This window comes from Mustela lutreola, chromosome 15 (assembly GCF_030435805.1).
Source record: "Mustela lutreola isolate mMusLut2 chromosome 15, mMusLut2.pri, whole genome shotgun sequence".
Lineage (NCBI taxonomy): Eukaryota > Metazoa > Chordata > Mammalia > Carnivora > Mustelidae > Mustela > Mustela lutreola.
The window spans coordinates 49946633-50016338 of NC_081304.1; the positions used below are offsets into that span (position 1 = coordinate 49946633).

The 69706-nt window shown below is 56.8% G+C and overlaps 1 protein-coding gene across 6 annotated transcripts; it reads left to right on the forward strand.

Annotated features, from left to right (window-relative positions):
- The first annotated feature begins 5817 nt into the window (after positions 1-5817).
- LOC131816281 (ATP-sensitive inward rectifier potassium channel 12) lies at positions 5818-45722 on the forward strand. 6 transcript variants are annotated; one of them, XM_059148860.1, is made up of 5 exons: positions 5818-6423; positions 37202-37323; positions 40060-40223; positions 41190-41474; positions 43620-45722. In XM_059148860.1, the coding sequence occupies exons 4-5, from the start codon at positions 41225-41227 to the stop codon at positions 44960-44962; spliced, it is 1593 nt and encodes a 530-aa protein (XP_059004843.1). In that variant the 5' UTR covers positions 5818-6423; positions 37202-37323; positions 40060-40223; positions 41190-41224; the 3' UTR covers positions 44963-45722. The 6 variants fall into 6 exon arrangements, with proteins under 6 accessions (XP_059004843.1, XP_059004847.1, XP_059004842.1 ...); XM_059148864.1 differs by lacking the exon at positions 41190-41474; XM_059148859.1 differs by lacking the exon at positions 40060-40223.
- Positions 45723-69706: the final 23984 nt, after the last annotated feature.

Genomic DNA, 69706 nt, shown 5'->3' on the forward strand with positions numbered 1-69706 from the left:
GGATCACGTAGCAAACCCTCTTCTGCCTCTCGATTCCTTCTGCAGCAGGGTGGCAAGGGGGACAGGGTGTCATGGCCAGTGAGCGCTCCTCTGCCAGGCCTACAGATATCTTTCAGTTTCCAAGGCAGGCCCAAATCGGAGAAGACGGAGAAGACGAAACTGAGTCCCAGGGCTCAAGCTCTGCTCCCTTGCTGGGGGCAAAGGGGCTGGTCATAGGGGCAGGGAGTGACGGCCCCACATGGGGACCGCAATGAGGGGGGCACAGGGAAGAGGCAGGCGGTGCCCATCAGGGTGGATGGGGCTGGGTAATTGGCCGGATTATCCCAGCAGGGAGGCCTCCTTGGGGGAAGCTATTTTTAACTCTGAGAGGCTAAAGTGACTTTCCTCCCTCCTTTTATTGCCCTTTATTCTTGTCATACTGGGGCCTGCAGGCCTTGCCCGGCTTCCTGTGCCTTTCGGGGAGGGGAGAAAGTGACTGGGAAGGGAGGGAGAAAATACTCTGCCTGCACCTGCGTGCTTGTCCCCGACGTGGTTCTGCCGGGTGGCTCTCAAGCACCCCACGTTAGAGAGAAGGAAAGAGGTTCGGAAGGTTTGAGAGACACTTTGGAGACCTTGCTGGTCTTTCAAGCCACCACCTCCACCAGCAACCCCTTGAGGCCACGGAGCAGAGTATCAGATTCCATCTCACAAATCTCTCAAGTTGGAAAGGGATTATTTCAGGAACAACAGAGAACTCAGAAGTCCAGGGGTGGATCTAAAGGCCCCAAAGAAGCATGTCTGGAATCTTTTCTCTTTGATGTCTTGGCTCTGCCTTCCTCCGGTGGGTCTCCTCTCCTGGGAACTAGAGCTCCTTCTCCAGCCGATCCAGCCAAAGTCCTAGGGCCAGTTCTCATTGGTTGACTTCGATCACATGTCTTTCCTCAACCAATCACAGTAAAGCTCCCAGCCAGGGCTGGGTCACTGGCTCACCTTGGGCTGTGGGGATGGTCTCAGCTTCCGAGAAGCACGTGGCAGAGAGTATGGGCCATGGGTGGGTGCATGGGTGGGTGCGTGGGTGGGTGCATGGGTGGGTGGGTAGGTCCCCGAAGGGAACGGTTCCCAGAAGAGGGGCCCAAGCTGTGGGAGGACGTGGACCGCTGATGTCTCTAGAGTCTCGTCTCCAGAACGCAAAGTGCCCGATGCCCGGAAGTTGCGGGATGAGCGTGGCCCAGAGTCCCAGGCGCTCCCCCCTGGCCTTCATTAGCTCGTCCTCCTGACAGCCACAGCTCCGTGGGAGGCCCGGAGGAGGGACCCGGTGGCCAGGATGAGTGTCAGAGCCTGTGCAGGCAGGAGGGGAATAAGTCAGGCCGAGTGGATCGATGCCTGCTTCCTGACGGCCGGGAGGGACTCAGTGTCCTGTTTCCAGGGCCGCCATCCGTTCCTGAAGTTCTGCTTTCCTCCAATCAATGCTGCAGGGTCAGCCTGGGGCCTGCGGATGCCTGGGGACTGCGAGGGCGCAGGGGAGTCACTTCCTTGACCTCTCTGGCAGGCAGCATCACCCCTCCCCAGGCCCTGACAAAGGGCCACCAGCCTTGGCCAGCAGGCCTCCACCTAGCAGCTCACAACCACCCCACGCAGTCCCTTCCTGGGACCTGTCTGGGCGTCATCTCTACATCTATCAGCTGGGAGTGGGGGCATCTAACTGCCCACTGATGGGGTAATAACGACATGGTCCTTCATAGTAAGTCCATGCATGTGGGCATTTAACCCACAGCATGGTTCAGGCCAAGAGTATAAACGGGGGCAGCCACTGTCACCATTATTGTTATTATCACGGTGATGTCTTAGGGGGAAATGGCACTGCGGGAAGAGCCTAGGCTGAAGGCAGGACTCCCAGGTCCTGGCTCTGCTCTGCTGTTACTGCCTGAGTGGTGGTGGAGGGGGGACGAGGGGGGGAAGGAGAGGCGGGCTTGTGCATCCCACAGGAAATGCAAATCCTGGATGTGCTAGGCTCTATTCTCTCTCCCTTTTCAGGGGTTGCAGTGAGAGGTCCCAGGACCCTGGCCACCTGCCTGGAGGAGGAGGCAAGCCTTCTGCTGAAAGCCATCCTGTGTTCATCTGGGTCTCTCCATGCTGTGTCCATTCGTTCTTATTTTGCCGACATTTGCTGCACACCCACTCTGTGCCAGGCCCTGGGCTGTGAACAACCAGGCAGACATTGTCCCTGTCCTCATGAACCGATAAACCCCGGAGGAGACCAGCAGTAAATAAGATGTCTCAGAGAGCGGCCAGACAGGAAGAAGGTAAAATGAAGGGTGGTGGTAAAGAGGAGGTGAGGAACTCTGGTGGACCTCTCCAGGAGGTGCTGCCTGAGCTGCTCCCAAAGGAAGAGCAGTTTGGGGAGGGAGCCCAGCGCCAGAATCAAGCTGGTGGCATCCCAGAGTTTGGATGGCTGGCAGGTGTGTCGGGAACAGGGAGGCTGAGGGGGTGTGGGTGAGGCGTGGTGCCAGGTCCTGGGCCGCTGGGACTTTGGTCCTCACACCTGCTCTGCTGGGGGAGGTTCAGTTGGGCATGTAGTGAGTTCTGTTATGTTTCAAGGGTCTCCTGATTTGGAGGGTGGGGCTGGGCCAAGGTCTAGGTGGGGCAGAAGGAAGCCAGCAGGCTTCTGGGGAGAGGCAACCCTCAGGAGGCAGAGATGCTAGGAGGATTCTGGGGAGCACTGGTGCAGCTGCACTGGTGAGGGACAGTCTGGTTTTCACATCTCAGTCAATGACCAATTTATGCCTGACACAAATGCATTGGCATTGTTAGATTGGGACGTGACTATTACAAGAGCTGGCAGCTCTGAGCCTGCTGCCCCCTCGGACCAGTAAACCCCAGCTGGTGGGCTGCTTCCTGTTCCCACCACCCCCTCCTGTGGCTTTGTGGCATTGGATTCAACCTTGCCTCTGTGGGCCTCGCTTTTCTCAAATGAGGGAGTGACTCCAGGTGGGCCAAGGGGCTCTTTTGGTCTCTCCCTTTTCAGGGACTGCAGTGAGAGGTCCCAGGACCCACTGGCCTGTGGCTCCTAGGATGCCCAGATGAGCAAATATTTCTGGAACGATTACTATGTGGCACGTCCAGGGCTGGGAGGGACTTCTCCACCCGCCAGGAAGAGAGAATTTCAGATCAGGGCAAAGCGGGGCGTGGTCAAAGGGTGTTACCCATGTTCCTGGAACTCCTACTGTGTGCAGGCTGCCCATCTCCCATTCACCTCATTGGCTTCTCTCACGGTCACATGAAAGGGGGTTATTTTACAGAGACCTCAGCAAGGGAGGTGTCCATGGTGCCTGTGCACAGCCCTGCTGGGCCCCCTTTAATGCCAGAGGGAGGCACAGTGTGATCCGCACCGCCCCCCGCCCCAAACACACTGCCCTAGCTACGGGCAGTGCCCTAGTGGGGCCAGGAACTGCTCTGCTCACAGCCAAGGAAGCTCTGGGGCAGGTGTGTGAGCTGGCCTGAGAGACACCCCCCATGTGCCCCTGTTCCTCTGTGGCTCAGTCCCTCCTTCTGGTCATGGTCGTGTGCACGGTAGGGAGGCTGGGGCCCCACGTGGCCCAGGAAAAGCCTGAGTGTTGGGGTGTGTACCAGCTGCTTCTAGAATATGATTTAGAACTGACTTGAATTCCGACAGGTAGGGGGGTTGGGATATGGACCCTAAAAGCAATGGCCTGGGGAGTCAGGCTTTCGCCTTTGCCGGACATTCTGTCCTAGATGAGCCTGGGCAAAAGACACTTGCTGTATCTGTGCAATGGGTCTAATAATGGCTCTGGGGGAGGCTTGGGGTCCAGGGGCAAGCCCCCGCTTGGTGACTCAGTGGTGACTCTGCCTAGGGGTGCTCTGGTGGTAACCCTTGTCTCAGGAACTGTCAGAATCCTATACACGGAGGAGCCCCAAGGTGTTTCTGTCCATTCCCTAGCCAAGACCTTTTGCTGGAACTTTCTCCCAGCTGAGGGGCATCCCGGCTCCTCTGTGGGCCCCACGGCAGAGTCTCATGGGAGCAGTGCCTTCGGGCCTGTTCTTCCTGGGGTGGAACTGTGGCCTCTCTCCTCTAAGAAACTCAACAGGGGACAGTGCGGGAGCTGAATCACTTCCCTCCTGGGTCATTTCAAGGGAGAAGGAGAAGTTTCCTGAGTGATTTTGGTCCTCTGGGAGGCTGGTCTCTGAGGAGGACGCGAGAACCAGGACACTGTGTCCAAGGGAAGGCCGAGTGGGGCGCTGGGCTGGGATCTCCTGGATGGCCCTTCTCTCCGCTGCATCCCAGAGCAGCTGTCTAGGCGAGGGGACAACGGCTCTCGTTCTGGGGATAAGTGTGGCTCTGAGTCCTGGCTCCACCTTCAACAGCTCTGTGACAGACAAGGGACCTCTCTGTGCCTCAGCTCCTTCACCTGCAAAATAGGGCCATTGGGTGTCTGCACTCCCTCTTGTAGTGACAGTGAAATCATTCAAGCTGGATCCTCAGCATGGAGCCTCATGCAGCTCGACTTCGCAGGGTATGTCAGCTGTCGAACCCAGCCGGGAGCCGCACTGAGTGAGTGTAACCCTCACTGTAGCTCCGTAAGGTAAGGCATTGCCACTACCCGTAGTTGTCGACATGACCCAGGGAGGAAGGCCTGGTGTGTGGGGGGGGGGGGCAGTGATCTGCTTCCACAGCTTCTCAGTACAAGCCTGGACAGCCTAAGGTCGGTGGGTTCTCTGGGTGGCTTAGGCCAGGTGGCACCTACAAGCTGCCAGGTACTGGGAGCTTGGGACTGTGCGCCTGGGGCTATGCGCCTGGGGCTGGTAGGGCCTGTGGACCGCCCTGTCTGAGCAGCCAGCAATCTGGGCGGTGGCCAGAGAGCCATCCTCCTCGGTTAGAACCCTGCAGCCAGTCTCCCTGCTGTGCAGACACATAATTATATTTCACATTAAAGGGGAAGCTGGAAGCCAAGGGGGCCAGGGAGCCCTTTGAGGCCTGTGCTCCGGGCACAGACCTGCCTCCTTGGCCCAATTCTGTGGCCCCAAGGCTGAGCAAAGGGTCAGACTGGTGATAAAATGGGGTCTTCCTGGGCCAAGGCCCAACCGGGCAGGTCTGTCTGCCAGGATGAAAGGCCCGGGCCTGGCGGGAGGTTGAGAGATCTGAGGCCCAGACAATAGGCCCCAGGAGGCTGGGAGGGTAGGGCGAGTGGGGACAGGCTAGGAAGAAAGCCTGAGCCTTGCAGGGGTGGCAAGAAAAGAGGGTCACACGGGGGTCAAGTCAGCAGAGAGAAAGAGAGAGAGAGGGAGAGAGAGGGAGAGAGAGTAGGGGGGAGGAGCACCGAGGAGAAAGCAGGAGATGGGAGAAGCCAAACAGAGCACAAGATGGGGAGGAGAGAGATGCTATTAAAGAGGGGAAAGGATGTATGTATACGAGTGTGCATGCCTGGTGTACAGAGAGAAAGGATGCCATGGGAATGATGTACAAGCCAGGATCTGTGTGCACATAGGCACACGTGCAAATACCACCCTGTGCGCACACGTATGAGTGTGTGTGCACCTGTGCACCTGCAGCCGTCATACCTGTCCGGGCGTGCATCTTGCCTGCTTGTATGCCGACGCCTGAGCGTGTGTATCCGGCTGTGTGCACGCGTGTGTGCAAGATTCCCTTGCCTGTGTGTGCGCTGGCCATGCACCTGTGTGTGCGCGTGTCCCTGGAGGACATGCCTCTGTGTGTGTGTGTCTGTGTGTGCGCGCGCGCGCCCCATTGCGCAAGTGGCTGGCGGTGTGTGTGCGGGGGGCGGCCCGGGGCTGGGGGCGCTCTGGGCCAGGCTCGGGCCGGGGTGGGCGGGGGCAGCGGCGGCGCGGCGCGGGGCGGGCGTGCTCTCGGCGGAGAGTTAGAGGAGTTGCCGAGCTGGGTTCTGGTGGCAGCGGGGCGCGGAGCTGGGTGCGCGCCGAGCCTCTGCCTCCAGCCGCCTCCTCGCCCTCCATTCCTCTCTCCCCGCCTTCCCCGGGCCTTGCCGCTGCCGCCGCCTCCCTGGGAACGGTAGCCGGGGGCGAGGGGCTGGCGCGGCCGGAGCGGGCGGGGAGGCGCGGGGCGCCGGGGCGTAGAGGGGAGCGCGCCCGGCCCTGCCCGGGATCAGATAACAGCCGGCGGGGGAGGGGGTGGGCCGGCCGCGCTCACAGCCGGACTGAGGGACCGACGCCAGCCGCGCCGGCCAGAGCGAGCGCCCCGCGGCCGGGGGCGCCGTCCAGGCGCGCGCCCCCGACCCGTGGCTGAACTGGGCAGATCGGCGCCCCAGACCCACGCGCCCCTCGGGATGGAGCGCCCCCGGGGGCTGCCCTGAGGCGGCGGCGGCGATGCAGCCAGCGCGGTGGCGGCCGGGGCCAGGAACGGCCGCCCGGAGCTCGGAGGACGCTGAGCGCGCTGCGCCCGGGGCACTGACCGAGGTAAGTGCGCGGCCGCCCTGCACCCGACCCCCGGGGGCCCGACTCCAGCTCCCCGAAGGCCTCTCCCAGGCCCCGGAGCGAGCACGAGGTGGTGCTGCAACAGGGAAGGTGGGGCGGGAGGGATTTTTTCTTCCTCTCGTTTTCTGTTTTTTTTTTTTTTTTTTTCCTCCTCCCTCGGTGAGCCATCGGAGGAAATGCTGACTGCGAGCTTTTCTTCCCCTGCCATGTCTCCGGCTACTGCCACCAGGGAACTTTGCTCCTTGCTAACCTTCGTCCTGGGGGCGCTCCGGGAAACTTTGAGGCACCCTCGGTACCCCTCTGGCTGTCTAGCACATGGGGGCTCGGGAGGGAGCGTGGGGAGGCACTTTCGCGCGCGGCATCAGTCCTATGCGTGACCTTCCCCGAGACCCCGGGATTGGAGGGGGGGGCATAGAGGGGGACTCAGTCTACCAGTGGCCCCGAAAATGCCCCCAGACCCCAGATCTCCGGGTCCTTGGAGTCATTTCTCTTTCCCACCTCCTGTGCTCTAATGGAGTAAAAATATTCTGGAAATGGTGTTTTCCGCTAGCCAGCGAGACGGCAACTCAAGCCGCACCTTTTTGCTTTTAGAAGTCAGCCTCCATTGCAGAGGGGATGACCCTTTAGCTGAGAAGCCCCCAGGGTTTCAGGGCAGGAGTCCCCCCTACATGCTCACCTCTGCTGTGGATGCCCAATGGGGAAGCGGGATAGGAAAAGTGGGGACTCAGTGGAGCGACCCCTGGGGCAGGGAGCTGCTGGGAGGGGGTGGTGAAGCTTCACATGGGAGTTGAGGCCCCAGTGCATGTCTGTGCTGCCTGTTCTGAGCAAGTGTGCCCTGGTCATATGAATATTTTAAAACCTGTGTTTGGAATGGGAGGTCACAGAAAAGTGTTTCTTTGGAGGTGGTCTTCTGTTCTGGGAGGTTCTTGCCTCCTCACAGTCTGGAGTTGCTGGGACTCGGGGCCACCATGTTACTCATTTCCTAGGGGTTGTGCCCATCTAGGAGTGCTGCACTGCCTGTGACCGTTTCTACTTTATCCTTTGCTCCCAGTGCTCAGACTGGAGCCCTGGGATAAAGTGCTGGGGACCTCCTGCCCCCCATATCCACCTCCCGGAACCCGGGTTCACAGGCTCTGTCTCCCAGGATCGTGGAGGCACCCACACGCCGCCGCTGAAATCAGCAGCCGCCTCCTCGAAGGTAGAACCCAGAAGGCGTTAGCCTCCAGCCTACCCCTTACTCCTCCCTTCGATGCCAAAGAAAAGTCCATCCTGCTACCTCCCCGGGAGCCCAGGCTCACTTTGTGCTAGGTTGCTCCTTTGTGGTCCCTCATGGGGCCTCCTCCCTGGGCAGCTGCCAGAGGGCCGGAGATGGCCAGGGAGGAGGTCCCAGCTCTAGGCCCACTGGAGGCTTATGGTCTTTCTTATGTGGAATGCACTGTCCTCTGTTCAGAGAAAATCACCTCCCTCCTTGCACTGGGACCCCAAGGAGAATCCTCAGAGAAGTCTGCCCTCAGCTGTCTGGTGGTCCCTTTCATCCAGCCGGGGGACTGGATGTTGGCAGCTCTGAGAAGGGGACCTTGGAAGGGCTCCCTTCAGTGGGGTCAAGACTCATTAGAGAGAGTGGGGTGCTAAGGGGAGGTACTTGCGTGAGCACTGCCGGAGGCCAGCACAGGTGCTCCGGTGGCCCAGACAAGAGGAAAGACCCCTGTTCTCTGTGGGTGCACCGCTAAAGAGGGGGTACTCTGTAAATTCTAGGGGTTGGCACTACTCTGACTTGATTGGCCTGTCCCTGGAGCCCCTCGCCATCAAGCCCACCTGCCACATCAGACTGCCCTAGGGCTTCAAGATTGCTCAGGAGGGAGATGTGGTGTGGGTCAGCACGTGGTGGAAGGTTGTTCCATGAGCTGTGCTGTGCTGGGAGAAAGATATGCCCAGAGAGGCACAGGGTCTTGCCCAAAGCCACACAGCTAGTCAGGAGTTTGAGCAGAACCCTCCATCTTACTCTTCCCAAGCCAGGCAGCTGCCCCTGTCAGGCCTATTGTCCCAGGGCCATGGTGTCTGCCCGAGGCCGAAAAGGGTAGGGTTGGTGGCCCTGTGGCAGGGAAATAGTGGGGACAGTAGTGATGAGAGGAGTAACAGTAGCAGCGACAGCAGTCCCCTGCAGTTCTGCAGTGCTGGGCCGGACTCCGCCTGCGGGTGCTCTCCTCAGGCCCAGCCAGCCCTCTGGTGCCCTGGGCCACAGTTGGCAGCACCAGGCATGGCACCCGGAGGCCTTGGCGCACGTCTGGGGCAGAAGCAACTGCGTCGTCACTCCTGGCAGCCTCTGTGGCCCTTGCCCGGCCCCAGGCTGCAGGCTGCCGGGGCCCCCTCAGAGCCCACCTGATGCCCACTGTTCATCTCACTGCTCCCAGGCCTGGCTCGGGGCCGGAGCGGCCTGCTGACAGGTGCACCTGGTGTGTGTGGCTGGGTGCCCGCCAGGGCTTCGCTGGGAGTGACACACGGGCACACCTGCCCCTCCCCTAGGGCCTGCAGCCAGAAACCCACCATAGGCTGGATGAGGCCGGGAGGGAGGCAGCTCAGGGGTGGCAGGAGAGGTGGAGGCCGGGCCAGCCACTCGAAGGTGTGGTGGGTGTGGGCTCCGTCCCCGAGGCCAGCTGTGCCAGGGGAATTGGCTGCGTGAGAGGAAGACAGCAAAGGCCGAAGATGAAAGCAAGATAGCCGGCTGGAAACTGGGCCGCGGGCAGGGCAGGGAGGTTGGAGGCTTCAGAGGAGCCTTGGGGGTGGGGTGGGGGGGCTGGGCCGAGGCAGGCGGATTTTCCAGAGGAGCTGGGGCCGCAGGCAGGTCTGGAGCCCTCAATGGGCGCTGGCTCAGGGCCCAGCACTCTGCCACCTGATGTAATTTCCTAATGGCCTGCCAGTGCAGAGGTGTCCTTGGCTCCATTGTACAGACGGGAGATGTGAGGCCCAGGGAGGCACCGGGAGGGACTGGAACCTGCGTCCCTCAGATCCTGAGCCCCGGCGTTCCCCCTGCCCCAACCCCCAAGACAGAGCTGTGCCTTCTCCCCTCCACAGACACCCGCCTGGTCCCCTGGGATGTCTCCCGCCACCTCCCTGGGGCCTAGTGAAGGCCTGGGCTTGCAGTAGGTGCTCAGGCAGTGCTCACGGGGCCTGCGTCTGGGCTGCTTTCTCTGGATGTAGAGGCCTTCATGGGAACTGTCTCCTTGCTGTGGCTGTGGTGCCAGGGCCTGTGGTATGCTGTGGATTCTAGGGCTAGAGCCCCGGGCAGCCTCAGCTGGGACCCCACTGCAGAGTGTGGCATACAGAAGGTGCTTAATAAATTGGTGGAGATCATCTATACTCCAACCAAAGAGAGAGAGACCCGGCCCCTTCCCTCAAGAAACTCACTGTTGGGGAGGAGGCTTCAGGGCAGACAGCCAAGGTGAGTGAAGCCTGTGGTGTGACTGTGGCTGAGTCACTTCTCTTAGCGTGCTGTTGCTCATCTGTGAAGTGGGATCAAAGCCTCAGCTGGGGAGGCTCCTGAGAACACCTGGGAGGGGAGAGTAGAAACGGAGCTTCACGGTGGAGGGGGATCTGAGCGGAAATCGGGTGTGGAAAGGGAACTCCACGAAGGGGGAGAATGTGGACATGGTGGTGCCAGAGCCTTCAGCATCTGTCATTCCAGGGCAGCCTTTGCTTGGACATGTGGGGACACTGAGGCCCAGGGAGGGCTGCAGCAAGAGAGGGCCTCAGACACAGGACTCCTGCTCCTACAGGGTACCCCTCCTCCCTCCCCCACTGATGGGCCACAGCTCAGATCTTCCTGCCCAGCTGCTGAAGTGGCAGCTGTGGAGGCAGTGTGAGGTCAAGGGGACCTGGGGGACCCCTAGGCCAGCCCCCCTCATTGGCCTTCAGCCCTGGAACACCAGACAGAGTACCATTTGCCCAGCCAAATAGGAGCAGGAGCCCCTTCCTCCGAGATCCCGGGGAGCCAGTCCACCCTGGCCCAGCATGGATGCTGCCCTAGAGTTCGTGGATGCAGCCCCCTGGCTCCTGCCAGGGACCCATCACCCTCAACCAGCTCCCTCTCCTTCCCTCACCCGTGGTCTGGAGCTCTTTCGAGGACTCAGGCTTCGAGAGGAGCTGGAGAACGACAAAATCAAGATTTCAGAGTGGCTATGGCTGCCTGAACACCTGTTGTGAACTTGACACCTTCTGGGGGCTTTGGTTTCCTCCTCAGGCTCAGGAGCCTCCTGTGGTCCTTTCCCACCCCACCCCAGCTCAGAATGAAAGCCACACTCCTTGCTGTGGCTCCAGGGCCCTGCACCGTCTGATTCTCTGTACTCCCCTCTCTTCCCACCACTGCCTTCCTCTCCTCAGGCTACCCTGCCTTTCTCCTTGCTGCACCTCCAACACACAAAGCCTGCTCCTGCCTCAGGGCCTTTGCACTTGCCACTCCCTCTGTTGGAAACACTCTTCCCCACATCTCCACACAGCCTCCCCCCTCACCACCTTGGGGCCTTGTCCAAATGCCACCTCCTCCATGAGGCCTCTCCTGGACAACACCATGGCCTCCTTTTACCCACCTTCCCTCTCCTGCTTTTGTCCTCTGTAGGATTTAATGCGACCTGCCACATTATGTTTCACTTGCTTGTCTTGCCTATTGCCTGTCTCCCCTACTGGGAGGCAAGCCCTTGAAGTGCAAAGTTTTGGGTTCAGTTTGTGACAACCGTGTCCCCAGTGCCTCCAGCAGCATTCAGTGAGCAAGAGAAGCTCAGCAAACATGTGTGGAGTGAATGCGTCCGTTCAGCCATGCCCAGTGCCTGATACACCGAGGGTGCTCACAGCAGGGGTAGCTGCAGTTATTGTCCCAATCTGCAGATAAGAAGACCGAGCCTCGGGGAGGTGACATCACTGGCCCAGAATTGTGGGGCTCGTGGCGAGCAGAGTCAGCTTTCAGACCTTCTCTCTGAGCCCTTGGCCTGCCATCTGTCTATGTGAGGGGGAGGCAGTTGGCATGTATTTCAGGCCCCGACTCTGCATTGAGCTCTTTATGACTGACCTTACCTGCTTTGAGCTCTGACCCTTGCGTGTCCCAGGCCCCTGGCTCACTTCCAGCTTAGGAGGGCTCCCACCCCAACTCCGTGGGGGCCAGAAGCCATTCCCATTGCAGAGTTCAGCAAACTGAGGTGCAGAGAGTCAGGGCCACGGGGTCCAGCGCTTCTCTTCTCGTTTGTGCCTCTCTGTGCCTTCCTTCCATAGGATATGTGGCAGCCTCCTGCAGGGGCTGGGGGCAGCCAAGGGGACGGTGTCTCCATTTCTTGCCCAATTAAGCATTTTCACATGCCCGTTGGCCATTCGTTTCTTGTGTCAGTGTGCCCTACCTCCTTTGCCCCTGCTCTGTTTTTGAGCACGACATCTAGGTTTAAAATGTGTGTGTGTGTTTCAAGATTTGCCACGATCAACTTTAGCAGCTTCCCAGTTGTAAGAAGAACCTACAAGCGTTCTAGTTGGCAAAGCACAATCCCTCCCGTTTCCCTGGATCGTCCCAGGCCTCTGCCAAGCTCGGGTTTACACCCCTTCTGTGGGTGAGCAGACAGATTCCGAGGGGCTGGGCCTCTGCCAGCGCTGTTTAGCTCCACCAGGCACCCACTGGGCTGTTGGGCCAGATGTGCCCAGGGCGGGGCACTGTCCCCGGACGCCCACCCTCTGGGGCAGAAAAGGTATCAGGTCCCAGTGAGCAGCAGAGTGACTGTCACCAGCCTCTGACCTGCCCCCGCCCTGCAAGTGAGTGACCTAGGGAAACGGTGAATAGGGATGTCCCTTGGGGGCAGGCAGGCTGAGGCCCAGAGAGGGACAGTCCCCAGCCAGAGGTGCTACAGCTCGTTAGGAGCAAGGTTGGGGGTGGTGGTCCAGACCCTCTGTCCCCCAAAGCCTCCTTGCAGCTGTTTGGAGACTTACTTAGGAGAGCGTCTGAGATGGGGAGGTACTGAGCCGTGTGTGTGTGTGTGTGTGTATGTGTGTGTGTGTATGTGCACGCGTGTGCACGCGTGCTCGCATCTGATGGAGAAACAGGCTGAGAGGCTGAGGGCAAGAGGGGTCTGGGAGGGGCTGTGCAACCCCCACCTCCTGCCCACCTCCCTCTCCTTCCAGCTGCAGCCTGAGCCCCCTGAGCTGGCGGCTCCAGCCCTGCAATTCTCCAGCACTTAAAGCAAAAATAAATCACTGCCAGCAGCTGGCGTTCCGGGTGGTAGCAGCCGCCTCCCTCCTGCCCCCGACCCTGTGCCTCTGGGCTCCTGGTTCCAGGCCAAGGCCAGGCCAGGCTTCCACTCAGGCCTGTGGGGGCCTGGCGAGCGCTGGAGAGGGCCGAGGGCAGCCGGTCCCATCCCTGCATGGGCCTAGAGTTTGGCAAGGCTCCAAGAGCTGTCGGGGTCCCCTGGAAGGCCAAGGTGGAAGTGCTCATGGGGCTCCTGAGGGTGCAGGGCTCTGGGGGCAGGTGGGGAGCTCCAGAGTGGGACTTCCCAGAGGCCTTGGCGATGGCCTTGTGGAGGGGGGGTGTGGGCAGGGCCTGGGAATCCCCCACCCAGTCCACCCTCAGGACCCACCCCTGGCGTCGGTTCCCTCCCTTTCTCCGAGGGGTCCCTCTGGTCGGGGCTGAGTGCACAGGCTCTGGGCGGGGGTCTCGGGGGTCCTTCCTGCTCTGAGTCCCCTGCTGGGGCGTGAGTCTGGGGCTCTGGGCCCCGTGCCCCAGATGGCGGCTGAGGTGCGGGTGGGTGGAAGCGGATAAAAGAAACAAGGGAAGGAACACAGAAGGCAGCGTAGACTTTGTCCTCTTTTCTCCTTAATCATGATACTTTTTCATTACCCAAGTGTTCGATGCTCACGGTAAAGTATGAAGCCAGTGGAAGGGTGGCAGGCACATTTCTCCTTCTCGAACCCTGTCTCCACCTCACCCCACCCCAAAGCTTTATGTTCTTGAAGTGATCATTATTAGAGAACTTTCTGGACTGTCTGAGTGCTTACGCAAACATGTGAAGGTAGTTATATAAACATGCCGACATCTATAGTTCCCTTTCTCCTTTCTTCCTTTCTTGCTTTCTGGTTTTTTTCCCCATGGGATCACTCCATACCTGCTGTCCCTGCTGCTGCCCCAGCGCTCCAGACCCAGGGATTTCGTCCTCTCTCCTTTGATGGGCCTTGGGTTGAGGGCTGAGTCACAGAGTCTCCAGATCATAGAGTCTTAGCTGCGGAGTCTTTGAATGCGCAGAGCCCCCCAAGTGCACGGGTCACAGCTTCTTTGAGTTGTGAAGTTGTAGCCTCTTTGAGACACAGAGCCTAGAATTGCAGAATTGGTGCATCTTAGCCCTGGGAAAGGTGCCGAATCCTCAATGGGGTACCTCCTTCCTCAGAACTCTCTAGGAGCATTGGGGGAATCCAGATCTCCTCGGCTCCAGCCAGAATTTCTGATGTGGAGGGTCTGGGGTGGAGTCTGGGAATCTGAACTTTCCGACCTCCCCACCGGCACTTCCCCTGCCGGGAAGTCACTGGGCTGCAGGGAAGCTCCCGGATTCAGGCTAGGTCCCCCCCGCTGGGGGTCCTAGGGACCACTGTGCTGACCCAGCTGTCACTTGACACAGTCTGAACAGTGTGGGGAAGGAAGGTGCTGGCTGCAGTCTGCATAGTAGGGGGTGTGTGGGGGGTGAAGGGTCTCTGTTCGGGGAATTGGGATCCCCTGATTCATTCTTGCGCTGCTGTCTCAGGTGCCCACCACCTGCTTGGCCAGCCCCGTCATTCCCCTAACCTGGTTTGAACCGCATCTGAAAGGCAGCGCCAGCCTTCTTCCACTGAGGGCCCCTGGTGGGGAGGACCTGCTAGCCTAAGTCTGAGAGAGGTGTGAGTCCCTCCTGCTGCTCTCCTACCCCAAGCCTCAGTTTCCCCATTTACAGAATGGGCATGAATACCGTGCCCACATCTGGGCATCCACTTTCTCATCCCCTCTTGACTTTGGCTCTGCAGTCAAGTCAGGCAGGGCAGCTTCCTCCCTCTCTCTGCTCCCCCACCTTCTGCCATTCGGGCCGGAGGCGCAGCCATGCCCATTTTCTTGGCCTGCTGAGCTTCAAGCTGTCGGCAGCACCTGCCTGGCTGGGGCGGCCAGGCCACCTACTGGGCCCCGGGAACCTTCAGGACACTGGAGGGGGTGCCCCCAGCAGTCTGCGGGGAAGCTGCAGTGTGGTCCTGCCTCTCCCTGGGGGCTGCGTAGCGAGTGAGGAGACCCTGGCCACCCTCTTCCTTCCCCTGCTGACCCTGCCAGCCCCCACCTCACGGGCACCCATGGGGCCTGGCCCTTATCCTGCAGCAGATGCTTTAGGCCTGAAGCTCCAGGGCCAGGTGACCAGGCTTTGGGCCCCATCCTGACCCAGCAACCTTCCTGGTGGTCGCAGGACAGGCTGTGGCTGGAGTCCTCTGGAACTGTGACCCAAGCCAATGGTCTTAGTTTCCTCATCTGTGAAATGGGAACACTAGGGGAACTGGGTTGAATTAATCCATGCACTTGAGGTAGTGTCTGGGTTGTGGAACGAGTGCAAAGGCAGCGGTCTGGTGGGGGACAATCGGCCAGGTCCAGAGAAGAAGACAGACACTGGGACAGCAGGAGCAAATTGCACCCTGTGTTGGTATCCTGTGGCTGCTGTAGCAAATTACTCCAAGCAGAGTGGCTTAAAATGACACAGATTTATTATATCCCAACTCTGGAGGCAGGAAGTCTGAAATCAGGATGTTGGCTGAGTTGCTTCCTACCCGAGGCTCTGAGGGAGAATTCTTCCAGGCCTCTCCTGGCTTCTGTAGCTGCCAGCAAGCCTCGGTGTTCTTTGCCTTATACATATACATCCCTCCAATCCATGTCTGGGTCTGGTCTTGTCATGTCTTCTCTTCTAAAGACACTTGTCATTGGATTTAGAACCCATCCTAATCTAGAATGGTCTCATTCCCAGATCCTTAATTTAATTTTATTTGCAAAAATTGTCTAAAGAAGGTCACGTTCACAGGTTCTGGGTGGACATATCTTTGTGGCGGGCTGTTATTCAACCTGCTACACATCGTCTACTTCGTCAACCAAGATACACTGTCCTGTATCTTGATTTTTTCCTTTTTCAGAAAAATACTCTATTTTAGTCGTGTATTTTGGAGTCCTAGAGCACTGGAGTTACATGCTTGGCCTTTGCCACTCACCAGCTGTGTGTCCTTGGGCAGATTTTATTTGATTGTTCTGTATCTCAGTTTGCTCACCTGCAAAGTGGGGATATTAATGGTCCTTCCTCTCCTGAGGCCATCAGGAGCAGTGAGAGGAAACACGCAGCGCTGGGGCGGGGCGGGTACATAGATGACACCTTTTGTTACTACATCGATCAGTGAAATGGTTATGAATCCAACTGGCATTTCCCATGTGAGGTGACTTTCCATTTAGTTCTCCTGCCTCTTTCTGATGCCTATCGGTCTCTGCCCAACGCTGGTGCTGTCACTGCTAGAGCGAAACCCAGGTACTTGGATCCTCATGCCTGGGGTTGTCCAAAAGTTCCAGAAATGGCCCTGTGGGGTCTGAGGGCCTGTGCCTTTGTGACTTAGAGAGCTGTCACTGCTGGGCCCTCCAGCTGGTCATCCCAGGGCCCCCAGGTGTCAGCAGAGTTAAGCATGCAGCCCCCCACCCCCCACAGCGCCCACGGCCACCAATGTCACCTGCCACCTAGACCCTGCCAGTCCTGGCCGTGAGAGTGGTGCTTCTCCCTCAGTGGCTTCATTTGTCTTTGGCTTGTTCTAGAGCCAGGTGAGCAGCTTTTCACGTCAACACACCTTCCTGTAGTTTTTCTGGGTGCCGTCGTCTCCTGCAGAGAGGTTACATTCGTGCCCTTCCTCATTCCCCCAGGTTGAGTCCCTGGGAGTCAGGTGGCGTGCCCCCGCTGCGCCAGGAGCCTGTTCTCGTCCCTGCGGCTCTTTGGGGCAAACCCCAGGGACAGGAGGCGGCTGCCTCATTTCACAGAGGCCAGAATTGAGGCTCAGAGAGGCCTGGCTCTGACAACCCAGTCTGCGTCCCCACCCCCTGAGAGCTGGAGATGGCCGGAGGGAGGGGGCTGCATTTCCTTTGTACCGCCCTGCCCCCCCCCCATCCCCACCCCAGGCCACCAAGTGGCGTCCCTGTGGAGATAGCCCGGGCCCTGAAGAACCGCTGCAGTGCCTGGCCCGATGCCACATGGCCTCCAGAGCCTGGGTGTCCTCTGCCCCCTCCCTTGGCTTCTCGTGGCCGTCAGGAATTTGAGGGGCTTCAGGTAAGCGCCAGGCCTGCTGGTGAAAGCAGCAGCCCGTGGAGTCACCCAGAGCCTTTATTTCTCTGGAAGTGGCGTAACCTTTCGGTGAGACCTGGCACCCAAAAATCATAATGGAAATGACTGTTTACCCAGTGTCTTCTGGTGCCAGGCGCTGTGCTCAGTGCTTTCCCGAACATTATCTCATTTAATTCTCAAAATGTTCTGGCCAGGCCGGGGGAGCAGGGCTTGAGAGATGAGCCACTGAGGGACATAAATGGTCAAACAGCATTTGAACCCAGACTAAGTAGTCCTATGAGTGGGCCTCAGTTTCTCTTCAAGGCTATGAAGTCTTCTAGGGATCCCGCAGGCCCTCCTGGGTTCTCCCCTGAGGGGCAGAGATGCCCTGGGCCAAGGATCTGGGAAATGCTCTGTTGGCCATGAGCCAGGTTGGCCTGGATTCAAATGGGGCTGGCCCCCTCTGCTAGCTGTGTGTCTCGTGGCAAGCAAGCTTCACCTCTCTGAGCCTCAGTCCCTTATTCTGAGAAATGGGGCTAAGTCTACCCCGTTTGAACTGTGATTGTGTGTGCCAAGTATTAGAACTACTATAGAGTTCTAGATGATGGAGGGTTCCCAGAGTTCTGCCCATTTTGCAAGTGGAGAAATCGAGGCCCCAGGAGGAAGAGGGACTGGCAGAACTCACACCCACACTGAATGACCTGCTGTTCTCCATCCCCTGTGACCTTAGCCACAGGACATGGGGCCGGTCCCTTGTTGTTTGCCCCCACAAGAGTAGAATAGAAAGACCATTGCTTGAGCACCTACTGTGTGTTGGGAGGTTAATGCAGAGGAAAGATTTAAGTCAAGGTTTTGCCTAAAGCTCTCAGGATGGGGCTTCTTCCCCTTTATCTGTTTCCTAGGTAGAGAAGGGACTTACATCTGTTTACCAGCCCCATAGCCCTGGAACCCCTGCCCCCCGCCCATTGATGCATTTTGTGCATCCGTACATGTGGACAGTGGATGCATCAGGCTGTCTGCAGACCTCCATGAACGTTGTCTGCTGCCCCAGGCTGTGAAGGCAGTGGCTCTGCCCCTGGTGCGGGTGAAGGCGGTTGTGGGTCGCTCATTCGCTCATTTAACTGTGAATTTAAAGTGAAATTCATCCATGTGGCCTGAGTAGATGTTTCCGCAGAGGGTGGGCATGCTGGGGGTGGCAGCGTGGAGCAGGCACCCTCCGGGAAGGGTCTCTAGCCCCCGGCCCCACAGGGAACTGCGGTGGCACCAGCGTCGTCCACGGAGTGTTTCCAGCCAGTGGAGACTTTAGAGAGGCCTTCGGAGCCATCCCTGGGGCCCTAGGCAGGGGCGAGTGCAGAGAGGTCTTGTGCCACCTGCCTCCTGGGTACACGCGAATCCACCTAGACACACAGGGAGAAAGACTGCAAGGACAGGAAGCCCTGAGTCCAACGCAGCCCATTGTTGCTTGGGCGGCCGATGAGCCTCACGGGCCCCTCTCCCTCCAGATCCTGCTTCTGAGCTTGGGCTGCTGGGCCCAGACCCATCCCCGCTCTCTTTGTTCCAGGACCCTTCTCCTCAGTTCTGGGTCCCTGCCTTCCAGTCCGAGGTCTCAGAGCCTTAGCTGACAGCGTGGCCTCCTCTTTCACTGAGAAAATCAAAAAAGAGAACTTCTACCCGCTCCCCGGTCCCCAGCCATGGCTACTCATGTCCTGGCCCCTGTGACTCTCAGCGAGCCCTCTTCTCTCTCCTGTGGATGGAACATGAGCCTGCCTCATCCACTGGGCCCCCACCCCTCTCATCTACAAAGGATCATTACCGTCGTGAGTCTCCCTCTCTCCGCTAGACACTTTCCTACAATGTCTCCCTCTCTTCGTTAGACACTTTCCTACAATCTGCACCTGCTTCTTCCAAAGGCTGTCATTAATCGCCCACCATAGGCTGGCACTTTCTCCAAGGACCAGGACACTCCAGGGGATGAAACAAAGCCCTGACAACACCCATTCATGGGAAAAACCCTCAGCAAACTAGGAACAGTGGGAAACTTTCTTGACTTGATAAAGACTAGCTACTACTCTAGCTAACATCATACTTAACAATGAGAAACTGTGTTTTCCCACTAAGATTGGGTACAAAGCAAGGATGTCCCCTGTTACCACTCCTTGTTACCATCATACTGGAAGTCCTTGCAAATGCAGTTCAGTGAGAAAAGGAAATAAAAGATATACAAATTGGAAAGAAAGATAAGATAAAACTGTGTTTGTTCATAGATGACATGATTGTCTATTGGAAAATCTGAAAGAATAGAAAAAAAAAAACTAGAAGAAATAAGCAGTTTTAACAATGTTGTAGGATACAAGGTAAATATACAAAAGTCAATTGCTTTCTTCTATACCAGCAATAACCAAGTGAAATTTGAGATTAAAAACAACACCATTGGGGTGCCTGGGTGGCTCAAAACTCAGTCACTTAACTGAGTTGATCTCAGTTCAGGTCTTGATCTCAGGGCTGTGAGTTCAAGCCCCACACTGGACTCCATGCTGGGTGTGGAGCCTACCTAAGAAGAAAAAAATAAAAAGCTACAACAACTGCACCCCATACCATTTATTTTAGTCCTCCCCAGAATGGAGTGCATAGGTGTAAGCCTAACAAGAGATATACAGGATTTTAAGAGGGACACTACCACACTCTGGTGAAGGAAACCAAAGAAGAACAAAATAAATGGGGAGATAGTCCATGTCTCAATATTGTCAGGATCCTGGTTATCCCCCATCTGATCTATAGAATCAGTGACATCCCGATCAGAATACTCAGTTAATTTACAGATATCAACAAATGCACTAAAGTTATCGGGAGAGGTGAAAGACCCGGATGGGGCAACATAATATGGAAGAACAGTTGGAGGGCTGACACTGCGTGGCTTTAGGACTTGCTGTAAAGCTACAGTATCGAGACTGTGGTATTGACTCAGGAGTAGACAAATGGGTCAGTGGAACAGAATAGGGAACCCAGACACAGACCCCCACCCCACACCATCAGTATTGTCAGCCTATCTCTGACTAAGGAGCAAAAGCAATACAATGGAGCAAAGATGATCTTTTTAGTAAGTGGTGGTGAGACAACTGGGCATCCAGAAACAACAAAAAAATATGAATCTAGACACAGACCTTACAGCCTTCACAAAAATTCACTCAAATTGGACCAAAGATCTAAATGCAAATGCAAAACTATTAAAATCCTGGCAGGTAACAAAAGAGAAAACATACATAACCCTGGATCTGGTGATACCTTTTAGGATGTACTGTCCATGACGCGATCCATGAAAGAAATGATTGACAAGCTGGAGTTGATTCCAAGTAAAACTTGTGCTCTGGGAAAGATGGTCAAGAGAATTAGAAGACAAGCCATTGATTGGGAAAATATATTTGCAAAAGACACATTTGATAAAGGGCTCTTATCCAAAATAGACAAAGAAGTTTTAGAACTCAACAATAGTAAACAAATAACCTAACTAAAAAATGGGCCAAACACCTGAACGGACGGGTAAATGAACATAGGAGAAGACACTGCACGTCTTATGTCATCAGGGAAATGCAAACTACAGCGATGAGATGCCACCGCATGCCGGTGAGACTGGCCCCTGCTCCAGGGCACTGACCGCAGCAGAGGCAGGTGAGGAAGAGGAGAAACAGGATTGTTCATTTCTGGGGCAAATACAAAACTGCACAGCCTCTTTGGAAGAGATTGCTGGTTTCTTAAAAACAAGACATGCTATTACCACACTTCTTGGTCTTTACCCACCAAAGTGGAAGGCTTACATCCACACAGAAACCTACATGCGGATATCCGTGGCGGCGGTATTCGTGATTGCCAAAACTTGGAAGCAACTGAGATTGTGCTTCAGTAGGTGAATAGATAATTAAACTCTGGCCCATCCGGACAATGGGATATTATTCAGCAATAAAAAGAAACAAGCTCTTAAGCCATGGAAAGACATAGAGAATCTTTAAGTGCCAGTGACTGAGTGGAAGAAGCCAGTTGGAAAAAGCCACATGCTGTATGGTCCCAATCATAGAACATTCTGGAAGAGGCAAGTGGTTGCCTTCTCCGGGGTAGGGAAGGGGAGAGGAATAGGCAGGGCAGAGGGGATTTCTAGGCCAGCGAAGCTGTTCTGTGTGCTACCACAATGCTGGACACAGTCATGATACATCTGTTCTAACCCGTAGACAGCACAGCAGCAAGAGTCAGCCCAAAGGGAGGCCATGTGCTTTGGAGGATTGTGCTGTCAGTTTAAGTCTGTCTGTTGTAACAAATGTCCCAGCCTGGAGAGTGATGTTGATAACAGGGAAGCCATGCATGGGTGGGTACAGGGGGTAGACGGGAAATCTCTGTTCCTTCCCCTCAATTCTGTCCCAAACCTAAACCTCTAAAAAATAGTCTTGGAAAACAGTCTGGGATGCCGAATCCCTGCCCTCCAATGTCAATGGGCAGCTGAGCATGGACCGTGGAACATACGAGAGGGAAGGGGACCTATGATCAGAGAGCTTCCTGGAGGCAGGAGGAGCCAGGAGGAGATCTGAGGGAAGGGGGCGCCGAGAGAGGCCAAAGGCAGCAGGTGCTTACTGGGTTCAAGGACCTGGATGGAGAGTGAGGAGGGGCCTGGGGGCCGTGCAGGGTTGTGGTGTGTTTCTTTCCATCCCGCTCCCTGTCTGTGGCCGTGGCCCCGTGGAGTGCATGCAAGCACCTGGATGTATATCTGTCGGGCTAGAGTTGGGTTCAAATCTCTTTCATGTGACTTCTCAAAAAACATTTTTTTTTAATTTGAGGGAAAATTCACACAACGGAAAATGAACTTTTTTTTTTTTTTTTTTAAGATTTTATTTATTTATTTAACAGACACGGATCACAAGCAGGCAGAGAGGCAGGCAGAGAGAGAGGAGGAAGCAGGCCCCCTGCTGAGCAGAGAGCCCGATGTGGGGCTTGATCCCAGGACCCTGGGATCATGACCTGAGCTGAAGGCAGAGGCTTTAACCCAATGAGCCACCCAGGTGCCCCAGAAAATGAACTGTTTAAAGCAAACCGTTCAGTGGCATCTAGAACATTCTCAGTGTTGTGCAACTAGTCCCTCATCTTGTTCCCAAACTTTTCCATCGCGAGAGGAATCCCCATGCCCGTTGAGGAGTCATTCTGCACTCTGGGAGCCCCACTCTCCACCCCACGGGCCTGGAGGCCTTGCATCTACTTTCTGCCTTTCTGTTTATTGACTCTGGATGTTTGTAAACATGGGATTTCACAAGTCTTCATGTCAGGCTTCTTCCACTTAGCGAAGTGTTTCTGAGGTTCAGCCCTGTCGTTGTGGGGTCGGTACCTGATTTATTTAATGGTGAGTGATGTGCTACTGATGAACGTCCACAGTCCCTGTGTCCTTTAGCCGCTGATGAGCGTTCGGGCTGTTTCTTCTGCCGTGGCTGTCGTGAGTCGCGCTGCTGTGAACAGGTGTTTTGTGCGAGCACTGATTTCAGTCCCCTTGTGTGTACACCTAGGGGAAGAAGGGCTGGGTCAGATGACGACCCTGTGTTTAAGCTTCTGAGGTTATATTATCTTCCCACATTGGAAACAATGTCCCTGCCCCCTCCCCAAGCTCCTTTCCCTGCTCTCTGCAAGCACAGAACTCCTCATGGGATATGTCCCCCCAGTTGCTTTCCCCAATTTCGCCTCTTGGGCTTCATCCCTGATCTTATATGATGGCAGTGAAAACAGCTCAGGTCCAGGTCACCTGTGTCCCCCACAGGCACCTCCATTGTTTGTCCTGCTCACCATTAGCACCGTCTGGATCCACGGCCCTTGCTCCCCACAGGAAGGCCTGTGTGGCTCCACGGCCGCCCCAGTGCCTCGAAGTGTGCTTGCTGGGGTGCCCTCTCCTCCCACACATGGCCTCAGCCACCCCCTCAGCCAGCTCCCGGTTTTGTCTCTAGTCCAGGCCTGCTTTCCCCTTCCCGTCTCAGCCTCCTGCCTGCCCGGGCACATTTCCCCTGCCTGTCCATGGGCCCCTTCAACCTTCCATGGCCAGAACCGCACTCCTGCCTTCTGCTGACCCTCTGCCCCCTCCCTGGCCTCTCCCCAGGCTGCGGATGCCCCCCATGCCTCCTAGCGGGATTGGTGGTGGCTGGCAGGTGGGAGAGCCAGCCACGACTCTGCCTTCTGGCAGACTGCTTCAGGGCTCAGTCTGCACTCTCTGGGCTCCTCACTGAGCAGCAGGTGCCTGCATCCCAGTCTCCACCTCCTCGGACTGTCCTTAAGGTGAACCAGGGCAATCTGTGGGGAGTGCCAGGCGTGTGGCGGGTGCTGGGGCATCTCGAAGCCGCTTCCCATCCCCTTTTCCTGAGCTGCAGCAACTTCTGCAGGAAGCACTTCAGGCATGCTGCAGAGCTTTTCTGAACCTCAGTTTCCCTGTGTGTAAAATGGGGATAAAAAGCTACCCACTAGAGGTCCTAGCAGGGTCTAGTGTCCAAGAGTTCCCATGGGCCTGGCACCCGCCTGAGACTCCGCTTGTGTCCGCGTGGGGGTCATGGACATGTGTGCTTAGCACGGCCCCGTCCGGCAGACAGGGCTCCCCAGGGAAGGGGAGTGGGAATGGGAAGGCTGGCGGGAGAGAGAGGCCACCTCCCAACACGAGCCCCCCTCCGTCAGCCTCCCCCCCCCCCCCCCCCCGGGCTGCAGCTGCTGAGGCAGGAGGCAGAGGCCCAGCTGATCGCCCACCCCCTAATCAGCCTGTCAGCACTGAGGATCCGGCAGGGACCCCCTACTAGGGCTGTGCCTGGAGGCTGGATTTGGAGGGGGTCCCAGCCACCTGGCTCCCCTTGGCCTGGGATGCTGGTACTGCTGGGAGTGGGGGTTTTGTGGACCCCTCCCCTCCTCTCTGCTTTCCCTCTCTACAACCCAAGGACTTCAGGAGGCGGAGCCCAGGCCAGTGAGTTCGGACTCTGGGGCCTGGGACCAGGCGTGGAGACAGGGTCAGACTGTCCAAATGGCAGACGGTATCGATGGGTTGTGGCCCATGGTGATGGGGCCAGTTTGGGGGCAGAATAGACAGACAAGGACTGCAGAGATGGTTGGAAAGCCTGAAGGTGCGTGTGGGCATTGGAGAGGGGGGGTGCACGGCCAAGTTTTGTATGCAGGTAGAAGAGATGTGCACTGTGACCAGTGAGGAGGGCATAACCTGACAGCATCGGGGGCAGTGTGGGCAGGTGTGGGTAGCATATCTGGGCTGGGCTTCCACTTGCCCAGGCTCTGACCCTCAGTAACTGCTGCCCCTCTGGCCCAGCCCCCTACTCTCTGGTGAGGGGCTGAGACCACTCCCAGGCCAAGGATGGGGTTTTAAGTCACCTGTCTTTTATTACCTCCATCATCCCTCTGCCACTGCTCCCCGTACCGTGGTGCCTGCATCGCCCCAACACCCAGGTTCTCTGGGCTCACCTGTCACCCCAGGTGGAGGGAAAGTGCAGGCTCCTGGGTCTCCGGAAAGGGGGTTTACTGGAAGCTTCTGCTGCCTCAGAGCTTTGTGGGTACTGACACATCGCTCTCACACAATAATCCTGGAAGATGCCTTCCCTTGGTCATCCCTATTTACAGATGAGGACATGAGGCTCAGGGAGGTTGAAGGGAATTTCTGGGCCCCTAGGTGCTCTGGTGAGCCCCAGTCCCGGAGTCGGGCTCTGGCTGACAGAGCAGCCCTCAGAAGGCCACAGAAGTCTGGATCTGGGCTGTGGCTCACAGAGTCTCCAGGGTTCTCAGGCCATCGCCCCAAGCCTCAGTTTCTCCTCTGTAAAATAATAGTACCTGTGTCATAAGATACTCAGGTGGCTTAAATGAAAGAATGTTGTCCTTGGGGCCAAAGTCTGGTGTATAGTATATGCTCAATAAACACAAACTCGCATTATAGATCCCTGTTGTTCTGGACGCAGACCCTGAGCCAGTCCTCTGTTCCTGGCCCCATGCTGGGTGGTTCCGGAGATGGATCAGGGACTAGAAGGTCAGCTTGAGGCTGAGGATGGTCAGAGTTGTCTCAGAGAGAAACCCAGGGGAGACCCCAAACCCAGCCTGGGAGCCTGAAGGGGAAGCCAGAGGTCAGCCAGGTGGTAGGCAACCTGGGGGTTAGGGGTATAGCCGGGACAAAGGTATATGGAGATGGGACCAGCTGGGAGTTCAGTGTGGCCAGAGATAAACTGTCAGGAAATGTCCCATCATTTTCTTTGCAGAAACTCTTTCCTGGCCCTGTTGGGGCCACAGAAAAAGGGTACCTTAAAGTGCTTGAGGACCCCTGGAGCTAGCAGGTCTGGAGAGAACCCATGAACACACAGTGTGGTCGGTGCTGGACTCTGGGTCTCTTCCCTCTGTACCCCAGTGCCCAGCACAGAAATGCTGCTGCTGTGAATCATAGTGGTAGTGATGAGAATATTTCTTTATGCCAGGCATGGTTCTGAGTGTTCACAAACTCATTTATCATCATGGCAATCACCTCTTAGTACCCTTGATGGAGAAACTGAGGTCCTGAGTGCTAAAGTTAGCTGCCCAAGTCTCAAAATGTCTGCGGGCTGGAGCTACAGTTTGAACGTGGCTGATGCTCAGTCAGGGACTGTGGACAGATCCAGGGAGAGGGGGGCAGGGCAGCCTGGCTTCAGGTGAGGCAGGGTGTGTGGGCCGGGCTCTTGGGGCTGGTCCAGCACCCCATACTGTCCTGTGTGTGGCTCCCTCGAAGCCTGCCTTCTCTGGGTCCTGGACCTCTGCGGCCAGCCTGGGACTGCTGCTCCCCAGTTGGGCCACAGTCTTGCTGTCCTTAGGTCCCTGGCAGGTCTGGTGTGGTGGCCTCTCAGGGTCTCCAGCAGGGAGATACTGGCCGGGGTTGCTCAGAGGTACCCTGATATTGGAGTTGAAATGGAAGTGAGGGGCTGGTTGGCTCTCAAGTGCTTGCTGAGGTCAGAGATGAGTCGTGGAACACCTGGACAGCCCTCGTTCCCCCAGTCCCATGGGGCAGGAGTGACATCCTCAGCAGACAGGTAGGGAAACCAGGGCTCAGAGACAGGCAGCCAGGTGCCCAAGACACACAGCTAGGGAGTCACAGAGCTGGAATCTGAACCCAGAGCAGGTCCACTTCAAAGCTCGTGCAGTCTGGATTCAAGCAGGTTCTCTACCTCGGGCTTTGCAAGTAACACCAATGCACAGAGGCGCCTCACGGGCCTCGTGCTATCAACCGAGTCTTCACATGCTCACCCCAGGCCCTGGAGGTACTGTCAGGGTCCATCTTACAAATGAGGACACCGAGGCTCAAAGAGGTGGCCAGTCTGTTTGTCAGGATTTAGGGTTCTAGACAGTTCTGTTCCCAGGGGTCTCAGGGAAAGCCGGAGGTTATGGGATGCCGTGGGAGTGGGCACGGGTTTTCCAAAATTCCCCAGCCTGATTTTGTTGAGGCCTGGCCTGTCTGGCTGTACAGGGGCATGACAAGAGGGTAGCACTGTGATCTGAGGGCCCTTCCCATTGGTGCAGTCAACCAGGGCATGGACTTGAGCACATTATTGGTCAAGGTCACCTGCCTGGCTTCCATCCCCAGCTATGTGGCCCTGAGCAAGTCACTTTATTTCTCTGAGCCCTGGTGTCCGTATCTGTATAGCAGGGATCACGAGAGTGCCTACTTCACAGGGCTGCACTGGGACTCTGGGAGGTGAGATTCGGGGGCTCTGGGGCTGCCCAGCATGGGTAGGTCCCACCCTATCTCTGACAGGCCGTGTGGCCTTAGGTAAGTGCCTTTATCTCTCAGTTTCCTCCTCTGTCAAATGAGGCTAATAGCAGACTCTGTCCCGTAGGGCCCAGTCAGGACACAGTAAGGCAGTCAGGGTAAAGCCCTGTGATGTGAGCAGAGGTCCTGCCACAGGCTCTCAGTCCTGGGCCACCCTGGAGGAGGGAAGGGAACGTCAGATGTCGCCAGCCACAGGGCCGGAGGTCACTTCCTGGAGGCCACCCCCGTGGGGGGTCCAGCTCCCGGCGGCCTGCAGGGAGCAGATCACCAGCGGTTTCATCCCTTGTGCTCGGCCTGATGAAATATTTATAGCAGGCCATGTTTTTAAGCAAGGCTAGGGAAGCGTCAGTGGGTCCTCCCTCCCAGCATAGGCCGTGCGGCTGATGAGCAGGCCGTGGGGATGAGAAGGAGATAGGAGCTCGTGAATAAATCATCGCAGGATCCGGGCTAATGGCCTGGCCGTGGGGCAGCGTGTGCAATTAGTGCACTAATTGTCCGGAGAGGGTGACTTCTGCGTGGGCAGGGCCCAGGGTCCCCTGGTTTGCAGAGTGCCTGGTGTCTGGGTCGCCCTCTGCTGGAGCTCAGTGGTTCTGACTGTGGGCTCTCCCCGTATTGAGCGGTCAGGGCCCGGGGCGCCTACCTCATCCCTACTTGCTGTCCTCTGAGGGGGGTCCCAGGCTTCTGAAGGGGCCTTACACTGGGGATACTCAGCAAGCTGGGCCACATATGGGACCTTGGACCAGCGTCTCGGCTCCTGGCAGCGCTTAGCTACCTCAGGGGCTGGGTAGGGTAGCTGTGAGCAGAACCTGGGGGCTCAAGGGGTTGCGCTTTGCCCCCTCCCCGCCCCCAGCTCCTTTTCTTTTCCCACCCTTTGTGTTCAGTGGTTTGGGGTTTTTTTTTCTCCCTTTGAACGAAGGCTGTCCCAGCTTAGCCAGCTCCTGCCCTGTTGCCAAGGTGACCAGACCATCGCTGCCATCCCATGGCCACTGCCAACCAGTGCTGGGCGAGGGACTGTAGTACATGGACGTGCACCTGCCCTGAGCACACATGCACGTGTGTGCCACGCCTTGTAAAGCTTGAACATGTATATGACACATGTGCAAGAGCAGACACGCAGAGACCTACGGCCATGGTGTCCAACCCCTGCACAAACATCGGCACTCATCGTCTTTGGAAAGGCACAGGCCCATGTCTGTGCGCACACTGCACATGCAGTAGACCTCACACGCACCCCTGTCTTCCCGCAAAGGAGCAGGGGTGCCCAACCCTGCAGGAGACCCCAGCAGGCAGGGCTGTCCACTTCATCCCTCGCACTTTTGCCCACAGCCTAACTTTCTTCCGGTCCCCAGAGCTGTCTGCAGGGGCACTCCTGGGGACGAACACCTCCTAAACTGCACCTCCCTGGCCCTGTACCCCTTGGCGGGGTGGAGAGCCTCGGGCCACTGCAGCCCCTGCCTCCAGGGAGCACCACAGACCACTTTGGGGACTTGCTTGCCCTTTGGGGGGATAACCAAGATTTGAGCTCTAGGCACTAACAGGCTGGAGCCTAAGTGTCCCAGGAGGGCCTCGCTCAGCAGTACCCCTGTGACTTGCTGCCATCCTTCTCCTGCTTTTCCCAAGCGCCCAGGATCATCTCCTAAATAAACTTCCTGTTCCTAAATCCTTCCCTCAAGATCAGTTTCTGGGGGTCAGGTGCCTACAGATCACTGACATTTCTAGAAAAGTATGCACCCAAACCCCGGACCTGATATCCACGCAAGGCTGTGCCCACACACAAGCACCTTCTGACTCTGGTCGGAGCACTCGGCACACACTACCTTGGTTAAGTCCCCAGCAGCTGTGCCAGGCAGGCTGTAGAATTAGGCCTGTCTGATTGGTGTGAAAATAGAGGCAAGGATTAATCCCACAACCATATGTCTTCCAGACGGAGGCAGGGCAAGCTGGAGCAGACAGGGCCGTGACCAGTGTGGGGGGATCTCCAGCCCCCCCCCCCCCCCCAGCATCTCCCTCTGGCTGGCAGATGCTGATCTGAGAACGGGAGTAGGAAGCAGCCTTGTTCCTCCTCCCAGCTATGGGCCACGCAGCCTGGCCCCTGGGCTCACGTGACCTCTCCAGAATACATCACCCAAGGAGGAGGCGGCCCTCTGGCGCTGACTGGCCAGTGGCTTTGCCGTGCTGGGGTCTCTCTCGGACCCTGGTTCTTCTTCTAAGGTAGGACATGTGGGCAGTGGCTCCTGGCAGTGTAGACAGGCACACACATGGGGTATTACCTAAAAGCTTCAGGCATGGGAAAGCTTTTCCTGGGGTTCTCTCTCAGGCCAGAGACCAGCTGGGCATGCCCTCTGTTCCAGGATAGATGCCCCCAAACCTACCTTATTCTCTTGGATGCAGGCTCAGAGAGGGCCAGTGGCTCAGGGTCACACAGCAGGAGGCAAACAGGGTTCAGATACCAGTCGGCTCTGAGGGAGGGGCAGACAGCGGCTCACAGCCAGGGAAGGCTCACTGTAGGAGGTGGTCCCCAGGCACCTGGAGAGACTGAGGTTTGTCCTAGAGACGTTAGGGCCAGGCTCGTGTGGTCAGGTCCAGGGTCTGTGTTCCTGTAGCCCTGAAAGGCCTGGGTTCTCCTGCCCTCTGCTGTGGACCCCAGCCATGTGACCCTGGGCAGGGTGCTTACCTTCTCTGAGTTCATCTCCAGCCTCTATCAAGAGGCATGATACCATGAACTGAAGCAGCCTAGGTCACAGTGTTGGGCTTGCCTGATGCACGGTGGGGGTGCCTTTCCTATGTGCTAGGGCTGGAAAAGCGTGTGTGAAGATGAAGCTGGGGTAAGGCAGCTGTGGGGGTGGCTCTGGGTCTCTTCCTAGCCCTAGCTTCAGTCTCATTGTGACACTGGCCCAAGAAGAGCCTGCACCTCACCCAGGACTAGACGAGGGAATGCATGGAAGAAGATGCTGTCAGTACTCTTTTCTGTGTTTCAGAGAATTCCTCAGGTGCGTGTTCCTGGGCTTGGCCCCAGAAGGAGTCTCCGGTAACTCTGGGTTTGACCGGGGACATCATAGTTGGGTCATAGGCTGAGGCCCCGCCCAGGCCGTCTCAGGTCTCACCTTGGCTCCCCCTTGCTGACCCTTCTCCCTCGGACTGTAGCTCCTTCTTGCCTCAGGCCTGTGCGTTTGCTGTTCCCCGTGGAGGCCTGGCTTTCTCCCCACAGCCAGACCGCACATTCCCCAGCGGCTGGACAGCCTTGGTGCAGCCTGAATCGTCATTTGTTCCTTTTTTTCTGAAATGTCTGTTATGAACCCCAGGAGGGGGCAGGGGCTTTTCACCCCGTTCACAGGACACCCTGTATAGGGCATCTCTGGAGGTGGTGCTCGCTGTAGACAGGCCTGGGGAACAGACGCATGTTTGAGGGAGCGTGATGGCCTAGGTGACGTCACTATGTCACACAGGAGGCCCTAGGCCCGAGCCGACTGGCTGGGGACGGCTTTGAGGTCCGCTTGCTTGGGATAATATTCCTGAACTCATGAGGGAACCCACAGAGGACCACAAAGGGAAGCAGACGTGGGACTTGTTTATCAGCACGTGTGTCCTGGTCATCCCCATGCCGTGGCTTCGGGACGCCTTCGTCAGCGAGAGCTGGCAGGGGCCTCAGGACTGACCCCACTGGGCGCCATGCTGCCGGCCTTCACTGCCTCCGCTTGTCACCGAGGGAGCCGTACATTTTGCAGAGAGAAAAGGGGAAGTTTATGGGTTTTCCCCATCAAGTTCAGAGAACCCTGGATTTCATTTTTGGTTCCCAGGGTAGGACCTGCCGGGACGTGCTACGGTGTGGCAGGAGCCACACAACCCTGCACCCCCCTTCCCATACCGCAGTGTCCACCAGACTCCTCGGCTCCCCGCTACCCCCTGCCAGGCTCCTTTTTTTGGCTTCAGGTGTCCCTGAGCAGCCCTCCTGAGGGCTTAGGAACCAGCCCGGTGTCCTGCGCAGTGGTCTCTGCTTCTGTTTCGTGGCCACGGTGTGTGGGAGCAGGCTTTGCTGCACCCTCAGTGCCACCTGCCTGGCTGCTCTGGGGAGGCAGGGTGGGGATGTGTCCCAGCAGGTGGGAGGATCCCCCGACACCCTGAGGCTTATCCCGGGGCCTCCCTGCTGCCAGGGCAGAAAGCTGATGTTTCCGGGTCCACGGGCTTGCCATAGTTCAGAGTGGGCTGTGATGATGGCAGCCTGGTCCCTGCTCCCTGCGGGCCCCCTTCTCCCTGTGGGGCTGCGCTGCTGTGAGCAGTCAGTAGGGGAAGGAGGTGGGAGACTCCCATTCAGGCCACAGCCTTCTCCCTGAGACAGGATGAACAAGACCCAGAAGAACTTCTCATTGGGCCGATGGGGAAACTGAGGCCCAGACAGGGCAAGGTCCCATGATGAACTGAGACTGAAGGGGTCTTGGGGTGGACCGCCGTCATGCCTGCAGTCTTGTGGTGCGGGCCTTAAGGGTCCTCCTGGGTCACAGTGGCCTATTCGGGAGGGGCCTTTTGAGTCTTTGTCCCTATTGCCCTCCTTAGTCTCTTCCAGAACCCGGCCCCCATGTTCAGGGCACTCAGACCCAGGCTCTGGCCTCAGGGGGCCCCTGGCCTGGTGGGGAAGACTGGGAGGGACAGGTAGCTGCCACTCAGGATGGTCTGATCAAGGACAGAGGGAAGCACAAGGGTGGGGGCTTGGAAGTGGGTGTTGAAGGATGCATAGGAGTTTGTGGGAGAATGAGGAAGAGAGGGCACTGGGCAGGGGGTCTGGCATGTGGCAAGGCAAGGAGGTGGGAAGCATTTCCTTTGAGCACCACTACTGGGACATGGGCTATTACTGCCACTGGCTGATGAGCAAGAAGAGGCCCAGGTGTCCCCATCTGTGTGTCCCCAGCCAAGTCCTCTCTCTTTCTGAGCTGGTCCTGTCCCCTCTCACTTCCTCTCTTCTCTCTGACACACTCAGCTCCAGCCCTCCCAACCTCCCTCCAGTTCCTTGAACACATGGAGCAACAGTCCAGCCTCAGGGCCTTCTTTCTTGCTGTTCCCACTTCCAGGAACACTGTTCCCACAATCTCTCCTCGTGCCGCTCACAAGTCAAATGTCACAATTTCCTGGAAGACCTGTAGAATAGTGCCCACTTTGGCTCTGGAATCACTTGCTCCCCACAACATGTTTTTTGCCTGTCTTGCTCCACATGAGTTTCAGCCCCATGGACCCTGTCCACACACGGTGGAGGCTCGGTAGATGCCTGCTGAGTGAGTAAGTGTTAGGTGTGATTCTTGTGAGGAGGTGAAGTCCCAGGGCCTTGGCAGTGCTCCCAGGCCTGAGCTAGGGTGAAGGGATGGTCCTTCTAGAAAGCCCCCTCTGCTTTCCTGGACTCCTGATCATAGAGCTCAGCCTCCCATCTATGCCAGGCCCCTCAGAGGTCTGTGAGGCCGTCCCAGGGCATTTTCTGTTCCCCAAATAAGACGAATTTACCAAGAGGGGAGGCAATAAAGGGGAAGAGGAACAGCTGTCTCTGTGTCCCCCAGCAGAGCGTCGGAGTCACGGGGGGACTGGGACCAGTGCTCAGGCTCTGATCCTGCCCAGCCTTATCTAGACAGGCCCTGCGTAGTGCCCAGCCTGTTATGAAGAAATGCAGCTCCCAAGGTGGGGCCTTTTCCCTCATGGGGGAAGGCAGGTCTGCAGGGTCCATTGGGGAAGTGGTGGCTGGAGCAGACAGACACCTGGCTCTGAGACTCAGCTCACAGATGGGTAACCCTGGACATGACCATGCTCCTCTCTGTGCCCTATTTACTCCCCTGTCAGAAATGCCTGTGGAACATTCTCTGATGCAATGGCAGGTACTCAGCCAAAGCTGGGCACTGTGTTCCAGGGCCCAAGACATGGGAGGTCTTGGCAAAGAGCAACAGGGGACCCGGAGAAATCTTGGAAGGCTTTATAGAGGAGGTATCCTTCATGCTTAAAGGCTACACTGAGTTCTGGAAGGCAGCTCAAGGCATTCCACTGGGGGGGGACCCCCTCATGCTGAGGCTCTGAGGCATGGACATTCTTGAGTCATCAGTTGCTGGGGGTCATACGATATTCAGTGGAGAGCCTACCTCTTGCACTGTGTTCATTCCTATCATGTCCTTTTCTTTGTATATTCAGTGCACCAGTCTTCTTTATAGTAAACGTTTTCATTTGCCTTTTTTGCTTATGATGGGTGATGATGGTAAACAACATCGTCAATATTTTTATGTTGGTAAGTTTTCCTGCCTTATCTTTCATGGTCTTCCTTGTGCCAGGCTGTTCTTGTCACTTTATCTCAGGTCTTTGCTCTCCTGTGAACATGCTGGGTGCTTGGGAAATGCCTGAGACTCCAATTAAGTTGAAGCTTGAAAAATTACAGCTTTAAGAAAAATAGAGGCCACGGTGCCTTTGCTCACTGTGTACCTCCCCCTGGGGTTCCTTCCCATTCTTTCTATCTGTTCCTTCCTTCCTTCCTGCCTGGAGTGAGGTCCAGCCCAGGCCCTCAAGCAGCCTATACCCCCTCTCTAGAGTGAGTTGGGGTTCAGGTATGTGGTGATGGGAGGCAGTGGGGAACCAGGAAATTTCCAGTTGGGCAACCTCCGTGCATTAACTTGATGAAACCCCATGAGATGATATCACTATTAATCCCATTTTACAAGTCAGAAGATGGGCTCAGAGAGGGTATATGACTTGCCCAAGGTCACACAGGAAGGGACAGAGATAGGATTTGAACCTAGGCTATTGCACCAACTCATACTTTTGTTTCCTTCTGACACTTCATTGCCCTTGGGATCAAGTCCAAGGTCATTAGTATGGTATCTGGCGCCTCTCAGGTCCTCAGTTTCTTCATCTGTCAGTGTCACTCCTTGGCCCCAGCGCCTACCCACACAGGACTTCTCTGTTAGTAGGATGATGACGCCCCTGTCTGTCTCTATACACCTTCTTCAGCCCCAAATCCTTTAGGATGCTGGAATGTTGGGCTTGGAAGGGCCAGCCCCTGGGGTTGTAGATAGGAACAGGGAGGCTCAGAGGTGGGGAGAGCCTTGCCCAAGGCCCAGTGTGTGAGGAGCAGAGCCCCATGTGCACCATGGCCCATGGGATTCTAGGTGCTACTGACAGCACTGCGGTCCGTCTCGGGCTGGGCTTTCTCTTGTTGCTCCCTCCAGGAAGCCCCCTGCACCCCGACTGGGTTAGCCGTCTGTCCTGGGCGCCGAGGGCTCTGACTGTGGCTCTGAGCCAGCCTTGTTGTGACTGCCGGTTTACTCACTATCTCCCTTGCTTGGCAGGACACCCCATGAGGACAGGCATTTGCTAGTCCATCCAAGTCACTGGTGCCCAGCTGAGCCCAGCCTGAGCAGGCCCTCGGGAAGGGCTGACTGTAAGAGGGAGGCCCAGAGAGGGACAGACACCGGCCCCGAGACCCTTTAGGTCCCACATGCTCCTGGGATGGGAGATTCTGGACAGGTCTCTAATGGCCACTTTAGCAGAGAGCTCCCAGGGGCCTCTGTCCTCGGCTACACCCAGAGGCCTGGGGCCAAGGACACCCTGTCTCCCTCCCGTCCCCACCTGCTGTAGAAGGATGTTCTCAAGATAAAAATACCCTCCAAAACATTCCCCAGTGTCTGGCATGACCTGTCGTCCATCCTGGGGGCCAGAAGCTCCTGCCCTGGCTTCACCTTGGGGCTCAGAAGGCAGATGTCCACTTCTGCTGGCCATTTGGCCCAGCTTGTCCCTGGATCAGAGTGTGTAGCCCTGTCACCAGGCCGTGGAGCAGGAGTGGCCTGAGGGTTGCCTGCAGAGGTGGCAGCAGCGTTTGCTGGGCACAGAGGAGGGAGGTGGCCAGGCTCCAGGCTCTGCCAGCTCCTGGTTCTCCTGCTTCCCGGACTCTTGGGGTGCATCTCGAGAGGGTCACATGGGACTGCATGGGAGGGCGAGGGATACATATGCCACCTTTCCATCCTCTCGGGAATCTCCATGTCTGCTCTCAGAGCCTGCAAGAGAACCTTCCAGAGAACCCTGGAGGGGCTGGCCCTTACCCCAGGTCTGCACCGGGACAGGGCCTCCCTTTGCTCCCCTGACTGTCCAGAGGTAGGTGGGCTGTACCTCTTTTGCAAACGGAGGAGGCTGAGGTTCAAGAAGGGCCCTTCTTGAGCTGGGGTCATCCAGGCCTTGGCTTAGGGAATCAGGGCTCACTGACACCCTCCGCCTCCCCCCCCTCCCAGGGAGGACTGAGATCAGGGGTGGTGACAGCTGCCTCCTGCAGGGCCCTGCTGTTCCAGGCCCTGTGCCCAGAGCTCACCTCCCTCACCATACTGAATTGCATGGGCACATCCGCTGGGCCGGTGTCATCAGCCCATTTTGTGGAGGAGGAAGCTGGGCTTTAGGGAGGGGAAATGCCTTGACCTGTCCCCAGGCAGTTTCAGCCCTGGTCTTGGCTGACAGACTGGCACTGGCAGGGGGAAGTGGGGAAGCTTCAGGGTCCATCCAGGCCCTGCCCTCGCTGCCTGGCAGTTTGAGGGCCAGTCTGGCCAGTCTGGGCTCGGGCTGCTCCCATGTTATGTGCAAGCACCCCACCCCCTAACCGATCCAATCTGGGACCGTGCCAGATTGGATGAACTTTGGAGATTTGAATTCACATCATGGGCTGCTGTGGTCCTCTCAGGGCAGCAGGTGGAGCACTGGAGAGGGTGTCCAGAGACCTGAGCTCCTATCTCCAAACTGCCACTCACTCAGTGGCTTTGTGATCTTGGGCCAGTCACTTCTCTGCTCGGAGCCTCTGTTTCCCTGGAGGACTAATTTGCCCTCCTCACAGGTGAGAACATGTGATTGGGTTTGTGGGTCTGGGGAAAGCCCTTTTGGGAACTAGGGCATCAGAAACAAGACTGAGAGAGCCTGGGGCTGGCCAGAGGACCAAACAGGCCCACAGAAAGTGGGGCAGGATGGACCGTCTCGCATCTTTCCCCCTAAAAGATTGCCCTGTGACAGTTCCTCTTTCGGAGTTCCAGCTCCAGGGGACTCAGGGCAAGTGATTTAACCTCTGTGAGCCCCAATTTCCCTGTCTGTGCAGCCGGGACAAGAAGCCCTCCCTCAAGGTGACACGGAATGTTGGAGTAACTGAAGACAGGAGTGGGCCCTCAGGCCAGGCACAGTGTCGGCCCATTCTAGGGGAAGGGCAAAGATCAGGGATTTGGGCACAAGTCTTTGCCATGGAGATTCCCAGTGTGATGTGGGTCTATGATAGAGCCTTCCTGGGCCTCAGTTTCCCCATCACTTCCAGGGTGTCGGGGCTAAGAGAGGAACCCTGCAGACCCACAGCTGCTGCTCAGGGAATGGTGAGGGATGGGGCAGCAGGGGCTGAGGACAGGGGGTCTTGAGATAAGAGCCTGGAAGGTGAAAAGGAACCAGAAGGACATTCCCTTATGGAGTGAGCAGAGGCCCAGAAGGGAGAAGTAAGCCACCCAAGGTCACACAGCTTGTGACGGGCAGAGGACTTGAACCCAGGTCTGTGCGCCTCTAAACCCATCGCTGTCACCTGCCCCAGGAGGCTTATGATGTGGGGGTGACTCACCCACAGTGCCCTTGATCCCAGCCAGAAAAGCCAGTGCGACAGTGGACGGCAGCCAGCTCAGCTGTGAAGGGGTGGGGCTCTGTGGCCTCGGTGGCTGGGAGGTGGGGGAAGGTGAGTGGGCCTGCCTCTGGAAGCTCACGGAGGGCCCTCTCACCACACTGCCCTCCCATCCACACAGCACGGTGGGGAGAAAAGCAGGGGCCCCTTTGACAGTGGGAAAAGTGAGGCTTCTGGGTTGCTGGGACGACATAGGGTGTGTGTATGCCCAAGGCAAGTGTCTGACAGGTTACCAACATGCACCGATCCGTAGAGACATTTATGCACCCATGCACTCATCTGTAAATTCATCTGTCCCGCTCACCACGCCACTGCATCCATCCACCCATGCATGCATTCACCTGCTCCTACCCATCCGTCTGTCTAGCATCCGCCATCCACACGCCCGCCCACCCATCTGTCCATCTGTAATCCACCACACACCCACACACGCACCCATAATCCACCCACCCACCCATCTGTCCATAATCCAGCCATAGACACACCCACCTACCTACCCATCATCCATTCATCTATCCATGATCCATCCATCCATCTGTCCTTCTGTCCATCCGTGCTTGAACCCTGTGGTTGGCACTGGGAAGGCTCTGCAGGTGGTGCCCAGGAGCATAGGTTAGGGACCGAAGTTCCTCGGTGACCTTGGGGAAATCACTGCACGGCCCACCTCTCTGGAATGAGAACAGGGATGGTTCCTGTGGCGTTGTTGTGAGGATAACATGAGCTAAAGTCCCTGCGACACCTACCACAGTGTCTGGCAATCAGTGGGCACTCCATAATTAGCAGCTGTAATTTTCCCCGGGGACCCATCCAGTTCTGCCCTCCACTGGTTCGGAACGGTTTCATAGACAGACTTGCAAGCTGCGAAGGTTTGGGTGTCAGAGGTGCGGGTCCCACCTCCCACGGGACCCCGAGGGAAGCAGCAGAAATGTGGGTTTAGGTGGAAATCTCAGACTTTGGAGCCATTGTGAGGAGAGCAGCACCATCTATAGTAATTCGGCTTTGCTCTGTTAACTTTAGGGTCCTGCAGCGACTGATTCCTCTCCAGCTGGGGCCTGGGAAATGGCAGCTGCTGCTGACACAGCCTTGAAGACAGCCGCTTGCCTGCTCAGCACCGTGACTTAGAAGATAGGAATCAAGAGGTAAATGGAGGTCACCGATGGGCATCGATCCATCTAGCCATCCGGCAAGCAGACACTCATCTGTCTACTTACCTGTCCCTCTCCCCTCCAGCCTCTCCTTAACCCGCTGTCGGCCTAGCTCCGCACACCCCCCACCCATCTGCCGTCCGCCCACCTGCGCACTCACCTACCCAGCGCATCCAGCCGTCTTTCCTTCCACGTATTCACCCATTGCCCGGCCAGTCACCCACCATCCCAGCCACTCATCCGTGCACCCAAATACCACTGTGTCCTTCCATCCACCACCCATCCATCTGGCCGTCCATCTGTCTGCTCATCTGCCTGCCCGCCCACCCGTCCATCTCTTCATCCAGCCACTAAGCCATCCACCCAAGTCACTGAATTATTTTCTGTCCGCCGAACCCGTCCATCTTCCTGGCTACCACCCATCCGCCCGTCCACCCATCAGTCCCGTGTCTTCATCATCTCCCTGACCGCCCACCTGTGCACCTGTCTTTCACCTCATACAACGGTCCGTCGCGTTCCTCACCCATCTGCTTCTCCGCCGCGCGTTCCCTCCTCCCTTCGTCTGGTCGGAGAGTGTTTCCTCTGAGCCAGGCCTGCTCCAGCCTCTCCAGGCCCCCCGAGGCTGGCCAGCGATGCGGCCTGGGCCAGGGCAACTCTCACACCAGGTAGAAGGTGGCTTCCGGCCGTGACAGCAAGAGCCTGGGGCCGGAGGATCTGGAAAGGTTCTGCAGTTCCTCTGACCCCTGACAGAAGGGAGGAGTCTGAAGATTCCCTTTAGCGATGATCTGGGGGTCGGAGAACGTGGGGCAGAGGGGCACCACAGCATAACCCATTAGAGGCCTGCCGGTGTGTCCAGACAGCCGTGGCCTGGACTGGAGGGAGGATGTAGGTGATTAGATGGCGGACAGCTTTGAGCAGTCAGGAGTCAAACCACACAGGACCTGCTGAGGCAGTGGGGACGGAGGCTGGAGGAGAGGGGTGACCAGGCTTTCGGCTCAGACGACCGGGGAAGTGGTCAGGTTGCCAAATGACCCTAGGAGGAGGGACAGGAGAAGGGGGAGAAGGAGGTGGGAGGACCCGGAGAAAGGGGGAGCGTAAGGATGAGAAGGGGCAGGAGGAGGGGGAGGGGAGGAGGGCGAAGGAAGGAAGGAGGGCAGGGGAGGGGGAAGGGAGAGGACGGGGAGGGGCAGGGGAGGGGCAGGACGGGGACAATGAGGGGGAGGAGGAGGGAACAGGAGGAGGGCAGAGGTTTGGGAGAGGAGGAGCCCCACTGGCCAGTGGTGCTGGGGACTTCTGGGAGAGGAGGCTCGGGTCTGGGCAGGCAGTGTAGACCAGGCACCCAGAGTACGCTTGTCGGGGGCAGGGAGCTGCCCCCTCCAGGAAGCCTGCTCTGGGAGCGCTCGTTCCCTAGCCCTTCTGATGTGGGAGCCGAGAGCAGGCCAGCGGCCGGAGAGAGCTTTCGGGCTAAAAGCCTAGTGTCGGTGGTTGGAAATGGAGCAGGCAGGCCCTGAGGTGGTGAGGGCCCGGCGTGCAGGGGGACCAGTGACCATCTCCACTGTCCTACTAGTCTGGCTATTTCTCTCCTTGCACCCAGCGTGGGGCTTGGCCCAGAAAACCTGCACTGAGTAGACTCTGAATGTGTGTAGGCCGCGGTGTGCACTGCAGGCAAAGGCGGTCTGTGCTCTGGAGAGGGGAAGGGAAATTGGCCTGGAAGGGGCCAAGGAGATGGTCGTCTTCTTCCCCAGTGTGAGAATGAAACGGTGCTCCCAGCCCTCCGGCTCCGCTCCACACCAACCTCCGCCTCCTCAAGGGCCCCTGGGTAGCCCCCTCGTTCCCTGGTGCCGCCCCCCTGCCCCAACCAGCAGGCACTAGGCCCTGGCTGTGCATTACCTGCGCCCGCCTGGCCCCAGCTCTCACTTCCTGTGTGACAGAGTCCCAGAGCCCTGGTCGAGCCCCAGTCTCTTTGTAGGCTTTGATCACAAGGTAGTGAGTGCCCCATCCCATGATGTTCCAAGCATGCGCCCTGGGTCAGGGGCACCCGTCAGGGGCTCACCTCTGCTTTCAGTGCCGAGATTCGGGACTGTCTGTCTGTCTTACCGGCACACGGTTCGGGGCCTGAAGGACTGAGACGGGAACTCAGTGTCAGGCTTACGGTCTGACCCTGGGGCCTGGGGGCGACGGGGGTCGGTTTCTCTTCCACCTTCTAGACTGGGAACTTGCTTCTTAGGGGCCATGTGACCCCGGGCAAGTGACTCAGTCTGAGCTTCAGTTTCTTCATCTGGAAAATGGGGATAATAGTCATAAGGTTGTTGCAGGGATTAAGTGAGGTCACTGGGGCTCCTCGAACCAGGCCAGGCACGCAGAGAGCCTGGAAGGGGCCAAGGAGATGGTCAGTGCACACTGGTCAGTGCACTCCTGCCTCTGAAGCACTCCGGCCAGATGAAAGGCTTGGGCAGGGGGGCTTCAGCTCCTCCCGCTCTTGTAGCTAGTGCTTTCTTGACATCTGAGACTGGGGCCCCCGCCTTGCCCTCTTTCTCTGCCGGATGTTGCCGAAACCTGAGGTGCCCAGAGCCTCAGGGGACAGGCATGGGGTGTCCTACTCCATCCGGAGGCACCTCCCAGTGACTTCGGGGCCCCACCTTTGGGTCATGTGCCTCTCTAAAAGCTCCCAGCCCTGGCCCTGTTGTGCTCCAAACGCCCCGGTGGCTGGGAGTCTGTCTGTGTCCACAGATCTGTGGCCGGCAGAGAAGTGGGCTCAAGAGACAACAGGGCTGGGGACAGCTTCTCCGTCTCCCAGAGGTGTCTGGGTCTGCGCACTGCACCGTCCCCTTCTCTGCCTGCTGGACTTGCCTCGCTACCCACCTTCAGTGTCGAAGTCATCTCGTCTAGCTAAGGTAGCTCACCCCGGGGCCTCTCTCCCGCTTCCCTCCAGAGAACACCTCGGGTCCCCACTGGGTGACCTGGGCATCTACCAACAGTGATCCTAACCCTTGCTTTTACTGTCTCATCCAAGCCCACAAACTGCTCTGTGACTGGGACAGGTCTCAGCCTCAGTTCTCAATCTATGAAATGGGAAGCCAGTCTCCTTACTTGCTGAGGCCTCTGGTAGCAAAACAAATCTAATAACATTTCTTTTCTGATCTAACTGTATGCATCACTGAGCAAGAGTGTAGGCAACCAGCCTACATATTCCTGGTTGGGGATGTTGTCCCACATTTCTTAAATAGAGTCTTTAAAGATGTCAAGGCTGCATGACCTTCTTGCCACACCTGTGTTTGTCTATGTGGAGTGTCCTTGGGACGATTGTCAAGTTTGTGGTGCTGGGGTTTTTACTCATGGGTCCTCTTCCGGATCTTTCTTTGTGGAGCTGCATTCACCAAGAGCCTGGGAGGGACTCCCCACACCCCTAGCGTCACATGCACACACACACGCACACGCACACGCACACGCACACACATACATATACACACATGGCAGGATGGGGCCATGGGAAGCTGAGGACTGGACCAATACCTGGAGCTCCAACTCTGTCTCTAAACCTTAGTTTCTGGTGACTTTGGACAGTGACTCTGCTCATAGTCTCAGTTGTTAGCTGAGAAACAAGGGAGCGAGTGTGAACGTGAACCTGTTGATTTTCTGTGTGGTTTGAGAAGGAACATCAACAGAAGAGGGGTTTCCCAAGCCTGCGTGACACAGTCTGGGTGGGTCCCAGGTGCCCAGCCCAGGGAGAAACACCAGGAGTCACCGCAGTTCGCATCCCGGCCTGGGAGCTGGCCAGGTGTGGGGCTCCCCAGCTGATGGTAGCAGAGCGTCAGGCTGGGCTCTCTGGCCTTTGATTCTTCTGATTCTGTCCCTTGCAGGACTCGAGCTGCTCAGAGCCCCTGTTGGAGCAGCCATGACCCGCTGGACGTCCCTCCCGGCATCCAGGCCACATAAACCTGCCCCCTGCGGTCCAGTGGCCTGCCGCCAGCATCTAAGTGCCCGGGCCCTGGCCTCCTCAGCCTGGAGGGCCCAGGAATCTGGGGTCGAGCCATCTTCTCGGCGCAGTACCCGGGGTCCCCACCACCCCCGGCTCCCTGCCTCCTGGCCCAGGCAGAAGCAGCATCCACCATCACAGTCCCAGGCCTCAGCTCCTCAGACCTATGGTGAGGTGGTCAGCGGAGTAGCCGCGGGGGGCGGTGGCAGTGTGAGAAGAGGCCCCCGCAGAGCCTGACGTGCCGGCAGGAGACCTCACATAAGCTAGATTGGTTCGAATTTCGGCTCTCTTGCTTATTGGCTGTGTGGCTTTGGGGAAGTCAGTTAACCTCTCTGAATCTCCATTCATGGCAGAAGCAATGATGGCAGCCACCTTCTTGGGGTTTTGCAAGGATAATCTAAGACCATTTGCTAATGTGTCTGGCCTGCTTTCTCTGCAGTTTGAGGAGTGGGCCGTAAGGACCGTGAGTGTTACATACGAGCCCACTCTGGGGATTCAGAAGCATCTGGCAACGGAGACAGACCCTAGGAGGGATGTGCAGCCTGGCTGCTCATGTGCACTTCTCCCTCACCTGTCTCCCAGGTGTTTGAAGCAGAGGTCAGATGTTGCGCTCCCTCCGAGGCCCTGGCTGCACCTGGCCACACAGACAGGGGCTAAATCCCAGTGTTGCCTCCCCCTGGCTGAGTCGCTTCCAGTTTCTGGGTTTCTGGTGGGTGCTCAGCCACCTGCCTCTGCTTCTGGAATGGCTTCCCTGGGACCTTCTTATCTGGGGCCTCATTGTCTTCTGGGCACTTGAGGGCTCCCAGCCTTGTCTAACAGTGGCCTCCTGGTGTGATCGGGTGGGGATTTGGGGTGGATGGGGTCCCCAGTGGTGGAGGGGAGTATGCCCGAGTCAGCATCCTGGCCAGGCCAGTCGGCCAGAGTTCTCCCCCTCCTTCCAGCTCAGCCCTGCTGAGCCAGGCTGTGGGCCTGAGCACCTGCAGCCCTGACACTAAGGGCTAGATGGCCTCAGTGCCCACAGGGCCAGGCAGCACCATGGTCTCTGGCCTGCAGGTGCCTCGGCCTGGCACCAATAGGCTAGCCCGGAGCCGGCGAGGCCCTGGGGGAGGGGCCACTGCCGGCCCATCTGGGAGCTGAACACGGGCTATGGGCCTGAGAGCAGTGTGTCCGGCTGCAGGGGTCATGCCGTGGGACATGCCTGAGACAGCTTGGTGTGCGTATGTGTGCGACAAGCCCACCAAGTGCTCCCCTGAATGGGCCAAGGACAGTGGCACTCTGAGTGTTCCCTACATGCTGTCATTTAGAGCTAAGAAAGGCAGTGATGGGAAAGGCCACTGGGATGGGGTCAGTCAGTGACCCCTCTGGGCACTGACCCGTGGACCCCCTCCTAGTTATGGATGGAGGCTGTGGTATATGGGCGCTGAGAGTGGGTGCCGTGGGGCACAGGGCTCGAGCATCAGGAGGGTATCCTTGAGGCCAGGCTCTGCTCGAGGCCCGGGGGTGAGACAGCAGTGAACCACAGCAAACTCACGACGCTCAGGAGGCCAGTGGTCTCACGGTGGGATCGGTGGGTGAGACCCCAGGCCTGTCCTTCCGGTTACTGTTACTACTGTTACGGTGTCAGAGGTCAGTGCTTTGGGGTTACCGTGAGGACCTGGGTGAGGGGTTACAGTCTCCCATGGGTTCAGGAAGCTGCTCCTGGGCACGGAGGCCAGGGACTGAGGGAGCTAAGGCAGCGGGAGGGTGTCCGGGCCGAGAGTGTGAGGGCCCATCCTGAGGAGCAGCGCACAGGCTGGGCGCTGCAGCCGGTGAGCGAGGGGCCTGGGCCTGAGAGCTGAGGGGCCCCGAGCTCCATTCACGCGGGCCTCGCAGGTGCCAGCAGAGACCGGCTTTGAGCAGAGGACAGCCAGGCTCCCCCGCTGCCTCTGAACTGGGGTGGGGGCCGGAGCACAAAGGCTGGCGAGGCGGCTGCCCTGCTGGTCCGGGTGGGTGATGACGGGGACTCAGGCCACGGCAGTGGGAGAAGAGGTAGGATCATAAATACACTTTGGAAGTGGAGCCTTTGGTAGGGGGGCGCTCACATGGGCTGAGGATGAAGCCAAGGCTTTTGCCCAGAGCTCCTGGGAGGCTCCAGGTCTGTTTTCCAAGCCGAGAAGGAGGGTGAGGGGCTGGCTGAGGAGGGAAGATGGAGAGCTCGGTGGGGGGTGAGTTAGGGCGCAGACAGCCGCCCACCAAGGCCAAGGGCCCCGGGTAGGGGCATAAGCCTGCGCCGGGCTGGCCTGTTCCGCCAGCCCCTCTGTCTTCTCTGTTGCAGGAGCCGCTCCCCGTGGAGCCAGCCCGGGGGCGAGCCAGGGCCCCCCCATCCCCGGGATGACCTCGGCTGGCAGGGCCAACCCCTACAGTATCGTGTCATCAGAGGAGGACGGGCTGCACCTGGTCACCATGTCAGGGGCCAACGGCTTCGGCAACGGCAAGGTGCACACGCGGCGCCGGTGCCGGAACCGCTTCGTCAAGAAGAACGGCCAGTGCAACATCGAGTTCGCCAACATGGATGAGAAGTCGCAGCGCTACCTCGCTGACATGTTCACCACCTGCGTGGACATCCGCTGGCGCTACATGCTGCTCATCTTCTCGCTGGCCTTCCTCGCCTCCTGGCTCCTGTTCGGCGTCATCTTTTGGGTCATCGCCGTGGCGCACGGCGACCTGGAGCCGGCCGAGGGCCGTGGCCGCACGCCCTGCGTGATGCAGGTGCACGGCTTCATGGCAGCCTTCCTCTTCTCCATCGAGACGCAGACTACCATCGGCTACGGGCTGCGCTGTGTGACGGAGGAGTGCCCAGTGGCCGTGTTCATGGTGGTGGCGCAGTCCATCGTGGGCTGCATCATCGACTCCTTCATGATCGGCGCCATCATGGCCAAGATGGCTCGGCCCAAGAAGCGGGCGCAGACGCTGCTGTTCAGCCACAATGCGGTGGTGGCCCTGCGCGACGGCAAGCTCTGCCTCATGTGGCGCGTGGGCAACCTGCGCAAGAGCCACATCGTGGAGGCGCATGTGCGGGCCCAGCTCATCAAGCCGCGGGTCACCGAGGAGGGCGAGTACATCCCGCTGGACCAGATCGACATCGACGTTGGCTTCGACAAGGGCCTCGATCGCATCTTCCTCGTGTCTCCCATCACCATCCTGCATGAGATTGACGAGGCCAGCCCGCTGTTTGGCATCAGCCGGCAGGACTTGGAGACGGATGACTTCGAAATCGTGGTCATCCTGGAGGGCATGGTGGAGGCCACGGCCATGACCACGCAGGCCCGCAGCTCCTACCTGGCCAACGAGATCCTGTGGGGCCACCGTTTCGAGCCTGTCCTCTTCGAGGAGAAGAACCAGTACAAGATCGACTACTCCCACTTCCATAAGACCTACGAGGTGCCCTCCACACCCCGCTGCAGCGCCAAGGACCTGGTGGAGAACAAATTCCTGCTGCCCAGTGCCAACTCCTTCTGTTACGAGAACGAGCTGGCTTTCCTGAGCCGCGATGAGGAAGACGAAGCAGATGGAGACCAGGATGGCCGCAGCCCCCAGGCCCGGCATGACTTTGACAGACCTCAGGCCGGTGGTGGCGGCCTCGAGCAGCGGCCTTACAGACGGGAGTCAGAGATCTGAGCCACCATGGGCCAAGGTGCAGCATCCGCCCCGCCAGGGAAAGGCCCGGTGTCCCTCCAGGGCCCTGGGTTTGAGCAGAACGGGCCAGGTGCCCCGGTTGCAGACTCAGTAGCGTTTTAGATGTTTTATGTTTCTTCGCAGTGGCCTGGGAAGGTTGGCGGGAGAATGGGCGACCGAAGTGGGCCGCCGCAGGCCTCAGAGGCCGGAGCAGGTGCAGGGAGGTAGCCTCTTGGGGTCCAGGCCAGGATCCAGGGGCTTCTGTCTGAGGCTAGAACTGCGGCCTGCCTGGTGGTGGCTCAGTGGCCATCCAGCCTCTGTGGGTGAAGGCTGGCAGGCTGCAGGGCACCTCGCTGGTTTTTAACTTGGGGAGAAACACTGGTTTTGGCTTTCTCAACCGTAGCTTGAGTAAGACTGTTTACAAAAAAAAAAAAAAAAAAAATTAACACGTAATTGACAAAAAAAAATTAATTTCTGGGGATTATAAAAATGGACAGTGAGAATTCCATTGGTCTGCCGAGATGCAGGCATTCGATGGGGGCTCCACGAGGTTCCCCAAGGCTGGACAGGCCTCTCCTCCATGAAGGCCGAGTGTGCTGGGCGGCGACGTCCGCACGTGCAAGCGCGGGGCTCATCTGTAGTTCCTTCTGCTCATGGGCGGATTAGATGATATTTGTGATGGAAAAATCAAGACCATGTTAATGATCATAATAAAAGCTTTCCAGAGTCACAGAGATGGGGGTAGGGGCTGGGAAAAAAACTAGTTTGAGCTTTTTGAGTTTGACTTTTGTACCTTAGAGGTGCGTCTCAGGGCTGGGTATGGGACCTGCCTGCCATGGAGGGTCCGCTCTCCCCACCCCCACCGGATTTTCCTGTTTTACTTCTCTCCTTTTCTGCCCGATAGCCTCCACCCTTTCCGCAGTGAGGGACGCTTGGAAAATGTTGGAGTAGATGCTCCGTGGGAAGGGAGGGCGTGTTCCCAGACGCCCAGGAAGCAGATTGGCCCTATTCCCACGGGACCCCAGTGTGAGTCGTGCCTTAGAGACCCCAGGTGGGCCAGCCCCAGTTGTTTCTGTTTTTCTCCCAGCGGCTTCCGATTCCACCACGAAGTCCGCACCAGCCTGTGTGTCTACAGAGGCGGGCCGTCTTGGCCCGCTCTCTGCACCTGGGGCAGCCTAGGTGAGTGTGGGGGCGTCCCAGCCAGGCTGTCCGCTGAAGGGCGGAGGAATGATCTTAGAAGAGGTGTGCAGTTGTCAGCCAAGATGACCGGGAGTGGCGCTTGCATCCTGGCAGCCTCATCAGGAAGAAGTTTGCAGCTATTGGCTCTGCTGGCCCGGAAGCAGGCCCCTGGGCCACGGGCTGCCCAGCGTGGGCTTGCTCTTGGTAGAGGACACAGCTGGCGGGGATGACGCAGGCCAGGCCCTTCCCAGGACAGCTAAGAATTTTGTCCTCTCGAATGACCAGGCCTGTAAGGAAGTCCCGTTTGTGTCTCCCCGGCCTGCCAGCCTCGGCCACACCAAGCCGTGCCCTCCAAGACAGCTAGGCACCCAGGACCCTGGCCCAAGTGGGGAAACTGAGGCAGACCGCAAGGTCACGCAGTCGGTGGGTGGGTCTTGGGAGTCCGGGGGAGGCCAGGGGCCTGGGGTGAGGGCTCTTGCCTCTCCCCTCCTCTTCTACCCATCCCCAGGGCAGCTGGAGACCTGGCCTGAGGTCGGAGGCCTGGGAGGGTCTGGGCATGAGCTATTGGTTCCCACCCATAGACACCCCGGGTCCATGCCCTGAGGGATGCCTGACTCCCAGCGTCCTGCCCTAGCCTTAGGCCCCAGCCTCATTTCCCGCTGGGGTGCTTCAGGCCGCGGAGGTAGCTCTTTCCTCTCAGGATCTGCTGGAGGGGCCTCAGCTCCTTCCCAGCCCAGGGCCTGGCTTCCAGCCCTGAGCCTGGCTGGCTTTCTCCATTTCAGCTCGGGGGGGCAAGGGTAGAGTTGATATGGGAGGGCTCACCTGCCCGCCCCCTCCCAGACTGTCAGGCTGAACTGGGGAGGGATGAGATGGCCCCAGTCACTTGGGGCCGGCACAGGGGCCTGTGTTCTGCTCTGCCTGGCCGCAGGAGAGCCTTACAGGGCAGGGTGGGGCAGGCTTCCACTGCTACCATCTGGAGCAGAGCCCAGAGCCTCTGGGTCCCCCGAGGCCCCTGCCACCTCAGTGGCTTGGTGCACCTCCTCTCAGGCCTGTCACCCTCCCAGGCCCACGCTGGATGGTTCAGCCCCAGACCCTGCGGGAGAGCAGCCCTGAGCTGCCTTTCATCTCTCGCCAAAGGCAGATGCTGCGTTTTCAAACTCTTCTGCCCTCTTTTTTTTTCCCCTTCCCTGTATTTATTTATTTATTTATTGCTTGTGCTAAAGACCAAAATAGTCTCCCTCTTTAGTGCACTTGAAACGGGAGGGTGGATGGGAGGAGCCGTGTGTGTGCAGAGCAAGGATTCCGTTGTTTCTGAGGAGTGTGTGCTGGAGGGGGTGTGTGTGTCTTTGTATGTGTGAGTGTGTGTGTGTGTGTGTGCATGCATGTGTGTGTATGTAGAGCACCAACCCTCTGAGTATTCCACATGCTATGTGTGGTACGTGTGCTGAGCACAGGTGAGTGGGGAGCATTTGTGCACCTGGGTGTGTGTGTTGGGTGTGCGTGTGAGTGTACATGATGTCTGTTCTGTGTGCTGTGCAGGCGTGTCTAGCCATATACTCCCACCCTCGCCCACCCAGGCACTGGGATTTCCAAGAAGTTTCTCGACAGCCAGCTCCAGGAGGTGTGGAGGTTGGAGTGGGCCAAGAACGTGGCCGCTGGTGCCCTCCTCCCTGACACCCTGAGCTGCTTACGTGGGAAAGGGGCTGTGCTGGCGGTGTGTGTGTGTGTGTGTGTGTGTGTGTGTGTATGTGAGCACCAAGCGTGTGGCATCACATGTGCCATCATCTCATCTCTGTACAAGTGTATGTGTGCAATTACAGCTTTTCCTGAGTGCACGAGCGTGTGGACCCACAGTTTGTGGGAGTGCTGTGCAGGTGTGTGCCCATGAGGATCTCCCTGTGTGTGTGTGAGTCTGGGCTGATGACATATATGCTGTCTGTATGTATGTATAGGTACACACATGCATAGCTCTCTGTGTATTTGTCCAAAGGCACGTGTGTGTGATTGTGTGTTTTATATGCGGGTTTGGTGTACTGTTCTCCAGGCTATGGGGCCAGGCACACAGGGTGCAGGACGGACACCGGCTGTGACCATGGGCACGGCTGAACCCAGCAGTCCCGCTGGCCCTGTGCCCTTATTATGTCCACACGGGAATGTGTGGAATGTGTGTGCTGCCATGAGGCTTTTGTGCACGTGGACACAAGGTCCTATCTGCGTGTGTGGTTGAGTTCTGCGTACAGACGGCGTCTGCATGTGTGTGTGTCCCCGTGAACACGCAGGTGCACATGGTGCATTTGGTGCATAGGGCTGGTGCCTGCCTACTGGGGGCTGTATGCATGGGCGCGTGGGAGCACATGCGGGTCCCAGGAGTGTGTGCACACGAACGTCTGTGGAAGAGGTGTGTCCACGTGCACGCCTGCGCTTGCTGCTTGGGACATGGTGGCCGCCCCCCGTGACCTGCTGGTGCTGTGCCCCCCGGTCCCTGCCTGCCTGAGGGTCCTGGTGGGGTCTGGGGGCCGGGAGCGGGGGCCTGATGGGAAGGAGGCCCCTGCACAGGGGTGTCTGCCCTGCGTGAGGTCATAGAATGTCAAATCTATTTTAAATGGTGAAACTGGAGAATTTTCATGTTATTTTCAATACATAGCAGTATCTAAAGACATAGGCCATGAGACTAGACCACATTAAATGCATTTTGATCTCTTTGAGTGCCACCGTGTGGAGATGTGTGTTTGAAAATCCCTGCCTGGTGTTCTTGGGCTCGGTCAGCCCACTGTGACCCAGAGCCTGGGGGGCCATGGTGGGGGTGGGTCCGGTGGGAGCCCTGGGATAGAGGACAGAGCCCCACCCGCTTGCAGACCCCAGCAAGTTCTTCCAGCTGGGACACGCCCCCGCGGGCCCCTGTGACCGCACACCCTCTCCCGCACGGGCCCTGAAGTGCGCCCTCCCACCTCCTCATGCTGGATGTGATACTTTCCCAGCTGTGTGTCCTTGGCCACTTCCGTGTCCTCCCTGGGCCCACACGTCCCCCTTTTACTTCCTTCTGCTGAGATTCAGGGCACGCGTCCGCATGCGGCTGTGTGCTGTGTGTGGGAGGGCGGCCGCTCTTTCCGAGGACGCCATTGTGGAAGACCCCCGCCAGCAGCCCTGGTTCTCACCACGGTGACAGGACAGAAAGCCACGGCAGGCAGGCAGAGGGCCTGCGGATCCCTACTCCAGCCTTGCACAGTGACAGGGAGGAATTGGAGTGGTGCTCTCCCTGGCGAGGCCGGGATGAGGAGGGCCACAGGGCAGACAGGAGCCACCGGCAGGGACAAGAGGACACGCAGGGAGGAAGACATGCGAGGCCCATCTAGGGGAAAGGAGAATTTTATCTGTACCAAGCGCTCAGTCTCTGGGGTGTCAGTGGCCTTCTGGCAGAGGCCCACAGGGAGAAAATTCTTTCCTTTGCCCCAGCTCATTCCTTCACTGGAGAACTTCTCTGCATCAGTGAAGGACCCCAGGGATGCTTCATTCTGTAGGATTCAGGGGATGATTCAGGATAAGGAGCTCAGGCAGAGGTGCCACGCAGGAATGAAGGACAGGAGGTCGGGAGGGGCCGGGGGGCAGGTCACAAAGGCTTCTTGGAGGTTGTTCGTCTGGGCTGAACCTGGAGACAGGAAGGCCCTGAAGGTAGTTGGCTTGATCTAGGGGTGGGGGTGGGGATCCTGGCTCCTAGTCCCAGAGCCCTCCTAGATACCCCAATACTGGAGTCTAAGCCAGCTGGGGTCAATGAGCTATGGCCTCCCCAGTCCCCAGAGCACTAGTTCCTGTAGACAGGTGTGGGGCCCCAGTCAGCACAGGATAAATGTCTATGACTCCAATCAGGCGGCACTGGAGTTCAGCAGTCTTGAGGTACCTGTTGTCCTGCCTGTGACCCTCAGTCAGACCCCAGGTCACTCTCTTGCTTGGTGACCTGTACTGGGTTCCTTTTCCCCTGTGCTCTCAGTCTCCCTGTCTATAAAAAAAGGGGGGGGGTATTCATAAGGTATGCTAGCTCGCACCCTTGTGGAAAGAACGAGAAGGAGCAAGGGACTCAGCAGCCACCTAGCACGTACTGGGCCGGATCCCTAGAGGTGGGGTGGGTGACCATGAAGGCGGCTCCTGGTTGCAACACCAGTGTGGGTGCAGTGAGCCCATAGCTTACCCTGTACTTCCTGCCTCCCTGAGGATGAGATGAGTCCAACTAGGAAACTACATTTAAAAAGGTGGAAAGGGGGTAGGGGTGGAGAATTCAGTGATGAGCGTTTGTTGAACACTCCCTGAGTTCACATGGGAGGTCCCCGAAGGACCGGGTGCTCCTGTTTTAGAGGAAATCAGTCCAGGGACACTAAGGGACTTTCCAGGGAGGTGAGTGATCAGATCTGGGATCCGATCCAGGCCGGGGTCCCCAAGAGCTCCTTCATTTGACCCAGATGCCACTACTCTCACAGGCACTGAACTGCTCTGGGCCCTCTTCTGCCCTGCAGTGGCCAGTGTTGGGCTTAGCTTCTCAGCCAGCGGAGGAATGATAACCCTGCCAGACGGCCTGCCCCGGACTCAGTTTATCCTTTCAAAAGTTCATCTCCTGCAGTGGAGGGCTTTGATGACTCGGAAGGGAATCTGGGTTTCCCCTCAGTGTGGAGGCGCCAAGATCAGAGCTGTCTGCAACCCAGGAATAGTGGGGGGCTTCAAAGGGTATACCCCATCATACTACAGCCCACCATCCACCCAGCATGAGGGTGGTCTTAAAGTCAGAATCAGGCCCTGTAACCCCACTGCCTGCAGCCCTCCCTGGCTTTCTGCTCCACTGAAAGTAAACCCAACTGCTTTCCAGCCTCTGAAGTCCTGTTCCATCTTGGCCTGACCTCACCCAGCTAATCCTCTTCTCCCTTTCCCCCTGCCGCTCTGCTCTAGGCACCTCACCTCCTTATAGTGCTTTGAGAACACTACATTTTCCTCTTCACCCCAGGACTTTTGCATATGTTATTCCTCTGCCCAGAGCACGTCCCCTTCAGATCTACCTCCTCCTTGTTCCAGCCTAAGCCTTCCCTGTCCCAGGATAAGGTAATCCGTGAAGGCAGAGATTGTCATCTCTTTCACTCGCTGCTGGATCTCCAGGGCAGGCTGTGATATGTGCTTCATGTGTATTTGCCTCATGGATGCTTGGGAGGATGGAGTACAGGTCCAGTGGGCCTCCTCTGCAGAGGGGTCTGCGGGTCTCACCAACCTACAGCCCTCACTTCGTCCCACTGACCCAGCTTGGGCAGAGCCGACTGTGCCAAGCAATGGCAGTATGGAGTGATCCCTGAGTGGTAAAGGGACACATGCAGGGTGCCACGGGAGGAAAAGCAGGGGAGGCCTGATTAGGGGAACCAAGGTGGGTCCCCCAAGGAAGTGACATTTCTTCTGAGATCTAAGGGATGAGTCAGACTTTTCCAAGTATGTGAGGAGTTCCCAGGGAAAGGGGCTGACACAAGCCAAGGCCCTGGGCTGGGAGAGAGCACAAGAAGGAAAAGGAAACAGCTTGCTGGGGGTGGGGTGTGGGGAGGGGCAGGGAAGACTAGAGCGGGGCCCAGCCCCCTTTCCTGGCACTCAGCGGCTCTCAGGCTGTGTCGCAGCCTCACTGCATCTGCCTCCTGGAATGTCAGCCTCTGGAGAGTAAGCACCGTTGTTCTCCCTGGTTCACGGCTGTGCCTAGTGCCCAGAACGTTGAGACCCGGCACCCAGTAAGTGCTCAGTCAGTCGAGTCTCCCGCAGCTGTGAAAGGTCAGCGGTCAGCAGGGCTGCTGTCAACCGTATCCCTGCACCAGCAGATCTCCAGCCTTGGGGTGTAGGGACCTGCCGCACACAGGCTTTTACAGTCTTCTGTGCTATAAAAACAAATTCAAGTAAAATTTTGAAATGCACAAGATAAAACACATAAGGTTACATGGGAAACCTGTTCTGTTGACACACAATCATCACCGTAGGGGTGAATACATACATGGTCTGCTAGCAGCTGTTTCCTCCCCAACCGCCCCTGAGCGAGAGCATGCCCATCCATCTTCCCTGGGGGCTGAGCTCCCAGCAGCACTGAGGGGCGGGGCGATGCCCCCCATTCCGCGGGTGGTGCAAGGACCGCCCTTGGTTGCCTCCATCATAAAAGGAAGGGAAGGCTAACTTTCTCCTGGAGGTCAAGTGACGTGGAAATGTCAAGTCTTCACATCCAAGTGCAGGCAGCCTTCATTTAATTCACGGGCCTTGAGGGCATGGAGGGCCCGGCTCAGGGCCCTGCAGTTTCCGTTTGGGGACCTGCTTGCTGCTGGGAGGCAGGGAAGGCAAACTCTGCCTGCAAAGGATGTGCGAGTAAATATTTCAGAAATGTGCAGACTGTGAGGTCTCTGTCGAAGCTGCTGGCCCTGTGGCTGTGGGACAAAAGCCGCTGGAGACGGCATATACACTAATGGCTTCCAATAAAATCCATTAGCTATTAGGGAGTGTGTTCCAATAAAACCTCATTTATGGACACTGACATCTGAATTTCATAGTATTTTCCCATGACATGAAATACAACTCCTCTTTCGATTCCTTCCCCTGTCGTTAAGAAATGCAGCAACGAGTCTCAGCTGGAGGGCCCGCCAAAGGCAGGCAATGGGCTGCGAGCGGCGGGTGCGTCAGAAGCCTCACCTTCTGCCGTGGCAGGCCTGCAACAGGCTGGCAACATCTCCAACAAGTTCCCAGATGGGGCTCTGTTGCTGTGGGGACCCCACTCTGAGAATGGCTCTTCCTTATCCAGGGAGATACCTGGAGTGCCAGGGAGATGGAGCCCCAGAGGTCTGGGAGTGAAACCCCTACCCTGGGCTGTCATCCCCCTTCCAGGTGGGGATTTGCAGGCCTGGGGTTCCCTATGGAGATGCCCGTCGGTGATGCAGGAGAGGAGACGTCTTCTTGCTTCTGTCCTCCGATGCTCTCTACCTGCTGCTCTGCAGATGAGACGGACAAGAGACGAGTACAGTGAGCAAAGCAGACAGGAGTTTATTAACCCGTGTGTCAGACACACACGGGGAAGTCAGGGATGAGGAGCTCAAAAGGACACTGAGACAGCCCCCCGGAAATGTGGTACAGATGAGGAAATGAGTTCAAGGAGCAGGGGAGTGAGCCAGCAGCCTGTCTTGTGGGCAAGCCAGATTTTTTTTTTTTTTTAAGATTTTATTTATTTATTTGACAGAGAGAGATCACAAGTAGGCAGAGAGGCAGGCAGAGAGAGAGAGGAGGAAGCAGGCTCCCTGGTGAGCAGAGAGCCCGATGCGGGACTCGATGGCAAGCCAGATTTTTGATGCCTCTTTCTCTCACCTCACTCCCTGCTCTAGCATCACATACTGACATTTTTAATCTCTACAACTTGTTTAGCACGAATCTGTTTCTCCGTCCCACTGCTGCTGCCTGCTCCAGGCCTCCATCGATGCTTCTTGGATGACTGCTGGTCTCCGCTCTGGCCCCCAGACCCCTCCTGCTCTTCTTCGCCTGGGTAAGGTTTTCGAGTCCCCCGGCTCTGGGTCAGGGGCACCGGAGTCCCTGACCCCCATGCGTCCCCTTAGGCATGTCCGTAGGAGGTTCCGGCAGGCGGAGAGTTTGGCTGGACAAAAAGGAGCAGACAGTGACCTGGCGCCTGGTTCCATCCTCCCAGATGCTGCGAGCTGCAGCCACTCCTTGGGCCCTGTCTGCAATCTGACTTCAAGCAGTGATGCTTTCTTATGCTGCAGAGATTTGGGCCAGCCAAGGGGCTGGAGAGCTCTTTCTTTGCCTTCCTGGACCAATGCTGAGATCATTGCTAAGGCCTGGGGCCATTCTCACTCCCAGCTGAGGCTTGATACTGAGGTTGAGCTTGAACTCCCAGAGGGCAGCTCTGGGCTGGGGCCAGCCCCCAGGCCAGCTTCTGCAACAATGCAGTTGCACAAGTGGTACACAACACAAACCCAGCGCTGCCGCTCACAACCGAGACACCCGTGCAGTCTCTGAGGCCTGTGGCCTCTCCTCGCTGCCTTGGGGCTCCGGAGGGAGCTTCCCACGGACTCTATGGGGTGAGATCCGCAGTACAAGTAGACCAAGCAGTATAGGATGGGGGGGAATGATGGGGGGGAATGGGGGACCCAATGGGGGCTGATTCTGCAGGTGCCAACAACTTGTGAACTCATTCATGAGCTAGAACATGTTTGAAAGGTGGTACAACCTCCTACCAACACAGGCACACAGATGTGTGCACACACTAGGCACACACACACACACACACACGCATATAACTGCAAATGGAATATTACACAGCCACGAACAAGAATGGCCTCCTGATGCATGGAACAGCACAGGCAAGCTCAGTTACAATGTCAAATGAAAGGATCCAGACGCAAAAGGACACATGTTGTTGAAGTCCATCCATATGAAATTCTAGACTAGGCATTAATCTGTGGTGCTAGACATTAGGATCCTGGTCGCCTGCGGGAGCAGGTGGACCACCGACTGACTTTCCAGTTGAAGCAGGTGGCTGGAGCTGGACTTGGAGGACAGGCAGTTCCTGCATCGGGAGAAAGGGTCTGACTAGGGGAGGTTCCGTGTCCATGTGTCCTGTTCAGCTGAGGGTGGGTTTCACAGTTAAAATTTGGGGTGAATGATTTGCCAAAGGTCACATTGTCTGCACTTGTTGCTGGCCACTGCTGGCAGCTGTCATCCTGCGGGCCGAGGCTGCAAGGGGCAGGCAGAGAGAGGCCGGGAGGCTGGTGGCTGGGCTGGGGCTGTGCTGGCTGCTGGTGGAGGACGGGGAGCCGGTGGTCAGAAGGGTGAGTCTGGAGTGACCTGGTGTGGTGAGCCCCTCACTGAGGCAGGTGTGAGAGAAGGGACACGTGACACTCAAGACCCTCACTGTTCAGAGACACGGACAGACTGCTTGCCATGGGCTCTGGCCCTCCCAGGAATGACTTAACACAGACAGGTGCCCCCGTCCCCACCCCAACCCCTCAAAACCAGGCCCACTTGCCCTGTCCCCATGGAAGAATAGCTGGGCTCAGCTGCTGGGGCCTGATGGACAGGTGATGAAAGGTGCATCAGTGAACTTTACTAAAGAGTCTTGTTTGGGGTGGGGGGGTGGCGGTCAGTGAGCCCAATTCCTCCCAGGGAGAGGACCCGGGTCCCAGTTCTGAGACAAGTGCCCCAAATGGCCACGAGGCCCCAGCCCATGCAGTGCCAACCATAGAGGTTGAACTGGGCTGGGGTCATTTCTTGAACCTCCTGTTACCCCGTCCCCGTGTCTGCCCAGCCAGGAGGCCCCATGGAGCATGAGAAAGTTCAGGTGGCTTGAACCAGGACCCGTTCAGAGGCGGGGACTGTCAGTGTGGATTTTGTTCATTCAGCAGATGGGGCTCCTTCTGCGCCTGGCCTACGCGGTGATAAATGCCAAAAGGAGGCTAGAAACCAAGTGGGTGGCAGAGGTGAAGTGCAGCTGACAGCACCCTTGGCCCTAGGAGAGGTGACCCTCACACCAGCCCTGAAAGCTGCTAGGGAGTGTGAACCAGCTCTGGAGTCCAACTCCCGGGGTGTGAACCTGGCTTTACCCCTCTCTCACTCGGTGTCTCCAGCCCAGGAGCTCATTTCTCTGTGCCTCAGTTTTTCTCCTCTGTAAAATGGGGCTGATAATCACAAAGTTGTATGAGGATGAAATAAGTAAGAACCAGCAGCACGCAGAGGGGCCACATAAGTCTAGGAGCTCTCTCTCTCTCATCGCCTTTATCTGGTGTGGAGCACCCATGGTGGGAGCGGCCTGGGGCTGGTGCTCCTGGGCTAGAGGAGAAGAAGGAAGGCAAGGGTGGCTGCAACCGTTAGCCCCAGGGACAGAGTTTGACCAGGAGGAGGGATGGGCTGGGGTGGGGTCCGCTGACGGGGTCCAGGTATGGTGGGAGCAAGAAGGCCCGTGAAATGGCTTCTTCTCCAGAAGGTCACTCCACCTGCTGAGGAGGAAGTGGCACAGAGAGGCCAGGGTGGTGGCCTCTGGGAGGAGCAAGGAGGGGACTTGGGCCAGGCTTAGGAGGCTGCACAGCAGTTGGGCTGAGGGGACCCGTGGGAACACTGAGGCATTGGCTGACCCTGTGGGTTTGGTGTGAGCCTCCAGCTGGGTGGGGAGGGGCAGGCTTGGTGGGAGGGATGGCATCTCTGGACATTTTGAGATGCCAACAAAGGGCACAGGGACTTTGGAAGGCAGTTTGGCACTTTCTTATAGAGCTAAACCTCTATTTAGTATAAGATTGAGCCATTCCTCTTATACACGCAGCCAGAGAGACATGAAGACTCATTTTCACACAAAAGCCTGTAAGGGGACGATTATAAGAGCTTTATTCGTGATTGCCCAAACCAGGAAGACACCTGGATGCCTCTCTCACCTGCACATGAGTGACCACACCGTGGCCTGTCCCCATGGTGGAACCATCCCGAACAGCGAGAAGGAACAGCTGTTGTTCCCTGGTGTGACCTGAGGCTTCCCAAGTGCGTGCTGCTGAGAGACAGAAGTCAGACTCAGAAGGATCCTGTGTGTCTGGCGTTCTGGAAAAGCCCCAACTATAGGCACGGAAGAAACATCAGTGGTTTCCAGGGCCATGGGGGTGGGGGACCAAGTCCAGGAGGCAGGGCTCCAGTGGGATGGGAGACAATTTTGAGGGGTGACGAAATGCTCTATGTCGCGATTGTCACGATGGCCACAGATGTGCGCAATTACTCAAGACCCGCGGGACTCCACACAATGAGGAGTAAATATAGGTCAGTTATACCTTATTAAAAAAAATAAATAAAGGGGAAGGAAAAGCAGTTGCCAACCCCACTTGTGCACAGAGACATCAACATGTCAGATTTTGGATAAGAGATCAGGTCAGGAGGTCAAGCCTGGGGACTTGCTGGCGTGTGGACGGGACCGAGTGACCATGAGATGGCAGAGACACGGACGATGCACAGGATGGGCTGGAAGGGAGGGAGGCGCTGAGCATGACCGGGGCCTCCAGTGCACAGCGGGGTCTCCGAGGTAAGGTTTCAAGAGCAAAATGTGTCCCAGTCACCTCTGCCAGCACCAGGACCCTCGAGGATGCCTGGGCTTCTGGGAAGAGAGGCCAAGGATCAGGGGCTCCACTCCAGCCTAAGGTCCCCCAGGACATTTAGAAAGCGACTGAAAGTCAAGGGTGACCCATAATTTATTGCCCAAGTCCAGACGCTTTTACAAAGAGAAGGAGCTATGATTACAAATAACTGGATCAGAGAGCTCAGAGACCTCCACAGGCTTGAGGTTTGTACAGGAAGGCTTTCTCCAGGTGCCGCCCCCCCCCCAGGCCACACATCTGGGTGAGGTGCTCACACGTGGCATCTCAGAAACTCTCTCTGTGAACCGTCTCCCCACTGCACCGCCAAACACGGTGCCCCAGGCGTGTTCCTGAGCACAGCTCACCACACTCACAGCAGCGGCTCAGCTCTGCCTCGCTGTGCCTCACACACGCACTGACTCCAGCAAACATCATGTCTCAGGCAAACACATCACAAAACACAGCTCAGCACGGACACGGCATTAAAGTGGTACACAGGGAAACCAGCAGAGAGACAGATACATACATATACCTAAGACAGATGGAGAGATACTCAGTCAGAGACAGAAAGACAAACAGATTTTATGCGTATGTATACACAGAGATATATGGAGCAAAAAATATAGACAGAGAGACAGACAGAAAAACAGACAAAGAGATAAGATAAAGTGACAGATGGACCTAAGACATAGCCTGGTAGGTGGACAGGTAGATATAATCAGAAAGACAGACATGTTAACAGACAGACAGATGGACAGTACATAAACAGGAACGTGAGTAGGGAGGTGTATGTAGACAGACAACTGTAGAGACAGACACACAAAATAGGTAGGTAGACATGCCAATACAGACATGTACGTAGCATCAGACAGACAAAGAAAAGAGAGGCCCAGCCATTCGAAGAGATAGATGTTTGTCTATCCATCCTCTGTCTGTCATCTCTCTACGGACTGAGGGAGGAAGACAGCCAGACATATACATATACAGATGGAAAGACAAGTACACATGCAGACAAAGAGACAGATGGACAGATGGAAAGACAGTCTGGGAGTCAAACAGCTAGGCAGGTAGGCAGTGGTGGATAGAGTTATGGGAAGAGACAGATACACAGAAGGACAGATTGGTAGGTGGGCAAATGAGGATGAAGTCAGAAATACAGACGGAAAGACAGACAGCGTGAAAAATAGAGAAGCAGGCAGATGGATGGATGGATGGATGGATGGACAGAGACAGATAGAAAGATGGACAGATAGACAAATGGACAGGTAGAGAAATGGGCTGAGAGGGGGACAGATGGACAACATGTAGACAAATAGAAAGAGAGATTGAATGGTGGACATATGGACAAATCCATATAGAAAGATCAGCAGATAGGCATAGAGTGAGACAGACAGAAAGACACATCTACATATGGGTGGGTAGACAGACAGAAAGAAATAGACTGACAGAAAATGGACAGTCCTCTATACAGAAATAAGTAGGCAGGCATACAGACAGAGGAACAGACAGATCCACAGACATACAGTTAAATGGATGTACTGATGAAGAGATAGGAAGGAAGACAGACATGCAAATAGACATAAAAATATCTATAAAGATTAGTAGTTACACAGACGGACACACAGAGAGGTAGAAGGACAGATAAGCAGATGTACATATAGATACAGAAAAACACAGACAGAAAGACGGAAAGGCTGGTAGAGAGACAAATGGATATACAACAGAGATAGATCAATGGAAAGACAGACAAATGGATATTGTACAGGCAGACAGAGAGGCAGAAAGATGGACAAATCGACAAGCTGACAGAAGGATTGGCAAAGAGACAACCAGCAATACAGAAAGATCGGCAAAGAAATGATCAGAAGGACAGAAAGGCAGGCAGACAGAGAAATTCTGAGAGAGAGAGAATGATCTATTGACAGATATGCAGACAAAAAGGCAGACAGAGAGACAAACAGAAACTAACTGAGCAATGGCAGATGGACAGAAAGACCTAAAGATTGAAAGGCAGACAAACAGCAAGACAGACAGGTCATCAGGCCGACATGGAGGCAGGCAGGATGCACAGAAGCACCTTGGGACTTGCTCTCCAGCCTCCTCAGGATTCCGGATCTGTCCCGGCCCCTCCTTGGATGGGCTTGTCTGCTCTAGAGAGGCCCAGGGGACGCCACAGAGTATCCCTCCCATTCACGGCCTGCTCCGAACTCACCCGGACTTGCTCCCGCAGCTTCTGATGGCCTTTCTGTTGAACTCTCTCCTGGACTGGGTCCGGGCGGCAGGGTAGGCCGGTGGGCCACGTGCCCTGGGCCGGGCCCTACCACCCAAGGGCAAAGAACCTTGAGCTCCTTTCCCTGAGCTGAAGAAGGGGCCTTCCAGGTGGCTGTGGATACAGACAAGACAAACCGGGAGGGACTCTGGAAATCCCATCTGGCATCAACATCTGGAGTGCGGGGGGACGGGGGGCTACAAGTCAGCAGAGCGGGTGATGACAGGAAAAGCACACACTTCAAGCCTCATAGAAGGAAGAAAATGTGCATGGATTATGAATTAAGATTTCTATTGACTGTATTTCCATTAAAGTGCACAATTATTGAAAAATTTAACTGGCAGGACTTCTGACTTAAAGGACATTTTGATTTCTGCTTCTTAAACTTTAGCCTTGAGTTAGAGAAAGTGACCTTGTCATAGTAATGACTCCCCTCCTGGTCCTCTCAACAAGTTCTAGAAGCTGTTGATTGGCTCTTGGCTGAAATGGCTCAAGGGTGATAATCTCTATGTCTGTACTCGTGGGCTTTGGGGAGATGGACCAGAAAAGAGTTGGGCGCACTCTTACAGATGGGAAGTAAGAATGTGCGTTTATTTTTTTATTTTTTATTTTTTTTCTGTGGGGGGAGGAGAGGGCATGGGAGAATGTGCGTTTAAATAACAGATCATGGGTCATAGGCCTGGGCATTTCTCAGCAGCTCTGTATCCACTCTGTTCTCTCCACTCTCTGCTTGGGTGGTGCCTGGACAATGAGGGCGTGCTCTGGGTCCTCACATCTACATAGAGTCACCCTCAACCAATGGGGAAATGCCCAGTGCAGGAGAATATCCTGCTGAGATTGAGAGAGAGATAGAGAGAGATAGAGAAGGCAACACAGAGTCAATGCCACTTTTGATCATTCAGGTGGAAACAAGTAACTATTCGGGCCATGCGTGTGTTCTGGGACAGTGTGGCCTGCCTGGTCTAGCAGCTTCTGTGTCATCCTGGCTGTGTTTCTATTTGTGTGTTCTTGTGTGTGTCCCCTCTGTGTGTGTGCTTTTGCTTGAACTAGGTGGACATTCTCTGGTTCCGGTGCTGAAAATCTCTGCACCTACACAGACAAGATCATGTAACAGGCATTTGGAGTATGAAGGCTTTGTCAGCTTGAATTGTGTTTGGACGCGCCCCATGTTGCATGCTCTCTGCCTTTGCGACCAGGAGGGCTTGCCACTGAGGCAATCTGTTCAGCAAATGGCCAGGGGAAGCTGCTCCCCCAAGAGGAGTCACTACTGAACTCCGCTATTAATTGAGAATCTTACATCCTGGATGAACTGTTGCAGAGTTTTGATCAAGTTCAAATGGCATGAAGAGCAGAACAGTGTAGATCTGAAATCTTCTATGGGATCAGAATACTTTCTGAATATTTGATGAAGTGCATATACATCAGACGTTTCATATTTTTATTTATTTTATTTTTGCTCATTTTGTGGGTTGGGAGATTTTGACAAAAGTTGTATCCTAAAGCTGCGTTCTTGGAATATGTCTAAACAAGGGCTTCCAACGTGAACCAGAAGAGGGCAGCAAAACACTAGGCACTAGACTGTGTCCCTTGATGTGGGACTGGAAAGCAGCTGCAGGCTTTCTTGCCTCTTTGGTTCTTGTGCATTTGCTGGATTAACGTAACTCCAGGACCTGCAGCAGGTCCACACATCTTTAAGGAACACACCAAGCCTTTTGTTTTTACCACGATATTTCTCAGCAATGAGATATCAGAACATGGCTAAGTTATTCAAACCAGGGTGGAAAAAATAACCAAAAACCCACTCAAAATTAATTTTACTAAAGATCCAGTGAATTGAATTATATAAATAAGATTGAATCATATAATTAATTGAATCCTATAAATAAGAATAAAGAATATCTTACTGAAATTACCAATTTTAAGCTTATTTTCTCCATGTATATTGCATTATTTACTAAATTCTGCATTCACAAAAATACAAGTCAGGTGTTTAAAAGACTGAGCCACCCAGGAGCCCGTATCTCTTTTAAATGGAGAAATTACAAAGAAGTGTTTCCTTTAAAATTAGCTAAGGGGCAGCTAATTCGCCCCACCAATGTTATTTGCTATTGTGCCGGAATGTAGATGAATGCAAAGTTAAGGAAACAAACAGGAGGAATCAAAGCTACAACAATGATGCAAAAACACGTTAGGTCCTTTTTTATTTCTGGCTTGTTCACTCAAGGTCATGTTTGTGAAATGTAGCAATAGCTCATTCCCTCATTACTCTGAATTGTGCTAATATATCAAATGATACACATGTCCTCTAGTACTAATATAAAATTGCTTTGTGTCCACCTTTGCTAGCTTTTAACTACTTGCACAACTCTCAGCGGACATGAGCAGTAATCTCTGTTGGTCTGTATCATAGGAGGCATGCTGTGTATGTTTAAACTTTAGATCCTGCCTTTTCCACTTCGGTGAGGTTTCAGAAGTACTGAAATATTGGTAAGTAAAATCCTAGATTTCAGTACCGGGAACTGTAGATTCCCCTGCTAGCACAAGGGAGCTGAGCTATCACTTTGCAAGAACCCTACAAAGTATCCGCAGATGGTGGACGAGTTTCCAGTCCTCCCTCAGGACCGCTCTAGGCGTGGACAGCATGTGGCCCTCAGAGGGGCCTCAGGCCAAGCGCACAGCTGCCACAGGTGGACCTCAGCAGCTGGGTGGGCTCCGTCCTGCTGTGACCGGCCTCAGCTGGGGAGTCCATGCAAGGACACCCCCTGCCTTGGGTGGGTGGGCTCATGGCAACCCTGAAGCCCTGGGTGGAAGGCAGGGACACTGGGGGATTTCTGAAACGCAAGAGCCGTACATCTACTGCTCTAGGAGAATACTTGCCTATCTTCAGGAGAATTCCAAAATTGCACAGAAATGAATGGAACTTTTGGGAAATGATGGAAGGAATGACTGCATAGTTAGCTTTGAGGTCCACACCTGATACAATATTTATTGTGCTGCTGGGCTCCATGGGGCCCCCTGCCATCAGGGTAGCCGGGGGACAAGATAGGAAGAAAGAGTCTTTTCAAAAAATGTTTCCCTCATGAAAGTTTATAGTCTATGGGCGCCTGGTTGGCTCAGCAGAGGAACCTGTGACTGGGTCTCAGAGTTGTAAGTCTGAGTCCCACGTTGGGCTCAATGCCTTGAGAAATGCTTTGATGGGACAATGGAGACCAACATTTAAATTTTAATTTAAAATTAAAATTTAATTTTAAAATTAAATCTTAAAAACAAAATATGGTCTAGAGGATGTACAATGAAAAGTAAAGTCTCCCTTGTTCCCACCCAGAGGTAGCCAGGGGAGATGGCTGGCACCCACTGCACCCCATTCCCCTTCCTCAGTTCAGCCTTCAAACCCGAGAGATCTGTGAATCCCCCAAGGGTGGGAACGAGGGAGTTGACCACTCCACAGCACCTCTGCAGGCCTGATTCATGACCTGGGTGATGATGCAACAGAAGCTGTGTGAGTGCACAGGGGTTCCTGCACACGCGCTCACTCCTCAGGTTCCAGGTTCTAAAGCTGTGTCCTGGCAACGGGCCCCGCATTGTGCTCTAGGCCTTCAGCCGTGACTTGGCAGCTGAAGGCGAGCGCTGCGAGCCTAGTTCGCTATCCTTGGCATCTGGCCTTACCCTACTGCTCTATGGGCACCTCCTTGAGCAGGCCATGCCCCTCCCCCCATCCCCGGGCTCTGCGGGATCCGCACCTGCCAGGAGGGCTCATCCGCCCCCACCAGACTCGCCTTGGCCGCAGACAACTCCTGGAGCACAGGGCTCGCATGGCGGTCCACGCCCCAGGGTCCACTCACAGGCGGTCCTCCAAGTACCCTGCAACTTGGCAACCCGGCTCAGTCCTAGCAGCTTGGAGAAGGTACTCCGGGATCCTGGCGACCCCGCGCTTTCTTCTGGGGCTTGTTACCTCCTCCTGCAGGTGGGGCTGCCGGCTGAAGTCAGTGCTGTCAGATGCCAGATCACAGATGTCCTGCCGCTGCCGCTCCGAGTCCATTGTGGACACGGTCACTCCCTGTCTGCTGCAGAAGCGGGTCATCACTGGGCTACGGCCCTCAACACCTAGAAATGACCATGGTGTCTCCACAGAGGAGCAGGTGTGCAGAGACTCAAAAGAGAGCGGCAAAGGGACAGCCCAGATAGAGACTCACAGAAAGAACCCTAAAGGGACTGAGGCCCCACAGGGGGCATTTAGGCCCGTGGGGGTCCACGGAGGCCTCTCTTCCTTTGGGCCCAGGCCTGGGCCTCTGCTGAGAGCCGTCCCCCGGAAAGAGAGCTCAGAAGACCCATACAATAAGAAGTCCCCCAGCTCCCACAGGAGCTCCTGCCCCACTCGAAATGCCATCACCAGTTCTTACAGTTCCACCAGGGGCTGCCATCTGGTGCAGAGGAAGAGGCATCTGGCCACAAGTCAGGCCTCGCGGCCCCCGAGGTCCCCCCAAAAAGTCAGCCAAGAGAGCCCCTTGTGTCCTGCTGGAGTGCCTGCACTTTGCCAAAAGAACCAGCCGGAAAAGGCTGCCGATACCACCACGGGGCAGAAGGCAGCGCAGAGTAACTATTCATCCCCAGCTGACTGTTCCAGGCCCCAAAAACGCAAGTTTCCTCTGCTGCCACACAGCCGAGGGGAGCCTCTGAGGCTGCCATCACCCCCTGAGCTGGGGTTTCGAGTGACTGTTAAGAACCTGGAACAGGAAAAAAGAGCTGCTCTCCAGCGCATCCAAGATGCTCTTCGAGGGGACACAGCGGCCACCTGCAGCTGTGGCCCAACTAGCCCATCCAGTGCCTTGGCCCTGCCTGCTGCAGTGACTGCTCCCCTGCCAGCCTCTGACTCACAGGTCACCTCTGTGGACTGCTCACGTTCTTCCCAGCCTCTCCTCTTGGGGTCTCACCCTGGCTGCAGTGGGAGCAACTTTGCATCTACCCAGGCCCTCTCAATGCCATCCGGGGACATCACAGCCTCAGTCACAGTCCCCCCAGGGCTGCCTGCGCTGCCTAGAGGTAGTGGCAACCCAGGATCCACTGCCCAGGCCCCACTAGGGGCTGTTGGTGGGCAGTGGCCCGGAGCCTCCACCCTTCAAAGCTCTCCCCCACATGGACAGCCAGCAGCTCAGGCTCCAGACCCACTCCAGGCCCTGAGCAGAGCAGTAGTCCATCTGTCCTTGGGCAGTGGCACCCAGGCGGGTAATGTGGTTCCCTTACCCACATCTGCCTCCCGGGGGACCTGTGCCAGTGCCCAGCCAGGTTCGGTTACCTCCTCTACTGTACTCGCCCCTGGCGCAGCTGCTGCCACTGGCTTGACATCGGCCCCACAGCTGCCCGGCGCTGTGTCCCATGCTGGGCCCAACAGCCAGCACCCCAGCCCACCAAGTGGCAGCACAATGCCGGCACCCATCAGCATGGGGCTTTCGGCAGCACCCGCAGATTGGGGGAGAGGAGATGATCTTGCAGATCTATGCTCCAGATTTGGGACTCTCAACATCACAGCAGGAACGAGCAGGGCCCCAAGCAGCCCACAAGGCTCCAGGGCAAGCCTGGGCCCGAACACAGGAGGCCGCCCACGCCAGAACACCCTGTCGGGGACCGCTGGAGCCAGTACAACGAACCAGCCTGTGTTGGGAGCCCCGAGTGCCCCTCCCTTCCATCACATCCCCAGGAACCTGACCAAACAGACGTCCAGAGTAGATGGCTGCACTTCCAGCAAGGCTGCCCACGGGGATGGGGGCGTCCTGGCCTCTCCTGCTAGCAGCACTGCCTTTGTGGTGAGCACGGCCCACACCAGCCTTGCCACCAAGACCCCCTCATCCCCTGCCCAGAGATTGATTAGGTGCAAAACACCGTGCAAGAAGCCATCTTCCTGCACATCGCAGCCCACGGCCGCTGCCCCTGGCTTGACAGCGGCCCCCCAGCTGCCCGGCGCTGTGTCCCATGCTGGGTCCAACAGCCAGCACCCCAGCCCCCCAAGTGGCAGCACAATGCCGGCACCCATCAGCATGGGGCTTTCGGCAGCACCCGCAGATTGGGGGAGAGGAGATGATCTTGCAGATCTGTGCTCCAGATTTGGGGCACTCTGCATCGCAGCAGCAACGAGCAGGGCCCCAAGTGGCCCGCAGGGCTCCAGGGCAAGCCTGGGCCCGAACACAGGGGGCCGCCCATGCCAGAACACCCTGTCGGGGACCACTGGAGCCAGCACAATGAACCAGCCTGTGTCGGGAGCCCCGAGTGCCCCTCCCTTCCGTCACATCCCCAGGAACCTGACCAAGCAGACGTCCAGAGCAGATGGCTGCACTTCCAGCAAGGCTGCCCGCGGGGATGGGGGCGTCCTGGCCTCTCCTGCTAGCAGCACCGCCTTTGTGGTGAGCACGGCCCACACCAGCCTTGCCACCAAGACCCCCTCATCCCCTGCCCAGAGATTGATTAGGTGCAAAACACCGTGCAAGAAGCCATCTTCCTGCACATCGCAGCCCACTGCCGCTGCCCCTGGCTTGACAGCGGCCCCCCAGCTGCCTGGCGCTGTGTCCCATACTGGGCCCAACAGCCAGCACCCCAGCCCCCCAAGTGGCAGCACAATGCCGGCACCCATCAGCATGGGGTTTTCGGCAGCACACGCAGATTGGGGGAGAGGAGATGATCTTGCAGATCTATGCTCCAGATTTGGGACTCTCAACATCACAGCAGGAACAAGCAGGGCCCCAAGCAGCCCACAAGGCTCCAGGGCAAGCCTGGGCCCGAACACAGGGGGCCGCCCATGCCAGAACACCCTGTCGGGGACCACTGGAGCCAGTACAACGAACCAGCCTGTGTTGGGAGCCCCGAGTGCCCCTCCCTTCCGTCACATCCCCAGGAACCTGACCAAGCAGACGTCCAGAGCAGATGGCTGCACTTCCAGCAAGGCTGCCCGCGGGGATGGGGGCGTCCTGGCCTCTCCTGCTAGCAGCACTGCCTTTGTGGTGAGCACGGCCCACACCAGCCTTGCCACCAAGACCCCCTCATCCCCTGCCCAGAGATTGATTAGGTGCAAAACACCGTGCAAGAAGCCATCTTCCTGCACATCGCAGCCCACGGCCGCTGCCCCTGGCTTGACAGCGGCCCCCCAGCTGCCCGGCGCTGTGTCCCATGCTGGGCCCAACAGCCAGCACCCCAGCCCCCCAAGTGGCAGCACAATGCCGGCACCCATCAGCATGGGGCTTTCGGCAGCACCCGCAGATTGGGGGAGAGGAGATGATCTTGCAGATCTGTGCTCCAGATTTGGGGCACTCTGCATCGCAGCAGCAACGAGCAGGGCCCCAAGTGGCCCGCAGGGCTCCAGGGCAAGCCTGGGCCCGAACACAGGGGGCCGCCCATGCCAGAACACCCTGTCGGGGACCACTGGAGCCAGCACAATGAACCAGCCTGTGTCGGGAGCCCCGAGTGCCCCTCCCTTCCGTCACATCCCCAGGAACCTGACCAAGCAGACGTCCAGAGCAGATGGCTGCACTTCCAGCAAGGCTGCCCGCGGGGATGGGGGCGTCCTGGCCTCTCCTGCTAGCAGCACCGCCTTTGTGGTGAGCACGGCCCACACCAGCCTTGCCACCAAGACCCCCTCATCCCCTGCCCAGAGATTGATTAGGTGCAAAACACCGTGCAAGAAGCCATCTTCCTGCACATCGCAGCCCACTGCCGCTGCCCCTGGCTTGACAGCGGCCCCCCAGCTGCCTGGCGCTGTGTCCCATACTGGGCCCAACAGCCAGCACCCCAGCCCCCCAAGTGGCAGCACAATGCCGGCACCCATCAGCATGGGGTTTTCGGCAGCACACGCAGATTGGGGGAGAGGAGATGATCTTGCAGATCTATGCTCCAGATTTGGGACTCTCAACATCACAGCAGGAACAAGCAGGGCCCCAAGCAGCCCACAAGGCTCCAGGGCAAGCCTGGGCCCGAACACAGGGGGCCGCCCATGCCAGAACACCCTGTCGGGGACCACTGGAGCCAGTACAACGAACCAGCCTGTGTTGGGAGCCCCGAGTGCCCCTCCCTTCCGTCACATCCCCAGGAACCTGACCAAGCAGACGTCCAGAGCAGATGGCTGCACTTCCAGCAAGGCTGCCCGCGGGGATGGGGGCGTCCTGGCCTCTCCTGCTAGCAGCACTGCCTTTGTGGTGAGCACGGCCCACACCAGCCTTGCCACCAAGACCCCCTCATCCCCTGCCCAGAGATTGATTAGGTGCAAAACACCGTGCAAGAAGCCATCTTCCTGCACATCGCAGCCCACGGCCGCTGCCCCTGGCTTGACAGCGGCCCCCCAGCTGCCCGGCGCTGTGTCCCATGCTGGGCCCAACAGCCAGCACCCCAGCCCCCCAAGTGGCAGCACAATGCCGGCACCCATCAGCATGGGGCTTTCGGCAGCACCCGCAGATTGGGGGAGAGGAGATGATCTTGCAGATCTGTGCTCCAGATTTGGGGCACTCTGCATCGCAGCAGCAACGAGCAGGGCCCCAAGTGGCCCGCAGGGCTCCAGGGCAAGCCTGGGCCCGAACACAGGAGGCTGCCCAATGTTCGGAAACTTCCCAATCCCTGACCCACCATTTTGAAGGAAGGTGGGGTCCTGAGGCCTTGTCTGTGATCCCAGGGGCCATGGGCCTTGGGACCGTACATGGAGATCCGCGTCCCTTTGGCCTCCAGTCCCACAGCTCCTGGGACTCCTGCCGCTGCCCACAGATTTCCCCTCCCTTCTCCCCATGTTCTTCGTAGAACCTTTAGGTAATGTTCATTACATTAATTAAAGCCTGTTCTAGTTTCTCTGCGTAGCTCTCCTGAGTCTCTTCTGTGGGTCAAGTGGGCAAAAGTTGGGAGCCGAATGGGTGCTGGCATGGGAAGCCCGACGCCATCGTTTCCAGGTTCCCGTGGCCCAGCAGAGCGGGTAGGGCAAGAAGGACGGACCCTTGAAGAGTGAGAGTAGGTTTTCCGTTTCGGGCATGGGCCTGGGAGAACACTGGCCTGGGGAGGGCAAAGTGGGGAGACTCACCCTTGCCTATTGGAAGCGCTGCTCCTCTCCCACTGGGGACCCCACGGAATCTTTTCACTTCACAGCCCTAGGGCAATGTAAAGACACTCCTGGCCTAGAGTATGGGTCTGGCATCAAAGGTTGTGGCTCAGGGCGAAGGAGGACAGCTTTGCCTTGAGGGTGTGACAGCTCCCTGAGCGCTGAGTGACATCCCACTTCACACAAGCACCAGGCCTCCCTCCGTGCATCTCTTCCCTCTGCCAGGCATTTGGGGGCCCCTTACTGATGGCACTGGGGAGAAGAATGAGGAACAAACAAGTCACCTGGGAGAGGGAGGGAGCAGGGACCACGCTGAAAGGACTGTCACCCCCCAAAACTCCTCAGTCCCATATTGATTAGATACAAGATCACAACCAACAAACGAGGTTATACATTAGTCTTGGGTCTTGTAGGTCAACCAGAAGGAATGGGAGTCCTACATCGACCATAGTCTTGCAGGTAAACAGTAGGCTGTGCCTGGCCCAGAAGCATGGAATTTTTGGCGGAGCAAGCACACAGAAAGGGATTATTCTAACAGCAGGCTTTCGTGAGGCAGGGGAGACAATGGAAAAGGGAAACAGGCGATGTTCCAGCCTGAGCTGCTGGGCTTCAAGGACCTGTATCCTCCTCTCCACCGGAGGCCTGCTGCTAGTTCAGGTTTTCTCAAGGTCATCGTCAAGCATGCTTGCGTGACCAGTACAATTTCTCATTAGTGATATTTTAAGCAGCCTGTCATTCTGAGGGACGGTTACATTTCCCCCTTTTTGTTAATGCAGAAGCAGCAAAATCCGTTTTGCAAGTTCTTGAACCATTAGTTGTGAGAAAGATTTCCATGAGCATCTGAGGACTAAGCATAAAATGATTATAGCAATAAAAAGTGTCATCATTCCACCTATAATGCCAGCACCAGTGTTTTGATCCAAGCAAAGGGGTTTACATCAGATAAAATATCATTAATCCTTTGAATGAAACTCACACTTGGAACTGATTGTAAGGATCACAGGGAATGCCCTGAATAGTATCTTGAAGGTGTTTAATATCCACAGTTAAATTACCACCATCATGACTACTAATATGGGTCTGGGATGTATCACATAGCACAGCATGGCTTGGGACTTGAGCATAAGTAGAAG

Excerpts from the sequence above, each read along its gene's own strand:
- LOC131816281 (XM_059148860.1), top strand. The coding sequence starts at position 41,225 with ATGACCCGCTGGACGTCCCTCCCGGCATCCAGGCCACATAAACCTGCC. Across the intron at positions 41,475-43,619 it reads CTCAGCTCCTCAGACCTATG|GAGCCGCTCCCCGTGGAGCC; the intron begins GTGAGGTGGTCA and ends TCTCTGTTGCAG.